General features: G+C 40.1%; 1 protein-coding gene and 1 long non-coding RNA gene across 2 annotated transcripts; one reads left to right on the top strand and one right to left on the bottom strand.

Moving 5' to 3' along the window:
• Positions 1–1,699: 1,699 nt before the first annotated feature.
• On the bottom strand, positions 1,700–9,530 carry LOC127531605 (uncharacterized). Its single transcript, XR_007938741.1, has 2 exons — positions 3,143–9,530; positions 1,700–3,057 (listed from the first exon to the last, which is right to left on the bottom strand). It is a non-coding gene; the product is annotated as an uncharacterized LOC127531605 (long non-coding RNA).
• A 1,523-nt stretch (positions 9,531–11,053) lies between these two features.
• Positions 11,054–46,972, top strand: mmp15b (matrix metallopeptidase 15b). The gene is made up of 10 exons (XM_051941262.1): positions 11,054–12,195; positions 22,290–22,438; positions 23,042–23,164; positions 23,533–23,840; positions 27,173–27,334; positions 28,627–28,823; positions 32,440–32,578; positions 35,991–36,141; positions 37,041–37,159; positions 38,690–46,972. Exons 1-10 carry the CDS (start codon positions 12,076–12,078, stop codon positions 39,202–39,204), a joined length of 1,983 nt encoding a protein of 660 aa, XP_051797222.1. The 5' UTR covers positions 11,054–12,075; the 3' UTR covers positions 39,205–46,972.
• Positions 46,973–72,089: the final 25,117 nt, after the last annotated feature.

Here is a 72,089-nt window from a genome sequence, read left to right on the forward strand (position 1 = left end):
ATAGTTTGATGTATTATTTCTATTTATTTTTAAATTATAATCATATAATAACAATGCAAGTAAAATGATGACAAATTAATAAAATAAAAATTTGATAATATGACAGTGAATGTGTTTTAATAAAAGCCTAATCTACTTAAAAACAAGTCACAAGTTTTGCAAATCTTGTATCTAAAACTGACCAAAGTCAATCACAGGAAAACTCAGTTACAGATTCATCTCCTTTTTTCATGTTTTACTTTCTCATCAGCAGGTACAAAATATCAACAAGAGCATAGCTTAAATTGTACCTTTGTAGCATACATTCTAAACTATCTGACAAGAAGTGGGGTTTCTGTCTGTAATAACTCACCACCAACAGCATATCATATATACACTGTATAGGTGTGACCCTCTTTGCTCTGTTATGCAACATCCACTGGATCCACTCAGTGTCACTTCTTTCCACTGAACAATGGTTAATATGATCACAAGACAGAAATGCAAAGTAGTTTAACAATACATAGCAAAATTTTTCACCAAGTTGAGTACATGATATCAGTCTTATCACTATATTCGTGTATCTTGTCAAGGCACAAGGTGCTTACTTGGAGCTTTTCTTTCTGTGCTATTTTTATACATCTACTATACTCTACAGAGACCAACAGAGGAATTTTAAAGCCACTGTCTTTGTTACAAAAGGCTCAAAATCATCAGGCTCAGCCTACATATGTAACCTCTGTGGCTGAGTCTGCATCTCATGGGTTTGACTGCATAGTTGCAGCAGATTCTGTGCTAGAGCCTCATTTCCAGCAGAAAAAAATCTACAGTCATCCAAGACTGCGGTGCCGACAACCGAAGTACACATGAAAGCACCTTAAAGTGTCATTTTTAAAATCAGCTCCTCATCCATTGGCTTTATCATAAAATTGCTTTTTGCAAGTTAATATATCAGTAGTAATAATAATAATTATTATTATTATTATAGCAAGAAATGCACTCAGAGAGTGCAGTGCTCTGCCAAGACTGCTCAGTTGTGTCATTTCTGACAGATAAGTCTTGATAAGTCAGGTGGGTTTGTAGTAAGATCACAATCATGTGATCGTCAGCTGGCAGCTGATGTAGTGTTCACTTGTTGTCATAGTTACAGTGACGCTGTGCTGCTATCTCGCAATGATACAGAAATCTTTAACAAATCCATGGATCCAAACTATAAGCTGCATCACTGCCAAAATCTAATCACTTGGTCCTTGTGTCATTTCTGACTTTCCCTAAAAATTTCATCCAAATCTGTTAGTTCATTTTGTGTAATATTGTGCACAGACAGACAAACAGACAAACGTACGCCGATCGTCACATAACCCCGGCGCGTTCCTTGGTGGAGTAATAATAATAATACAATAAACAGATTATACTACAAATGGCTACAGTATTTGTTCATACTGATAAACTCACCACTGATTGTTTCAGTGTAGTTGTTCATGTGCCATAAATATGGCCGTGTCTCAAACTGAACAGCAGAACATTAATGAATAAGTAGAACTGTGATAGTGGGAAACCTGACATCAAGACGAAGTGAAAGTGTCAGAAGTCTTATTGTTCTTTTGACCAAAAAAGTAGCTTTCTCAGCATCAAATCATGGCTAGACTGAAGGTTTCAAAGGGGGCACAGCATGGTACTCTAAAACACTTTATGGAAACGAGATCAGATGGAGCCAAAGCACAATCAGACATCAAGCTTTATTCACTGAGAGATAGAAAAACCATTTCATCAAAGACACAGAATTGAATAAATACAGACTGCAAGATTCCAAACAGCAAAAGTACTTTCAAAAGACAGCTGTCTAGTCATGGTGTCAGCCACTTGTTAGGAGGGGAAACAAGGTCAGACACTTGGGATGAGCTAAGATGTACCAACATTTCATAGTGAATGATAAAAAAAAGAGCAATATGCTGAAGAATCCAAGTTTAAGATATGTGGCAATAAAATACATGAAATGGCCAAACATTATGTGACATCACTAGAACCTCTTTGGAACATGTTGTTATTAAAAACATGATGAGGTTTGGCCTGAACTTGTGAGTCCATGCACCTTCAACCATTGTCCTAGTTTCTTCACCTTACCGAGATTTCATTTCATTTGTGTCAAAAGACTAACTTAAACTTGTGGCTGGCCTTAAAATCTTGCAGAGCAACATATTTTTGGGTGAGTAAACAGTGTGCATGAGTTTGCAAAAAGAGTTTGACATATTGAGGGCAACACTCATATGGGAAGTAGCTTGTGTCTGGCTTGACAGTAGTCTTTTTATAGTCCACCCTGCAGTCAGCATCTGCTCACATTGACCATCAAGTCAGCAGAAACCAAACACTATTGTCTGCACCCCTGAAAAGCTGAATAAAATTTATAACAATCTATGTAGTAGCTGATGGCATAGTTAATAACAGATATGTTACCATTAGTCACCTAAACTATTGTGAATTATATTTATCACCTAAACAATCATTATTGTCTGTAGGGTTCACTAAGCCTGTGAGTTAAAGGATGGGATTACAGAGAAACCAAACTTCACCAATAATCTCTCTTTGGTTTGTTGGCCTCGTAAGTCTCATTAGTCAAGGTGAATTCATGAGAATAAAAATTGTTCTGGGCTTTAATTTTTGAGCCTAATCACATGCTTAGGACACAGTTTGTCATGCAGAATAATAAATTTCAAAAAAATAACAATTAATTGTGACTTGAATGTTAGATAATTAAATAAATAATTGTCTTTAAACCCTTAACAACAACAACAACAACAACAAAAAGAGAAGTACAAACTCCCAAAACACTTAATGATCTTTACAGGAATACATCCATCCGTACATTATCTATACATGGCACAGAATACAACATTACATATATTTACATGCATGCTGAGTTAAATAACCTATAAATATTCTTTAGGCCTAGCATCCACATTATTACAAATAGCTAATGTAGTTGGTTCTGACATAAAGGGAGCTAAAACAGCATACCTTTGCATGACTTATAGACATTGTTCCATCTGAGAAGAATCCAGGATGAAAGTGGAGACCTTTCTGGGACGGTGATTAAAAAAAAACATATTAGTGGCATTCAAAGAGAAAAAGCAAAAGCATCACTGAGCAATCTAAAATTACTTACTGTATCTTTTCTCCCCTGTCGCTGCTGAATCTCCATCACAAACAGGCTCACATTAAACTACTGAAAAATATTACACCCACCAATGGAAATCGTATTACCAGTTTATTCTGTATACACATTCAGGACAAAGCCATATTTTTTTCAAAGCTCGTGCATCCTGAACTTCATAGCAGCTCATTTGTCGACATCATTGGTCGATAGCACAGTGCTTTGTTTATGGAGGCATGTCACTATTCCCACCAACAGAGGGCAGTGGTACATAAAAAGTGAAACTGTTGACGATATTACAGTTTTTTTTTCAATTGCTTAAGCACGATTTTGAGTAGAGGACCCGGTTTTTCAAAACACTGCACACAATTAGGACAACCATAGACACAATTAGCAGAACACCTCAGATCCTTTGCAAAATGAAACACTCTTGTAAAAACTATACACTACTTTATAAAAATTATATTTTGTTACCGTATGAAAACACGTTTCATATGACTTAATTCTGTCTGAACCAGTTACACACTGCTGTGCTTAACCTAAAACATTTTTTAGCAATCCTATTTCTCAGTGATTTAAGTAATGCAAGTGAAGTACACACAGAGTGCAAATATACAGTAAAATTCACCAAATACAACACAAGACCAATGCTGCAGAAGGATGAAAATATAATTTATTTCTCTCTATATACCTAAATCAGTCAAAATTTAAACAAAAGATGTCCATGCTACAACAGTAGTGTGCATAACACTAAAAAATAAAATTACACACACAAACAACAAAAAAATACTATAAAAATATGTGGGGGAAAAAATTGACCAAAAAGAAAGAAAAAAATCCAGCAGGGAAAATATTAGGGATTACCTCTTCGCTGAGCTGGATCAGGCCAGAGAAGTTCATCGACATCACAGGCGATGTCTTCATTAGCAAGACAACAAGGGAAGAACCGCCGTACAGGTCGAATCCATCCTTGAATGGCGTCAATTTGGTCACAGGCCTCCTCCATGGCCTGGATGAGGGGCACCTGAGCCTGGGGCTGGAGATCATAAACCTTCCACCACCATGTTGAAAAGAACTCCTCGATTGGATTGAGAAATGGGTAGTATGGTGGAAGGTATAACACAGAAAATTGAAGAATGTGCTGAAACCAGTTATGGACCTGTGCAGAGTGGTGGAATGATACATTGTCCCACATGACAATATATAACGCATCTGTTTTATTTGGTTCACTGTCAGGATGTTGTGCAATTGGTCCAGAAATGTCAGAATGTGAGGTGTGTTATAAGGGCCCATATTGGCATGATGGAGAAGGACCCCATTTCTGTGTAATGGCAGCGCAGAGGGTGATGTTACTCCCACGCTGCCCTGGGACATTGATTACAGCCCTATGGCCAGTGATGTTTCTGCCTCTTGTTCCTGATTTTGTCAGCTTAAACCCTTCCTCATCAATGTAGATAAACTTGTGTGGGATTTCTTCAGCATCCATCTGTAAAACTCTCTGTAATACAGTGAAAGACAAGATTGTGTAGCTTAGCATGGATCATCTAACACACAGCAAATTTAGGGTACATGTGCAGTGTGTAACACCACAGTTCTAAAGTGAACAATACGTACCTCCACACATGCATGCCCTCTCCGAATTCCGCTCAAAAGGCACTCGATACAGTTGTTTCATTTGAAGCTGATTTTTTTTCAGGATGCGTGTCAGTGCTGATAGAGAGACCTGATGAACATTACTGAAAAACACTATCATCACCAGTGATGTTGACTTAAATTTCTCTGAGCCTTGTTGCAGTATTGGCTAGAACCATGTCTATGATTGCTCTTTCTTGCCCTGGTGTGAAAATAGGTGCCCTTCCTCCTTGTCGCTCTCACCCCTGAATCCTATGTGTGACGAAAATACATGTACCCTGTTGTAAAATCTCACAGGAACCAGTATGAACAGTGCTGATATGGTACATACTAAGTAACTGATTACTTTTGTAGAAAGATTTGTTTTTACCTGTTTTCTTGTGGAAACGTCCTGATCACAGATGCCATTGTATATCTGCTAAGAGTTGGCTGAACTCTCAGTCCAGCCTCCTTCAGCGTCAGTCCGTGGTTCACCACATGGTCAACTAATGTTGCCTGAATTTCATTTGACAAATTTAGTCCTCTCCTTCTTAGAGCATGCATTCCTGCTTCAGGTCTTCCTGTACCTCCACCTCAGCGTTGACCTCTAGCACAGCCTCTGCCTCCACCTCTTTCTCTACCTCCTTCTCCTTCTCTTTGTATTCCTCCTCTCATTGTCACTCTTCCTCATCTTACTCATTCCATGATTGAAGCTGGACAGGTGAGCTCACCTGCTATCTTTTTATAGTGCTTAAACCTGATTGGTGTGTCTACAATTAAGCAATCATGTGTTTGTGCACCTGAGTGTTGTGTTTAATCAACTAATGGCTGTGGTCATTTGAAAGTCAGTGCTTTGGAATTTGCAAGGAAGTGACATCATGATGTAGCCTAGCCGCGCTAGACCCATGTTCTGAAGGCACAAGGGTCTAGGCACGCTCGACAGGGAGGGAGGCGGGCTAAAAGGTTGTCTATCAAATCACTCTGCAGCAATTGGGTAGGTATACAACCAATCAGCGCAATGAATAGGCTCCTCGAGCGCCGGAAATCAGAGGATGCGGTAGTTTGGTGAAGCCTTATTTATACAGCCAATGGGTGAAGCTCAAGTATATTACAGACATGTTAACAGAAAGATTATTCAGAGTCGGTGCTAATGGAGCTCAACGACTGTTGTCGTTTTTGTTGTCGACCCTGGCAGAGAATTAAATTCGTTGCCATGGGTTGTCTAGCACGGCTAGGCTAGTTGTTTCCGGTTGTTTCTGTCAGAATCGTCGCGCCTCTGTCGTCACTTAGTTACGCCCGCCTTCTGACTCTACACTTCATGGTGATTCGTCCGGCCAGTTTTAGGAGAATCCAGCCTCGAGCCTTATGGAGGGTAACTAGACCCACCCTGGCAGAGAATTAAATTCGTTGCCGTGGGTTGTCTAGCGCGGCTAGGCTAATCATGATGTGCATCTGTGTCGAATGTTTATAAGTGTGTTTACTGTTTTGCAATTCACTGTGTGCATTGGTTTGCAAAAAGTGTGAAGCTGACATTGTGCTTATAGTTGTGCTAATCTGGTCCGGTGTTTTGCTCCTTGAGTGTAAGGTTTTGATAATTGTGTAATACTTTGATTTTAGTGTTTATGCAATCAAAAAAATGTAATTTCAAAAATAATCCTCCTGTTTGTATGCATGTGATTTCTACATTGTTCTTGCAAAAAACAAAGTTAAAACCAAAACCTAAAGGATCAGTAATTTTTTTTTAAATAACTGTGTCTCCTGGTAGCTTGGTCAGCACATTTGCATACCACATGAAAAACCTTGACTAGAATTGTAGGTCATACACATCTTAGTTTCATACTTTCTGACTGTCAGTTGTGCCACACATTATAGTGACTAGACCTACCATGTGTGCTGTTTAGTTTTATTTTCTGGCCCGTTTTAACAACAAAATGCCTAAGTATGAGGGCATTTGGAACCAGTTATTACCATCATAAGCCACCAGTTCACAGCTAATGCAGACCCAAACCTGTTTATGGAGCCACCTGTAGCTTGTGATGTTGTGTATCCATTTGGTAGCTCTGTGTGTGTGTGTGCATGCAGGTGGCCTTACTGCCCGGTGGCTCACATAGACACAGCAAAACAGACTAGACTGGACTTCATCAGCATGAATAGATTAGAACAAAATAGACCACACAGACACCTACTTGTATTAGCTCTTCTAATTCATGTATGATATATAAATGAATGTGTCTATACATCTGAATGTTTATGTTGTTTTGTATTTCTGGAAATATTTTACAGTAACAAAGCCTAGTAAGCCATAATGTAAAGGGTCTGATTAACTTCTGTAACATAAATAATGTGGTAGCACAATCCACGATGTAACTTCCAAAACATCCATAATGCACAGTGCAATGCTACTCCCTGTCAGTTCTTTATGGATCATTTTGTTATGAGTGACAATGCTTTCTTGTTGGGTGATAAATGCTGTCAGTGTTATGGTAATTGCTTCCAAAACACTAATAATAATGGAGTTAAAAAAAAAAATCTATCAGGATGCAGTCTGTCAGCTGGGGATTTCCATGTACTCAGCTGACTGATGCCAAGACAGCTGGACTCACTAGGTTGTGGGCAAAGGCTGACTGATGTTAGCCTCTGGGGATGGATCCGACCTGTGACAAACCATCAAAGACTGTTCACCTGGAGAAGGAGAGACGAGTGAAGCAGAATGACTCACCCACAGCACATGTCGGTCCTCTGTGACAAACTGGAAAAACCTGGATGACAGAGCACATCTTATATTTGCAAATTATATAAGCATTTTACATCAGTCAGGAAAGTGGGCTACACCGTGCTATGCTGTATGAATGGGGATTTCCGAGGTGTTAAATTCTTTTTTAAGAACGTGTTTGGTTGTCTGCTGGTGCTTATGCCTCCAATCCAGGCAAAACTGATTAAAATGTTCAGCTTTGTTTGGTTTTCATTTGTACAAGCTTAGATCTTAAACGCTTGGTGAAAAACAGAAGAATTACAATTTAATGGCATGCCCAGAGGCTTGTATATTGAATAAAGGTTCTTTACCAGCAAACACTGTACCTTGTCAGTAGATTATAGTACATTTTCCCCTGTAAAGACCTCTGTCTAAAAGATCACTGACTGCTCTCTACCCTAGGTGATCTGGTATTCAGCATTTTTCTGTTAATAAGTATTATTATTTTTAAAAACAGTTTCTGTTATATACGTGCATTTCAAAATATGTTGTGTTGGCTCTGATACAGCCACTTCTTCCTGTCTGTAGTCACGACTTTGTGGTCTCAGTCAATGTCCCATCCACAGCTCTGTCTGTTTGATTACTAGTTATAAGTAATTTCATTGTATATGAAAGTGTGCAATGACAATAAAGTTCTTCTCTCTCTCCTTTCTAAGTAACAGCAACACTGTAGGACTAATGTGGAAAAGTTCTCCTAAAAAACACATATAAAACATGAATATACAAAAGCATTAGTAATGAAATTATGTGTCATTTTTCATTTTAACCAGCACTTTGACACCAACATTTTTATTTCAACTGCAAATGTACTAGTTCCAAATTTCATCCTGTGGTCTCTTTGATTGCTAATATTCAGTATCAGTGTCTGTCCTGAAAACAGCATATCTATTGATCCCCACTATCTTGTTATATCAAATATCAACTACATGAATTGCACAATGCCAAAAACAGCATTTCAAAGCAAATCTTTTTGTATCCTGATGGCTTGAACCTAATAGACCCATCATGTTTTCGGTTTGAGTGCCAAAACCCACTGTCACACAGTCAACCAAGGAATGAGAAATGCTCTGACATGGATATGGTTCATTTACCGGCAGCTACTCATAAGAGTTTAAGTCTTGAACCGGTAATATCCCCATTGTGCAAGTAGCTACTTCCTTGCCTTAGATTGAATCCAGTGATAGCGTTATCCATCAAAGAGGGAGAGCAAACAACGGGGACGCCTGGGGACACTTTGTCCTAGCAACCCATCTAAGAAATGACAGGTGCTTCCTTCTCACCTAAGCATGTGTTGGTTATGACATATTTTGTTTTTGTTTTAAAGTTTCTTAAAAAAAAAAGGAGGGGTATTTTATTTCTAACTAATAAAGATTCAAAGTGTCAGATTTATATAATAGCTTGCAGACAAAGGTAAAGCATTTTTTATTGCTTAGATAGATAGCTAGATAGCTAGATAGCTAGATAGATAGATAGATAGATAGATAGATAGATAGATATACTTGCTAATGCAAAGTGAAACCACTGTGAGAACAATATATTTTATCAGAATGAAACTTAAGGCACACCTTTCGTAACAATATTGTCATACTGGTTGTTCAATAAAAAGTTTATTACATGAAGGTCAGTGTGGTTTTAAAACCCATATCTTATCAGTTCCTCATTCCTAGATTGTGGATGTGTTTTAGGGAGGGTGAATAAGTCTCTTACCTCGCTGTGGCGGAACTAGCTGGGGGGAAGGGTCATGTTTGCCAGCTCTAACTCTGTTCCCTCCACACCTCCACTTCTCTCCAGAGACAAGTCAGTTCTAGACATGCTCTGCCTTCAAAATCCAAGACACCAAGTAATCACATCTGGAGGACATATAGCTTTGGAAATAATTAATAGACCACTTTTTGCTTTCTTGATAAAGTCTACAGTAGGCCTTCAACATTGATATTTTTATTTTCAATTTTGTTACAGTGTCTTCTGAATAAACATGGAAACAATGTTCATCCAGTCAGGCAAAAAAATAATGTTTAAAAAGTAATGGATTGAAACAAAAATGAAAAATTAAGAAAAATTAAGAAGAAAATGCAATATGGCTCCACCAAGAACCACAAAGGAAGAAGCACAAAACAGCAGTCACAGTAGACTAATAGTGACTAAACAGCTATCTATCTATCTATCTATCTATCTATCTATCTATCTATCTATCTATCTATCTATCTAGCTATATATATATATATATATATATATATATATATATATATATATATATATATATATATATATATATATATATATAACACGGAACATGTTACTGCAGACTACATCTTTTAGGTTATATTTTAAATGTTTATCACATTGATCAAATAACCAGTTGATCACTTCCATATGTTTTAATTAATGTTTCACTGTATTTAGTTTAGGGCTGTTGTGAGTAGCTGATGTTGTTTATTACATCTTTATTTTTAGTCAAGACATTTTGTTTACTTTAACTTCAAATTATCAGAACACTTTTTTCCCCTTCTGTATAACTGTGTAATTGTTGCATCTTATTAGCATTAGTTTACAACTCCAGTGATTCAAACTCTGCAGTCAGTGCTACAGTCTCGTCAATCAGTTTCATGTAAAAGTCTCGAGGCTTTAGTAAAAGTATGGCAGTACTTTTAATGATCACAGAGTAAAAAAGGTGGTTTGCGCACTGTGAAGAATTTAATGGTAGACCACAGCTGCACAGCAACACAGTACAATGTGTAAACACTTGAAGAGAAAACACACAGGAAATATTTGGCATAGAGGTCTTTACAACTGTTTGTTTCTCTCATAGACTGTACACAGTCTATGGTTTCTCTCCTACTCTGTGCTATTTTAATCATAGTTAGAGCTCAGTAAAGCTGTTCTCATTTACATATTTTGAAACAAGTATAATTTACTGACTGAAACACTGATTGTTAGGATTACATATTAACCAACCTGCTACTCTGCATCACTAAAACCCTGATTGTATGACCACAACATTGTGGGATAAAAGTACCATACACAGAAGACAAAACTGCTGTGCCGTGAATTTGGCTACATATTCCTAAAACTTGAAGCTACTACCACAGTCAGAGAGTACCTGCTTGGCAAGGAGAAAAACTAGTTGCTTTTTCTGGTTTGTGATTTTTCACTTTTTTTATTTTAAATATTATATTGGTTTAATGGAAACGATCTATTCACTTTTATTTATTTATTGAATTAGAGTTGCGCTCCTGATTAAATAATAATCTCTAATTTTAATTTGCTTTTTATCATACCTGTTTAACCTCTGTGTTGCATTTTAATATGTAAATATTTGTTAACATGTTATACCATACTGCATCATAGGATGACATACAGTAAAATAAAGGCCAAAAATAAAATAAACGTCATGGTCATTTTTGCTTTTTAGAGCAAAAATAAATGTTTAGATTAAGCTATTAATCAGTAAAACAGTTGATATAATCCTAGTTTAACACACACACAGGTATTCTTTTCTAGATGTGTTAATATCTGTATTGATATAGTTTATTTAATTATTCTTCTATGATTATTTTAGTATTGTCCTTTCCTTATTCCAACATTGACACCAACAGCCGAAACCAAATTCCTTGTGTATTGTGGCCATTTTAGCTGATTCCGATTTTTTGGTTTTCTTTAGTCAGAGCAGCCGGAAGTCAGACCAATGTTTTTATTGTGAAAATCCTGAAGGGGCTGTGGTTAGTGTTGTCTATCTTGACGCTGCGGACTGACGCTGGGTACCGAAACAGCCCGATCACCCAACCACTGTCCGACCTGCTCCGACAGCGTGACCACGCAGAGCCCGTCTCCGGACAGGGCTGAGTGCAGCGAGTTGAGTACCGGCTCCCGAGAAGATTTCCTCCGGTAAAAGGGAAAACTGGATGCAAAGGGCAACGAAACCGTTAAATATATGTTTTAAACGAAAGGTCGCGATCTGAAACAGCCGATTATACTGCTTATTTCTTGAAGCTACTGCTGAGGGAGTCGGTCAAGTGTGGTGAACTTGGGGCTCGTTGTTTTTTGTTTGCAACTTTCTCTGGGTAAATGTAACTGTAGCGGTTCTTTTGGGCATTAGGTTATTAGTAAGCGACTGGGGTTTGAACATGTTAGCTGTAAATGTTTGAGTAAAGTGTTCCTGCGGTGTGCTGTCGGTGGGGGGCTCTTCAGGAGACGCTGTGGCTCGTTTGTAAAGTGCGCGTTCACGGTTGCTAATTAGACTTTGATGTAAATTAAATGAGGCGCTCCTGGGCAACTCCAGAGGACAGCGGGTAAAGAAAAGGTGACAGAAAACTCACAGGAGTGTGGACTCACATGCTCTCACACGAGTGAAGACGACCCACGATGGAGCTCTTTTGCGGGATGCATGTGCACTCTTGAAGACCGTCGTTGCTTTATTGTTCGGTAATAGTTTACTCCGGAGTTTTAATGAGGGTTTTTACAGCCTATACTCGCGCTATTATTATTACTATTATTATTACTACTATCATCAAAAGTCTCTGAAGTTTCCTACCACGCCGCTGGGACTGAACCACAAACGACTGATTTCCCTTGCGCCCAGACCATGGCTTCCAGCTCGGGGGACAGCTGCTGCTGGTTGCTCTGGAGACGGACCCTCCTCGCGCTGTGGCTGTGTGCGGTGGTGGCGCGTGCAGCGGAGGATGAGAGCTCCTTCAACGCAGAGGTACGAACACAGCAGCTACACGACCTGTTCCGTTCTGCTAGCAAACCCAGCCGTGGATAGGAAACTCGGAGCAGACCATGTAAAAGGTTTTAGCTTTACTTCTAGAAAATGATGTAGAGCAGTGTCCACAAAGCTGCATCACAGGACTGTCTTTTGATAAAGTCAGACCCATTACAGTAACCGCACAACAATGCTATTCATGCTGTTCTCATGCCAAACAACGCACTGTCAAATATAGATTACTGTCAAAAGTGTATCAAAAGTGCATCCAGTCCAGTGTACAGCATCTGCTTTATTATACTAATATTGACGACCTTATTATTATAATACCCTTAACACATATTATTTTCTCTTCAGTAAAAGTATATTTTCTGGCAGCTGTACAGTCTACAAAAATAAAACCATCTCCAGACATAGCAGGAGTTTCTATCAACTTCACGTCTACATGGCTGTTTTTTTGTTTTTTTTTAGCACTACATGGGCTCTCAGAATTCTGTTCACACAGAGAATGCATCTCCACCTCCTCTAGTGACTAGCCATGTTTTAGTTCAATTGTGTATGTGTTTTAATGACTTTGCTAGAATTGAGGATTCTTGATCGCTACCTCACGAACTATAGTTAAATATTTTAAAGGCCAGGTCACCTCTCCAACAATATATCCACTTTGGTCTTTCTTCCTGGTTAGTCATCTCCACCTCTTAACCAGCGAGGTCACCACTGCACATTAACTCCACGTTTATTTAGGTGTGTCACCAGACACTAAAGTATCAAGTTGGAACTCGAACCAGCAGTTTTTAGATTTTTTGTTGCACCAGTCCAGCAGTTATTCAACACATTTGTTTGTTTTGGGAAACAATTTAAGAGATAGGAGCAGACTCTGTATCTTTAAGAAGGTGATTAGTGGTGAAGCTTTTGTGTGTTGATTGACAGGGTGCAAGAGACAGACAGACTGACAGACAGAGAGACCTCCCGGTCATTAGAGGTGAGCTTGCATTACCAGCCTCAGTGACCAGGGGGTCTGGTTGTCAGGTTACAACATTTTCTGAGGGGCTGTTAACACTGCGGTATGTGTTTGTGTGCAGGTGTGTGTTAATGTGTCTTACTGAGACAAGAGACAAAGAGTTTCCTCTGTGTGGACTGATGAGAAATTCCTAGCCACTTGTTGCTAAATGTGTGCATGTGTTTGCATGTGTTAGCTACATTATCCATTTTGTCTATTTATCATTTGGAGACCTCTGAAGGCATAGATGTCTTGTGTGTATTTCATCTTTATTGATGTTTGTTGTTTAAACAAAAGTAAAGTAAAGCTTCATTGGAAAAATATTGCTTGACACCTTCCAACATGTGATATGACTGCACTGGGAAAACAACAACAACATCAACAAACACATTGTTGAAAAGAACTGAATGTGTCTGATAATCAAGCCAACAATTAATGTTGTTCCATTCAAGCAGTTTTACTGGATACATACAGTATTTATTTTTTATTTAGAGAAGTATTTGTATAACTATTTATATTACATCTTTGGTTCTTGGTTAAACCCATTAAAGTAATCTCTGTGTATCAAAGTCGTATATTTAGAAACTTTTTTTTGTCCATGAAAAGAAGCTTGTCCTGCTTTAAAAGGACTTAGATGTAACTCTGTACTACTGCTTCCTCTCTAAATCCTCCCCCACCCCCAGTACATATATATATATATAAAAAACAGGTAAAAAAAACTTGACCTTCACCAGAGAAGGTCTTTCATGTCAAAAAAGTGTTATAAAGCATTCTTGGGCTGAGCTCTCTCATGGAAATCTTTCATTTTAAAATGCATATGTATTTATTTTTTTCTAAGAACACACTCAGAACACTGGTATTTCCATTAAAGATAAATTCAAGTTGTTGTAATTCTACTTTCTCATCTGCTTATAAGACTCTGCTCCATATATTTGCCCTTACATATCATATTTCCAGTTTACAAGTGCCAGGCATGCACACTACTGCCCCTGTAGCTGCCATGCTCAAATTTTGTGCTGCGTATGGACAGAGGGGTCCGCACAGACTCTTGTGGACATGGAGAAACCATGGAATTTATATTACGCAGACCCTTGTGAAACCTTGTGCACTCGGGAGGTATAGCACTGGCCTAAGAGTGTCAAAACTGTCTTTGCTTTAAGATCCAGCCATCCATCCATTCTCTATACACCGCTTTATCCTCACTAGGGTCACGGGGGGTGCTGGAGTCTATCCTAGCTGACTCGGGCGAAGGCAGGGGACACCCTGGACAGGTTGCCAGTCTGTCACAGGGCTTTGCTTTAAGATCATAACTGTATTCTGCTAGTTTCACATCACTACATAAGGAAATGCAAAAATTTCTTTATGATTAGGAATCGTGTGCAATGTCAAATCTTGAGCTGGTGGAACAAGAGCCTGTGATGTAGCATATTTTTCAAATATACATAATAGCAATGTTGTTGCCTTTGGATGAATTGTAATTTACTCCTGTCATCTGTAGTTTTCCATCTGACTAACTCAGACAATTTTAATGTATAACAGCAACAGAAACAATGATAGCTTAGTTAGAAAATCAGCAGTGGTCCAGCAAAAATGGCCATGAGTTCAGGATGTTAGATAAGACTGTAAGTGATGACGTAAGGAAGAGTTGCAGTGTGTTTGTTGATGGGCCTCCTAATCTCCCACTCATCTTTATGGGAGAGGAGAGGCTGCCTTTATGAAGTCACTAATGGTCACACTGTGTCTTTGTGGCAAATGAATGTTTCTCTGGAGTCGTAGAAGAACATTTGTTTTCACCGGCAGCAGCAGCTATAATAAGGGTTATAGAAATTTTATGTGTGAACAGAAAATAGGCTTGAAGTGAGGCTTCAGTGGTCACAAGGTGGTAGTGCTCATACTGTATAGTCTGCTAGAGCTAGAAAGCTGATAAACAAGAGCTGAGTGAGTCTTCAGCAACACAATCAACATAGAGAGTTAAGATCTAAAAATCATTTGGCTTGTTTCAAAGCAGCACGGATCTTTCAAACAAACCAGACAGAGCTGCATTGTGTTACATTCAACACCTGAAATACCGTACGACTTGGTCATCTGGAAGTCTGATTCTCACTCTTCAGTCCATATTTTTTGAAGTTGGCCTGAAACCTCAACTCCTACTCTGTCTGGACTAAAAAGAAGGAGTTTAAAGGAGTGGAGGAAAAGGGAGGGATTATTAGAGCGTGTGTGACAAGAATCTGAGAAATTTTGATTAAAAAAGGGGAAATGTCACTTGCGATTAAGGTATTTATGAAGAAGGAAAGGAGGGACAAAGATAGAGAAAGTTATAGGGACGGTAGCGGTCAGTCTCAGCTGTGCAGCATGTGATGGCTGAATGTGACAGCTGTTCTCTAACTGGGACACACACACACACACACACACACACACACACACACACACACACACACACACACACACACACACACACACACACATGCTGTGCACAGACATGCTAGGCCTGGGACTCCAAGGCATCCTAGGAAATACAATGGACCCTCTTGTCTGGAGAGAGAGAGCTGTGAGAGAAAACTTATGAATAGGAGAGAAAGGGGATGAGAGAGCACAGAAAGAAGCGTGGACATGATAAGAATGGCTGACTGTATACAGAAAGTGTGCGACAGCAATTTCTAATTTCAGCAGAATGAAGAGTAATGCAATTGTTGACTATTTCAGCACATGACGAGACAACTTCCTTGAGTTGTATTTTCTTTGTATCCATGTAATCTACAATGTGCCGTCTCTTCACATTCCAGCCACTTCCCCTTCCACTCCTCTGTGATTGGCTATCTCCATGTCAGCAAAGATTCACAGTGATGGGATGAGGCAGGGAAATGGGAACTATGTCTTACCTTGGATGAAACAGATTTCCCTATTTGTTTCTGGGCGTTTTCTGTGTTTTTATGTCTGTGAATAAAATGGGAACTAGCTAGAGAGAAGGTGTTGAATGTTTTCACAGTTATCAAAATAGTCATTCATATATTTTTCTCCATTGTGGATTATTGTTTTATGTGCAGAGATAGCGGCATTTGTAATCTACTCGACTCCATCACGTGTATTTCGTGAAAACTTCAAATTATACAAATTTAATTCTCCTCCTCCTTCTCTTTTCCGTCTGAGTGTCTTTCTTGCTCCCTGCTCCATTTCCTTATCCATCTACTCAGTACAACTTTGGGGGGTAAGAGATGGCAGCCGACCAAGTCTCGGAATAAAAGCTCTGTTAGTATCTTGGCTGACATTGTGGTGGACACACACACACACACATACACATACACATACACACACACACACACACACACACACACACACACACACACACACACACACACACACACACACACACACACACACACACACACACACACACACACACACACACACACACACACACGCTGGCAGGTTTTACAACTCCTTGTATATTGCTGGGCCTGGTTTTGGCAGGTAAGCTCAAGGACTCTTTGAAAGACCATTTAATAGACGAGGCCTAGTGTGTACACACATACACACTCAAGCCCTCTCCCACTCCTCGTGTTGTTTTGTATTCAGCCCAGCTGATGAGGGAAGGAGCGGTCAGACTGAAGTACTTTACTGTTTTAGACGATGGGGGTGAGGGTTCATATGCCTCCATACATCTTCCTAACAGCCAGGCAGCTCTGCCCTTGTACCTGACAACGGCCTGCTGTAGATACTTGCTGGGATGAGACAGAAAGAGTGTACAGAGACCTTGGTGTATATATTCACATAGACAGACCATAAAGTCACAAACATCAAAAGACATGAAGGCAATTCTCTTTTCCATCAACTGTTGTTGTTGTAATTGCTGCAAGACAACCATGTGGAGATGCTGATCACAGAGGAGAGGACAGCAAGTGGCTAGAAAAGACACATGTTAGAGGACACAATCTTAGTTTTTTACTTTATAATTGCTTTTATTTGAATTCATGGAGGAATTGCATTTTAACTTCACTGTTTCCATCTCAGTGTCTGCTGTGGTGTAGTGACCATTACCGGCTACATTACAGCGTTGCAAAGTGCTTTGTTTTTATCTACAGACAGTATGAAATATGAACAGCATTAGCTGAAATGAAAAGACAATCAATAACGCTCATTACTAATCAGCTCTTGAAAGATTTTCTGTCTTTTGGAGACATGTTTTGTGTCATTTAGGAAATCCATTTATTTTCTTAAACCCGTCTGCTGGAATCTAACCGAGCAGTGAATTCAGATGAAGCTGCTGTGATGAAATTGAGCGCATCAGTAAGGTGCTCTCTGAATATTTGATATAGAACCATTTCCTTAAACCTTTAAACATTTCCCTGATCAGCTATTGTCCATTGAAAGCTGAACGACTGTAAAAGCGGTTATGTCAAAGTGTTAAAAATTATGATTTCTCCATATGCCATTGAGGTGTGCTTTTTAAAATTGCCTTTTAAAACCAAGAACAAAAGATCATGAAACTGTGTGTAGCTGTGCTTTAACAAAAGCTCAAAGTCATTGTTAGATAGCATGGCATTTCAATCATAATGTATGCAGTCATTAAGTGTCATTTAAAATTAGTCAGCCAAAAACGGTGTTTTCACAAACATGTCAATTAGTTACTGGCTTTGTGTGTCTTTGTTTAAATCAATGAGCTTTTGTTCAAAATATTAAAAGAAAATCAAAAAAATGTAATGGTGTCACTAGAAACTGCATGCAGCAACTAAATGTTAACCTTGAGTAGCAGCTTCTGTTAGAATAGCATTTGTTGACTGAAATTAGTTTTAATTTTTAAAGTTTTAAAAAGTATTTTTGGAGCATGATGTTTGATAATTAAAGACTGCTATTCACCATGGACTTGGTTAACGTTTCACTCATATATTGATGATGAAATCAGCTTTGATGTTGGTATTAATATTTTTGAGGAGCAGTTCATTGGGTTGGCTGTCATGATAGGTGTATTGCATCCATGCCACAAAATCAATGATCCAAAAGCATGTGACACTTAAAATGTGTGATAGGCACAGATTTTTGGAAGGATAGAAATTAATAACAGGGTCTGACCTAAGTAATTTTTTCCTGAACGTTTCAAAGATCACTTTAGGTTGGCTGAAGAGTGCTCAGACTTGTGTCAAGATAAACAAAAGCTCAAATCACAGCCCTGAACAGAAAATCATTATTAGATTAGTTTACACAGTGACATATTGTGCTGCGTTCAACTGCCAATTTCAAGAATAGAAAGGTTCAAGTTCAGTTATAATAGTTACATCAAACTGAGAATTTACAAAATATGTCTTGCCTGTGTGTAAACAGGTATTGACAGGAAGTTTTTGGTTTGGCCAAATGATCTTTTTCAGTTGGTAAAATCATTTATCTGAAAGCTGTAGGGAGCAGCTATGCAAAAACATTAGATCTTTTTTTTTTAAACACATTCTTCACTGCGTTAGTCCCCCCAGCAACATCTTATTTAAAACAAAACAGGAGGCATAAAATAGATTCATTCTTACAAACAACTGCAGTTAACAAATGAAAACATATTAATAACAGTCTTATATATTAAGCAAACATTTAAACCAGGGTCTAGTACATGATAAGCAATTTGTGCCTCACAATCAAATGCAAAGCTGCAGGGAGGAGAATAGGTGGTATTTTGAATATGAGTCTGAGAAACTATTGAACCCCATGTTTGTGTATTATGTATAGAGACCGACTCTTCAATTACAGTCTGTTGTCTGAGTTTGGAGGTTTCTTAATTTTTTTCTGCTGTCAGCAGCTGCAGTTGAATGTGTGGTTATGGAGACATCAATTGCATCCTGGTTATTTTAATAATTATCCATGACAATGACAATTACAAACCTACAGTAAGTAGAGCATTTTTAAATAGTTTTTGGTCACCAGTTCAAATCTGTTTGTCACTGTGGTCTACAGCTTTACCAAACATGCTCATGCTGTTCTGCCTAACTTAAGCCTTGATTATACTCAGTGCAGACAACATAGATGTACGATTGTTGTTAGTATTCTAACCAGTGTGTTGTGAGCAGTTCATGCAGACACAAATTTTAAGCTGCATACGTACATTTGTAGAGGGCTCTTTGCAGACTCTTGCTGACTTAAACAAAATGTACATCATTCAAATCCTAGTGGACCCTATCAGATCCTTGCATGTGGAATCTGTGAAGCCTTGATCATGCTCTCTTCTGGATGTGCACACAGACGACTGCAGAGAACACAGATGCAATACGACACATTTTCTAGTTTGCTTGGACTTTTCTAAGAGGACTCCATTGTAAACATGTACAGCAGGTCATATCGAGATATTCCACCCAAACATGCTACTACTGAACACACCTCCTACTGCCCTTGTAGCATAGTGGCTGGTAGACAACAACAACAGCAAAAATGACTGCTCTTGTAGGGGTCCGGGATAACACTGGCTTGATACTGACGAAGCAGTAAAAACATGTATGCTAAAGGTGTTTGACAAGAAGAGTGTTTTGTGAACCTTGCCACCTGCTTGTCTCAGCCAGACTGTGTGTTTGTGAGTTTGAGTATCTGTATGTGAGGGAAAGAGAGAGGGGGAGGGTGAGAGAGAATTTAGATTAGTGTTTCAGGAGTGTGTGTGTGTGTGTGTGAGAGAGTGTGTGTGTGTGTCATTGGGTGTCAGTGTGTTTCAAACTTCCTTATCGTAAGCCAGAGGTAGGTCAGGGTCATGTCCAGTTCAGCCCTCTCTACATTTCTTCCTGGTCCAATACACACACACACACACACACACACACACACACACACACACACACACACACACACACACACACACACACACACACACACACACACACACACACACACACACACACACTCGCTCACAGAGTTAATACATCCCTGCACTGCCAGAAAGACAGATAACGATGACAGAGATCTCTTTACAGCTCTTCACATACAAAAGAAAATGATCCATGTGTAAATAGAAGGTAATTAGATCACAAATGTACAACAGCATCAGCTAAAACCCACGAGAGTTTATGAGTGAATGAAAACTGCTGGAACAAAAAACTACCCACCTAACTGCCTGTCTGTACAAAGGTGTTCAGAGAACTGACACAAAGCAGCTCCTCAGGCAAAGCTCTCCAAAGCCTGAGGACTCAAACACTTTGGGTTTTAATCTCTGACCTCCTGGTGGCCAAAGGATGGACTTTATAGACAAAGTCTCAGGTGCAGCATAGCAAAGAACTTTGCTTCACTGCACTTTGAGCTACTAGTGTTTTCTACCAGGAAGTGTTTTGGATTGATTGCATTCATTTAAAGACGTTTTTATGAATATGTTTTCAAACTTTAAATACCGTAGGAACAACAAGGACATGCACAGCAATGGGATTTAAGTTGAAGGGCAAAAAACTAATTGTGTGTTTCATTTAAGCAACCAGCTTACTACACACACACACACACATATATATATATATATATATATATATATATATAACATCTGCATATACTGACCTTCCTGTAATTTTCACTGTCAAAGAACCTAAACCTTAACCTTCAAAAAGACAAGAGGTGCTGTTCCAAAAGGGCCATGTATTTAATGGGTGACAGTCATCATCTACTACCCTAATTGATCACAAAGGATGAGACACCTTCAGCATCTGTCAGACTAAGATGAGCTGTTGACAATGATTGATCGATCAGGCATTATGTGTTCGCTTCACAATGATTAATCACAGCAGCATTGTAGGGGCTCATTTAATGGTGGAAGGACACAAGCAGACAAAGATTTTTTATTTTCTTTTGCCAGTGGAGAATGTTGGAGGGGAAGTCCTCAGATTGACTTTTAGGTTTGATATCACTAGCTGGGCAATTTTTTTCAATTTTTATCTTCTTACTCAGTAGATATTTTGTTAACATCAGGTGTTCTCAGCAGTAGGCGATTTCAAGGAACACGTTTGCTTTTTTAATTCATACATAGTCATATTCTATTTTCGTAGATGGTGCCAGACACTTAGGAGGAAAGTGAATACACTAGAGAAAGAGTAAACAACTGTGCTGACATTTTGCTTGTGCAGGACATGCAGCAAAAAACTGCTTTGTCGGTGTCGGTGATACCACCTTAACTAACCAGTTTGGTGGGCAATAGATATACCACTACTACACTTATTAAATACAGAACTTGAGAACTGTGGGAGAGAGAAAGAGTTGAGTTTGTTTTATGGTTTTCAGTGAATGGGTGAGTAAATATAGAGGGTATTTTGAATTGTGAAAGATGGGTGTAGACTTAAAACTGCACACAGAAACTTGCACAGCTACAATACAGGCATGAGCGAACATCCAGACTTAGACGCACACCTTTTTACAATCCCTGCACCACCATGTGTAATAGTATCTAGTATCCCAGACTACCCAATATGCGAGGGCTTTTCTGTGTGAGCTTGTGTGTGTGTATGCGTGTGCAATATTGGGTTTCTACATAACAGGTGGGATAGACTTTGCGTCATCTGTGATTGGATCAAGTATCACGTTTTCTCCCTCAAGTCTGTCATTAACCCCCACCCCACCAGCCCTCCCTGTCTCATACTCCCACAGTACCATCGGATACATTAGCCCTCACTGTGTTCTCCTTCCTCCCTTCTTCTTTTTATGTACAAAACATTAAATGCAACTCAGTTCAGAGTGGAATGCATTTGAAATGAACAATGAACTGTCATTCAAGATCAAATAACAAATATGAGTAATTTTTCCACAGAGCCTACGTATTCAGGCAAATCTCATGTCACCGTGTTACAGAACCTGAGGCTAAAGAGAAAACCGCCTTCATGGTCTAACCAACACAAACTGTCTATGTGCTCATAAAAGAACTGTTTCCATAGCAATGTCTTTTCTTGTCGTCATTCACTTCTCGATCATATAAAAGTCTTTTGTTTCACAGGCATATCTGTGTAAACTAATCTGTCTAGGATTAATTGGTCATTTTTTTCTTCTCAGGATAAGTCTTTATTTTCGCCTAGTGAGCTTAGATTTAAGTGTGCCAGGTCACTTGAATAGATAATCCTCTTTTCTGCATCAATTTTTCAGTTTTTTTCCCCCCCTTGTGTCTCTCCAGTCATGGCTGAGGATGTATGGTTACCTGCCCCAGGCCAGCAGGCAGATGTCGACCATGCGATCAGCTCAGATCCTGTCTAATGCCATCAGTGACATGCAGCGGTTTTATGGTCTGGAGGTTACAGGACGAATGGACGCTGAAACCATCAGGTGAGCAGGGCTTACTTATGATGTTTCTGTACATTTATATTTTCACCTATAGATGAAAAAATATGGAGCAACATCCACTATTTTGCCAGGCAACATATTTTGGGTCCCAAACTTCAGTTAAACAGCTGATCTTAAAGGTTTTAGGAGGCTTGTTTGGCCTAGAATGTAAAAAGTAAAAAATCCTCAGTGGTATTAAAGAATGGGTATTGTTTTCTCCCTTCCTCAGTAACTGCTGTTGAGCAAGATGCATATTCTCCCTAGCTGCTTGAGAAGAACTTTCTCAGTAGCCCGACTCCACTAGGCACTTCATAGGTATACTTTAAATTAAACAACAAAAAAGTACACAGACATCAACAGGAAAAAGCAGGAGTTTCAACACCATGCTCCCCTTCATCTTTTCTCTTGGGCGCTTCTTCCTTTCAACACACACACCACACACACACACACACACACACACACACACACACACACACACACACACACACACACACACACACACACACACACACACACACACACACACACACACACACACACACACACACACACACACACACACACACACACCTCTTGCCTGCTCCTGATTTCTTTCAACTCCTTCAGCGCCATGAGGAGACCCCGCTGTGGTGTGCCTGACAAGTTTGGAGGCCAGATCAAAACCAATGTGCGGCGGAAACGCTATGCCCTCACTGGACATAAATGGAACAAGAGCCACCTCACATATAGGTAATAAAAAAGGAAATCTAACCTGCCACAAATGAACAGAACACAGAGAAAGTCTTACTTTGCTGGTGAGACTTGAATTTAGTCAGCTTTTAGGTTTTGCATTTTTGTTTGTGTATTGAGAATGCAGTCCGACTAACGATCCTGCATATTGTGCATTAAATTTAATACACATGCTTGACTCTAGAAATGTTGACATTTGCTTCCACTCAAAATATTTTTGTTATAATTTTTGTCAGACCTCCCAAACATCTCAAAATCCTAAAAATGTACAAGTCAAAACTGCTTATGAAACTACAAATGATTAGATTTCGTGCTAATAAGGGTCACTCCTGCATTTTTTTCCTTCTTCCCCCACTCTGTTCCCATAGTATTCAGAACTACACTCCCAAAATTGGGGAGTACAACTCATACGAAGCCATCCGGCGGGCCTTTAAAGTCTGGGAGAGGGTCACCCCATTGACCTTTGATGAAATCCCTTACCAGGAGATCAAATATGGACGCCGCAAGGAGCCCGACATTATGATCTTCTTTGCCTCAGGTTTTCACGGAGACAGCTCTCCTTTTGATGGGGAGGGGGGCTTCCTAGCTCATGCCTATTTCCCTGGACCTGGAATGGGTGGGGACACACACTTTGACTCTGATGAACCGTGGACCATAGGGAACCAGAATGTACAAGGTAACTCAGAATGTGTAGTGTATTGTTGTGTATTTTGCCTATTTCAGTGGTATTGTTTTGGCAAAAGAAAGGTTGCAGTGAAACAGTGAAAGAGAATGACCTCCCAACCATGCTAATCTACAGTGAACGCCTTTCTCCTAGACTGTCTGAATTGATGGGTGGATGTTTGACTGCTCAAGTTGAGTTGGTGTGTAATATGTCTGTGTTTATGTGTATGCAGCCAGACAGCTTACTGATTTTTTTTAAGGGTTTGGATATGACAAGTGAGTTATTTGCTTAATTTCCAGGTGGAAATGGAGGACTGAGTAGTTTCTGTTTTCAGCTGATGAGCAGTTTGAAGCACTAAAGTCATGACATGTTGCTCAGGTTGTAATGAATCTAAATAGTAGCTCACAATCAGCTGTCCACTCAGCTTTCTTCTGGCCCTAACTAGAGTTGGCATGGTTCTGCTACCTACGTTGTCTCTCATTTTTCAGGCTTTGGTACACCATTCACATTAGTAATCCTTTAAAGAGGACATGTGGTGACGTCACACAGTCTCTGCCCCAAGTGCGTGTCTTTAAAGTTCTCAATTTTATTCCCAGTTTTTAACGAAGCTTGTACTGATGTACACTAATCAGTGACATCAATGCACTGTGGTCTGTACGAGGAGCAATAGGCACACACAAAATATTTGTACTTCTGTACATATGAGGGGTTTCAGTTTTGTAAAATCATTTCCTACACCTCTTTCGTCAATGATTCAACATTTAGGCTTTTCTTAAGATAAACCCTCAGCCGAATTCCACCTCTAGACAAAAATGTCTAGCACTAAACTAGTCATGTGCACAAACAAAGATTAAGTGAACATGTTCACTTTTACAAATCTTTAAGAAGTTCTCAGAAGTCCCCTTCTTGCTGTGCACCCATTAACCCTGCCAAGTAGAGAGGGTTTTTTGTGACAGTGGGCTTTCCTACCCTGTTATCTACATATAGACAGCTGACAGCTAAGCTTTGTGTGTGTGCATGTATGAGCGTGTGTGTGCATATGTCTGTATCTGTGTGATCAGCTGTGTGTGGGATGTGTTGCAGGACAGATCACAGGGATGGTGGAATGCCACAGTAAGTGGGAGTGTGTTCCACTTGGGAAGATCTGTAGACCAGTCCCTTTGTTTCACCACACTACTTACACAGCTTAAAAGCAAAGTACAACCAAATTACAATCTGGTCTTGACTTTACTTAGACACATCTCTAACTAGTCAAACTTTTCACCCATGCTGTCTCCATTTAACTTCAGCACGTCTGCTGCCTTCCAGTAGCATTATTATTGAAACATAGACCCTATATTTTGTCAAATTTTAATTTTATCGTTCTATGAACTGACATAATTCATGCAGAATGATCACTTGGCTGTTGGAGTGACAGTTTACAGGAAAGCCAGGAGTGTTTTTTGTTGTTTTTTGTAGCCATGACAACAGCAATTTTATTACTTTTTCCAGATTGTTGTTGTCGTCTATCAATCAAACATGCCAAACATTCATAAGTTTATCACCTCAAATGTGAGGATTTACTGATGTTCTCTCTTTTGTGTCATTTCAAATTGAATATTTTTAGGCTTTACAGTGTTAGTCATATGAAAACAAGCTATTAAATCATGATTTTTTTTTTTTTTTAGATTTTGTAAACACAATTATAAATGGGCGACTTTGAAAAAAAATCATATTTATTGCTCAATAATAATAATAATAAAGTTAGCAAATATTGAAATATTATCTTTTATTGAAACAGAATAGAGTTAATATAAGGACATTCCTCCATAACTACCATTGTTTAGAAGGTGTGGAATTGTATAAATTAAAAACTCAGAGAGTCACATTCAGGCCCCAGTAAGCACCTTCCTTGTTGAAGTTTCCTCAAAACAAAAGTTGCCCTGACCTCTGACCTTCCCCTGACTGGCACCACACAAAAGCAGGTTTGTATTCAACAGTTACACATAAAAAATAATGAAATGACAGCAGTTAATGGCAAAAGCACAACTCTATTTCATCCATTCTTTGATGTTTCTGTGTTGTTGCTCCCTTTCCTTGACCTTAATTTTGGGCAAAAACCCCCCAATTCTATTGTGCTTAAGATTTTTGGTGTGAGACATGTGACACACAATGTGATTAAACAGCCTTTCAGGCCCAGATGGTTAAACAAAAACAGCTTTTACACTTTACCCAGGTAACTCAAACACACATTATGCAGACAAACACTGTAGGCCAGTAGCACTAAAGGTCAGGAGCTTTTGTGGTCAGAAGAGACTAATGTAAGTTTCTGGCGAAGGACAGGGCAAGCTTGGAAACTCCATTTTGTTAGCAGAGGTGCTGCTTTAGTCAGCCTTTTCTATGCTGGAAGTCCCCATGTGTGTGTGTGTGTGTGTGTGTGTGTGTGTGTGTGTGTGTGTGTAGAGTAGTCAGAATTAGCAATAGATGCACTGGCAGAACTTTTGTGTTAAGATGTTTGAAGTTTACTCTTGGTTGTCACGGTTACCTCCAAAAGGTCTCTTTATTTCCTCTCAGTTCTCATTCTCTTCATTCATTTTCAGCTATCCCTAGAGCTCTGTCTTGCCCTCTGCTATTTTCTCCCCTTGAGTGTTAGCTGCAGCTTTGCACACCATGAGGACATTCATGTGACTGAAATTATACATGGTGGGGGAGATGAACTGTGTGTATCCTTGTGTGTGTTTCAAAGGGGAGATTAGGAGATGCACAAGGACAGGCATCTGAAGCGTCTCCCTTTCTCTTGCATGCACAGCACTGACATTGCCAAGTGCCCCAACAGTATGATGTAAGTGGTACAAATCTGACCAATCAAACAAAATTGCAAGCAAGTTCAAAGTTCACTCAGGTCAGGGCCCCGGCTGCACAACATCAAAGAGGTATTGAGTGAGGGGAAATACCCATCTGTTTTCTGGCTTCACTTCACAGATGAACTTATTGGAATATTTTAGTTAAATCTAAACCTGTGTTGCTGTGGTTTTATTTTCCTTAAATCTCCAAGTACTCTTTAGTGTTGAGAGGAAGTTGATGCAGTGGTCAGTGTGTCACAGCTGTGTTGTTGCACCATTGTTGCAGTGGCAGTGGTTAGGTTTGTATATTGATTCATATCAGCAATCATTAGTATGTCTGTGGGTGATTTATGTGTCACATCTGTGGAATTTTTTTGTTGACAACAGAACTAGGAGAAAACAGTGGATCGTATATCTGCATAACTCACTTTGGCACATGTGTTTTACGGATAAAAAGATAAGAAATGCAGTGAGTGTTGTTAAGCTTTCCCAGTTCTCCTAATTTGTACTTTGTTTATACAGGTAATGACCTCTTTCTGGTAGCAGTCCACGAGTTAGGACACGCCCTGGGTTTAGAGCACTCCAACAACCCCCTGGCCATCATGGCCCCCTTTTATCAATGGATGGAGACCGACAACTTCCAGCTGCCTGAAGATGACCGGCGAGGCATACAACAGATCTATGGTAGGATGTGTCATATGTTTTGTTTTGATAACCCTTCTGCTGTCCATTTGGTTTTGATGCCAATTTATGGTTTCTCCATTGACCTGCGCTGACTGATGCTGACGTTCACGCTGTTTCATTCATATTACAGTAGTTGCATTTCAGTTTGCAATGTAGACATTTCACATTGGCCCTAACATTGAACACAGGAAAACGCACAGGGCTCCTGTTGCTGTTTCTAAAATGCTGGCTGAGGCTTTGTGCTTTATGCAGGATATAGCAGGTAGCTACCATGTCGATGATGATTCCTACAATGTGCTACATACTATTGAAATGACCAGCTGAAGGAGTTTGCCTTTCCCAGTATTGTAGATGGGCACCATCGCTGAAAAGCATGCTCTGTTTTAAAGGACCTCCAAAGTGATGCAGTGGCTACTTTAATTACAACTCTTTTATTGGCTAAATATAAAGGTGTAAATAAGGACTGATCTCCTCATACGGTATCTCCTCAAAACAAACATTTAGTGTAAACTTAAAAGATTCACTTGTGGTTTAACAGTGGGTTTCATGCCACACTGTTTCTTGGTGGGAGCAGTAACTTCTAGGCGACCAAATTAGACTCAAAGAGATGTAAGATGTTAATTAGGAAGGTTTAGAAATGCAGATTTTTTTTTTGAAACAAGGAAAATGGAGTTGTTTCCTGTTAATCAACACCCACCTCCAAACTAAGAAAAAAACCCATCACAGTCCCTTAGGCCCAGCAGATGTTATTCAGTGTCTTGTTTTTTTCTGACTGATGGCTGTAAACCCAGTAATATTAATTAACGCTCATGTTCAGATCAGAAGAAGCAGTCTTTTCTCTCTGGAGTCATCAAATGTCTATCAATTCTTTAAACATAATCTGATCATTAAAACATTTGGTTATAATAGCTTCATTGCATTCCCCAAAATGTTGAAAATGTCTTTGAGATTTTTCTGAATAGTGAATACAGATATTTTGTGGTTTTGTTGTTTTAGTTAAACATGAAAGCCCTCCTACTTTATATCAATGCACTGTATTCATGTTTCTCACCATCTTAGAAACTGTGTTCTGTAATAACAAAGACTGTTCAGAAACCTAAAAAAGGTACCACAATACTCCCTGTGACATTTCCAGGTTTCTGAAACCAGGATAGGAATATTTACATGCATAGCACATAACTAGAAAGAGCTCAAAGCAGTCAATCCCAGCCAGAATACTTGGGTGTATTTAAACATTCTCTTTCATCAGTAATCCACTCACTTTAACACACTCTGTTTGCGACCCCATGAAGGTCAGCCAGATGGCAGCCCCACCCAGGCCCTGCCCACAGTGACGCCCCGTCGCCCAGAGCCCAGGCCACCTCAGATACCTCCTCGGCACCCTGATCGCCCGAGGACCACTGAAAGACCAGATCACTATGGACCCAATATCTGTGAAGGGAACTTTGACACAGTTGCTATGCTCCGAGGAGAAATGTTTGTTTTCAAGGTAATTACTTTAAGGATCAGGAAGTAAGGGCATTTATTAGCTTAAAACATCAGATGAGATAGGTCTGCTGTCATGAAGGTTGATTTCACAGTATGTCCTTGCTTAGAAATTCAGTGTGCTTCCAGCAGAGGAGCTGTCCTGCCAAGTTAACTGCATCAATAAATTAGTTATCCTTTTCCTGAGAATCGACCTTAGGCAAATGGCACATGCACAGCCAACAAGGCGTCTGTTTTCAATCAGGTCCCTGTGGATTGTAAACCAACAAGTCCGATGTTCTTTTATGAGATGGAGCAATGTTAAAAGGATGTGGAGTGGTCAAGTGTTTTCCTTAAAGAGCCTCTGAACCCACACAAAATGTTCAGAGGAGCTGAAGCAGCACTGAACGATTTTCTCAGTTTTTAACCTTTAAGAGATTGCTCTTAAAAATTTGTTTCATTAGCTGGTTTTATTATTTATTACATCTTAGGGGTATTTTTGATACTGTGCAATGCCTTCCTGTGGTCATTTGTCATCATACATCTGCTGCAGCATGTGTTTTCAGTAAAAATGGCCGTAATAGTTGCCGGTCAGTGTCAGTAATTCAGGAGGTTAATGTGGTCATCTGTTTACTGAAATTTCAGCAGCAAATAGGCCTTCATGTCCTTCAGGGGATTTTCACCTCTTCCGGATTGGTTTCATGATAGTTTACAGATCGTACAGCTCTACAAAGACGAGCAATGATGTGTTCCTGTGGTCGAGGTCAGATGAGGTGTTCAATGCTTGACAGCACTGAACAGTGAAGAGCTTTACTGACATTGGACTGAGATGGACAGAGAATGTTCAGACTTCAGAGTAAAGGAGCCTAAGTTTCACTTCCACAAATGTACCATTATGTCAGAAATTTTGACATCTGACAATGAACATCAGTAGTAGCAGCAGCTGAAGATGCCAAACAATATCAAAAAAATCAAATGCATTTTTAACTCTGTGCCAGTTAATACATGTGTCAATATTTATAACTAAAGATGTTATAGACATTTAAAAAATTAACAAGTGTTTCTGCAAAACAGTATGTCAACAGTTGTAAGACATTTTCTTTTCTTTTTAGTTTGAACAGTTTCAAAAGGTCTCTTCTAGAGCACAGTCCTGACCTTCAAAACAAACGGATCAGTCTATGAATGTCTGCTATCTTTGGCTCTAAGTGTGTTTGACACTGAGCAGCAGTTGCAAGACCTGACTGGACTCGAGCTGCACATGGTCTGACAGTTATGTCTGTGCTCCTGGATTTCATTTCAGCTTGTAAATCTATGTTCCTGGGTTTCATCCAAAGTCACAAAGCTGGACTGAACAGCATTAATCAGTGTCCCAAATTAAACAATTGATTGCCTGCCAGTGATTTTTAAAATACAAATGACCTGATCTGACTGAACGCAGACAAAAATCAAGTAATATAATTTTGTTGGTCAGTTTAGTTTCTTGGTTTTTCATCTGTCCCTTCCAATTGATCTTGAAGTTTACTAGCAAATTCACAATGTCTGCTTATTTTTTTCATTTTCAGAAACTATTTGTGTGACTGTATAGATTGCAGCATTAGACTGTCGATCAGCTGGTGCACCACTTTGGTCAAAACTTTCATCACCCTCTGGCTTTTCTTTACTGCCACTAGCTCACTCATGTATATTTTTAATTTTAGTTATTTATAACAGCAGATTATGGGTGGATTGAATTTAGTTCAGACATTTATACTCTGTGGTGGTGTTTTATTTCATACCATCATCGGGTGAAAATCTTAACCTGTCCAGCACTGTTATATCCTAAATAACATAGGAAACCAGATTTACTATAACATAGGAAACATTACACCTACTAAACATGCTCAGCTTGCTGTCAATGTGAGCATGCTAGTTAGCATTTTGTTCAAAGCACTGCTAAGCTGAAATACAGTCACACAAAGCCACTGTGACTACAGGCTACTGACTGGATGCAGTATGTATCAGCAGAGTTACAGTAGTGTTAATGTTGATTTAATCTTAGGCTTTTTAAACACGATGCATTGAGAAGAGAAGCTGGTCAAAGTGGGAAGATGCTGCAGTTTTATGTCATCTTTCACCTCTTGATAGTCTTGTGGTGAGAAAGTATGTCAGAAGGATAAAGACTGAGAAGTGACATGCACACTTTAGATGTCATTGACACACAGTCTTATCAGCTAGTACTGACTGGTATAGTTCATATATTGTATTATCATTTAGAGCTTGGCTCACATTGAATTTTCCTGTTGTTCACCTTTAAATAATCCTAGTGTTAGTTTTTCATTGATAGCACTCCTGTAATGCCTTACTGTTCCCAAACTGTAGTTGTTACTGGTTGTTCTTTTCTGCTGTTATTCTGCACAGGCAAACTAGCTTATGTTATATACTGTATGAGTGGGAGCAATCTGTAGCATATCAGCAACACTCTCTTCTCCAAGCAGTCCTGTCCATTAAAAGAAGAAAAGGGCTGTCATTCTGTCGAGAAAGTTTCTTTTTTCTGCTTTGCAGCAGAAGTGTGGACATAAAGACAGCCTGCAGAGCATACCGAGCTGCACTCAATATTGAAACTCCCACTCAGAGATGTGGTCTGCTCTGCTGAGGACTAATATGGTCAGTTCAGTCCTAATCAGAGGCAATGCAAGCTGTCAGACCACACAAATCAAAGAGCATCCAGTTGGGATTAGTCTTGTTCTGTTTTGTCACCTCTCCCTAACACATCTACAAATGGTTCCATTTTATACTATGCTGCGCCGTCCTGTCTGCCAGGGTGTCCTGCGTGAAGGACAAAACTAGGTGTGCTTGCCAGAAAGAAGCAGCACTGAGCATTTTACTGTTATAGTATCCAGGACAAGTAGGGGCACTGACTCACCACTTACAAATGAGTCTTCTATTGAAAATATGTGTGCCTGATGTGTGCACAGTATATAGAGTTGTGTAGTAGTGTCATTCAGTGCTTGGACAAATATGTACTAATGGTCATTTCCTTTGTTTTGCACTACTGACTTGACACAGTTCTTATTTTAAAAAGTTATCCCAGAGCACACTATGACAAAAATGAGAGTGCAACAAGGGAACATGATAAAACCAGCAGAGCGGAGACTGGCTATTATTAGCCTGCTGGTGCTCTGCTATTGCTAGTTTATTGTACGTTCTGGTCTAGTTATCCTGCAGCGCTCAGTTAGCCTTGCACAATGACTACTAATCTTTACAACAGTAGTATCTGACACCAGTTGGACAAATAGTTACATTCAGTTGACATGAAAAATGGCTTAGGAAACCTTCTTCTTAATGCAGCTATCTGTATCCTTTCCACACTTCTTGTTCTGATCTGAATAAAAAATGTTATGTAAAAGGCATAGGATGAGATGTGAACCCGATCGGTTTCTCTGCCAACTCTGATATTTTAGGTTTGGATTTACTGTATTTCAAGGTTTTGAGTGCCAGCCAGGAGTTAAGAAAGACAGAAGAAAAGAGCTGCATTTGTGCATGTAGAGAAGAAATGCTCCGTCACAAGGATGGTTTCTGTTTTGCGGATATTATTGAGACTAATTAAATGCTATAACAAACCAATGCCCAATCAGACACATTCCTTAATTTTGTCTCCTCAGGGCCGTTGGTTCTGGCGGGTGCGTAAGAACAGGGTTCTTGACAACTACCCTATGCCCATTGGTCACTTCTGGAGGGGTCTGCCTGGAGACATAGATGCTGCCTATGAAAGACATGACGGCAGGTTCGTCTTCTTTAAAGGTAAGCAACAGAAACTCAGACACACTGATGGATGCATACTTTTCACCCACACTGACATTATTCTACTGCCATTATCTTTTTTGCAAGAATATCTGTACCTTGTAACCAAAGGGGAAAGTCCAATGGCATTATTGTCATTTATATACTTATTACTGTTCAGAAAAGAGCAGTGAACACCTTGTGAGTGTTAGTACATGTGCATTTTTATGCAATTAAAAATTAGAAAATACCGTTTAAGTACACAAACGTAATTTCATGCATTTTTTGTTGTTTTTGTGGCCTGATGGCTTGCCTTTGTACATGTTGGGTGAATGGGGCAATACTTTAAACACACATTTGCTCTCATATGCATACTTCTCTTGCCAGCCAACAGTGATGTCTCACCTGTTTCAAATATTCTTTCTTTGGTATTATTAGTTGTTACTTTTTGAGCATGACACATTTCCAGTAGCAACAATAACCTTGAGGGCTATGTCTAATATTTAAATTAAGCCTCTAGCTGCCTTACAGCCTGAAGGATAGTAACGTGAACTTTGTGTGACTGCTGTGTTTGCAGTGTTGAGTGACAAAACAGCACTGTGTGGATTCAGTTTCAAGTGAAGCTACACTGTTGATTCCGCCATGCTAATGCTGGAATCATTTTTTGATACTGTATCCAAGGTATATGATCTAAGTCTTATCATAAGCCAGTAAGTTTTACTCATGTAACAGCAAGTCAGCTCTTTAGGGTTAAAAAAAAGTCTACTTCTTGGTTTTATAGAACAGACATTGCACTTCTCTGAGCATATGGACCACAACGATCTCTTATATATTAAAACATGTATACTCTCCTGCATAGAAAAAGCATTTACCATCTGGTTTCTTTCTACCAACTCAAACACAATTATAATGTTCTATGGCTTATGTTTTAGTGCTGTCACATTTTAGCAGTAAAACTGATTCTAGAGTTGTTTTTTTTTTGTTTTCTGCAGATTATACGGGGGATATATATAGCCCCCACCTCTTTCAGAAAGCGGCAATCCATAATGCATTCTGCATGCAGAGTTCAAATTCTTTTTAGCACAGCTCATTATTTATAGTGCGAGTCACTGAGAGCAGCTTGTCTTTTACAACGGTGGATAAAGTTGTTGAATGAAAAAGGAAGAACTTTGCCTTTGATGCTGCTCAATTCGTGGAGCTACAGGCTTTGGGGCAGCTGTTGATGATAACGAAAGTGATGTCATGAGCAACCTCTCAGTATGACACTTGGCTACAAGCCATTATCAAAGGAGTAGCGAGACAAAAGAAGAGCGAAGAAAGTAGGGAATGACTTAGAGCCCTGAGAGCACAAGACAAGGTGAAACATGTACAACAGTGAGAACCTTTAAATAAACCAGTCAGAACAATCAGGAACTTTATTTTCTGTTGCCCTGATGACGACAGTCATTTTTCAATCTTGTGCTTGTGCTTTTGTATGAAATGTCATCATTCATGAGCCGAAAATGGTTCAACTGCTTGAATGTGCTCTTGTTATTAGTCTTACTGTAGAAACTGACATGTGGTTTAGAGTTTACGTCTTCCAGCATTCATTTCCCATCAATCAGCAGTAATGGCACCTACCACTGTGTCTGAAGCCCTTTTCAGATAAACACCCCTTCTGTTAATCTGAATGAGTTGGCTACATGTCTGAATGAGCACCCTGGGCATTTTTCCTCAAAAGTCATGACAGTAATGCTACCAAGTCAGACATAGAAATATTTCCGTGTCACAAGTCTGAGCTGCCTGCAGTTCATTACCAGATAGTCATGCAAAGCTTCCAGCTGTTGGTAGGAGTCTTTCTCTGAGCAGCAGTAATCAGCAGTGGGCCCCTGTTAGCATTTCCAAGACAAAAGTGTGTGTGCAATATATATGCATAGATCAACTTCACCGATTTCTCATAATTTATCCGCAACATGGAGTCAAGGTGGATCAGGATTAAATGTTAAGACACTCTACGTAATTTTGTTCAGCTCAGACAGGTGAGCTGTGCCATACAGAGTCCCATTTTATTCTCTGCAGTTCAGTAATTTGTTACATAACACATTTAGATCTAGTCATTTTTCGTGTTCATTAGTGCATTATTCTGCATGTCACTTGATTAATGTCTAATCTCATATGTACGACAAACATTGTGCATGTACTGTGGCTCTGTGTGTCACTTTGTTGTGTGTTTCCCAATGAAGCCAGGAGAAACATGAACATGAAAGTCACCTCTGTCCAAAGTGCAGAATGCCATCACTTTCACACACTGAATTTTTTGATTATTCCCAAATGTAATTTGGATATTTTTCTACATAAAAAGTATTGTATGTTTTGTGTTACAAATTTCAAAATATTACAATGTATGTAATCTCAAGTGGGTGAGGGCCAGTTAGAACAGCAAGCTAGCTATGACAAGTAGGCTTCTCTGTTTTTACAAATTCTCAGTACAATATTATGCAAGATTTTTTTTGATCCAAGTCAGCTCCACAGCTGTTTCATTACCAGAGGTTTTACTGCAGTTTTCATCTCAAACAAGCCCATCTGTAGCAGAAACAACACAATTTATCCCTTTAGAAAACCAACACAGAAAGAAGGAAACAAATCCTTTGGTCATAAAAGTGGTTTGACATAGACTTGGAAAGCCATGGAATAAGTCATGGGATTTTACATCGGAGCTGTGCACCTCAGGAACCCTGGGAAGCATTGCGTCAACCTCTTGTTCTCTCCAGATGCTGAGTGTAGAGCTTTCATTTTAAACTAGAAGCAAGGGGCTGGAGGTGGGTGGATAGATGGGTTGGTGGGGAGGGGGGGCAGGCTGAAGCCAAAAAGAGATGTAATGGAGGAACAGAGTCCCCCTGTCTGACACCGTGAAAAAACAGTAAAACCCTCCCTTCAATGAGAAATCTGCTTTACCCTGACATGAGACAAGCCGCTCCTAATGGATAATTACAAGCCAAACCCAAACTACATAGTCAACAGTGTCGTACTTGCTTCTGCTGTGTTTTTTGATTGCTTGCCAGCAGATCATTATTGCATTCTTATAATTTACAAGTGTGTGTAAATGCTGGTTTGGATTCTGGGATTGTTCTTATCCAGAATTGGCAGCAAATTAAATGTGTGTGCACAAGCAAATCTGTTTCTGACACAGTGTGTCTGTGTGCATAAATTCTTGAATGTGTAAGATGTGCGTGTAACCAAGTCTATGTGGCACATGGAGGTTGACTGTGTGTGTTAATACTTTCCAGAGTCCAGAAGCGTTGTGAGTGGGAGTGTATAGGGAATGTCCCAATGTATGCATCAAAAAGAATCACTAAGCAGTTCTCCTCTCCTCTCCTCTCCTCTCCTCTCCTCTCCTCTCCTCTCCTCTCCTCTCCTCTCCTCCCCTCCCCCTCCCCCTCCCCCCTCTCCTCAGGAAACAGATTTTGGATTTTCAGGGAGGCTAACCTGGAGCCAGGATATCCACTTGAGTTGGTTGATTATGGTCAAGATATTCCCTACGACCGAATAGACACAGCTATCTGGTGGGAGCCATCTGGCTACACTTACCTCTTTCAAGGAGACTGGTAATGTAACCCACAACACGTCAGCTTCACATAAAAAATCTATTATTCATCTGCTACCCTTTATATGTATGTGTGTGTGTGTGTGTGTATATATATATATATATTACTTTATCAATAGTTTGATTATTTTTAAGTATTGAGACAGCCTTTTTGCAGACTTAGTTTGATCTCACCTTCTCATTAAATGAACATTGACTGCTTATTTCAGTCTTGTTGTGCCTTCTGGCATATACAAAAAAAATATGTACAAATTATTCAAGGTAAAAACTAGATTTTCACCAAATGGAGTGATTAAGTTATCATTTTGATGAATGTTGCAAAGACTGGATAAATATTATTGTTTTGCAAATGAATTCCTGCAGAGGTAATGATATTGTATATTTTTTTCAAACTTAAGATCATGAATTTTTGGTAAATGTTACACGTGTTACCTCAAAGTCCAACTTAAAACACAGTGACTGTGACGTTGCCCATTGTTTTGTGCACAATTGCTGTGGACAACCTTGAATTTGGCATTAGGTTGTGGTCGTCTTGGTCTTTTGAAGCTGGACTTAATGAGCCAGTGGCTTGACTGAAGACTGACTTGAGAACCTGGCGATACTACACACAATTATTACAAAGTAGCCCCACCCTAAAACATGCCCTGTTTTATCGCCTATTTTACTCTAGTTGGGATCATAATTTACAAAATGGACATCATACTGTATCCAAAAGATCCTAAAAGTAGCAACTGAGACCATACACTCATAAGGAAAATGTTTACTGAGGTGAGAGATAAGGTGAGAAGTGTGGCTGTTTTGTCAAAGATTTCTATGTAAGAAGAGTCGATCTGAATCTTCTTTTTCTTGTTTAGACAGTTGATAAACAGAAGCAACCATTTTCTCTGCTGCTGTCTTCAGGTACTGGCGCTTCAACGAACAGTCACGCTCGGCTGACCGAGGCTACCCAAAGCCAATCAACGTTTGGGGATCATCAGTGCCGTCTACTCCCAAGGGGGCTTTCCTCAGTGATGATGGAGGTAAGCCGAGACAAGAAGAATGGTTTCTGTGTGTGTGTGTGTGTGTGTGTGTGTGTGTGTGTGTGTGTGTGTGTGTGTGTGTGTGTGTGTGTGTGTGTGTGTGTGTGTGTGTGTGTGTGTGTGTGTGCACTCAGGTGCTGGCTATACTTGTGGGGACCAAATGTCCCCACAACTGTAGGAAAACCGAAAACTTTAAACAGTGTTTTCTTGGCCATGTTGTTACTGAAAAAAGTAAAAGTGCAAAAATGTTTCTTTAGGGTTAGGCATTGTTTTGGTCTGGGTTAGGGTAAGGGTTAGGGGTTAGATATGAATGGGAGTCAGTGGTATGTCCCCACAATGATAGAAAACCACAGTATGTGTGTGTATGTGTGCATAGGTGAGAAGGGTCAGTGGCAGACAGACACACTTGAAACAAAGAGTCAGGGTATGGTCATTAAATCGTCAGGAAGGAGGATGGGTGACGTGTGCATTTATGTCTGTAAGGACATAAATTTGAGCTGACGTGAAGTGCTTTTTGTTCTAGGCTGCTTGGTTGGTGTGAGCGTGAGAGGAGTTATCCAGCTGGCAAAAGGATCACTCTTCTCAGTCCCAGAGCATATTTTTACCTTTTTGCAATTTTTAATAAAATGGTTAAGTTAATTAAGGAAGAGTTGATTGATTTTACTTAGCGTGAAGACTGAAAACATAGGGAAACAGCCCATTTATGTCTGAGGCAAACAAATCCTGCCTCTTAAGATTACAACTTTTGTTGTTCAAGCTATACATTATTCTGAAAGCAGTGGCAATCATCTCACGTACTGTAAGACTTGGCAGGATTTCCCAAAAATCAAACAATACTTTCAATGCTCTGAACCCCAAACAGACTCTGGGCTCATTTTTCTCTGTAATGTGTATTATAAAGCACCTCTAAAACAGCATGACCATGGCTAGAAATAGAGGTAACTCAAAAATCTCTTTTGTGCAGTTTGATAAAGTTTAATTCCATAAATCCTAAAAAAAAAAAAAAAAAAAAAAAAAAAAGAAAGTTGAATTTCTCTTGTCATTTTACAAAAATTGAAAAAGTCTGGCGGAAATATGGACAACATTTTTCCAACTGTCCACTGGTGTTACCAATGCTGGGAAAAATGGTGAAATTAGATAATATAGATATTTTACTACTGACATGTTTAGTTTGTTTCTACAGTGTGATATTTTGTCTCGTGTCTGTTGGTCACAGCTCAATAACAAATGACTACTCAGTTTATTTTCGGCCATGAGACATGTAGATTAAACTGATTTTGAAGAAAATCCCAATGTTTAGCTTAGATTGGGTTGTTTTTCCCATTGAAACTCTTGTAAACTTTAGAATATAATGATTCTTCCTCTTTTTACAGTTTCCTACAGTGGGAAGTGTTGTAATGTTAGTGATTTAAAAAAAAAAATAGCATGCCTTTCAACCCGCCAGCAAGTAATTGAATCTTAGGAGGTTGAATTGTCTGCTTTCACATTGTTATACTGGCTTACATGTCCTGCTGTGTTTGCATTTTTCAGCTTACACCTTCTTCTATAAGGGTTCTAAGTACTGGAAGTTTGACAACCACCGTATGAAGAGCGAACCCGGGTACCCCAAGTCCATCCTCAGAGACTTCATGGGTTGTAGTGTAGACCTGGATCCCGACAGAGACACGGACACAGACTCGGGGCGCAAATACCCAGATGTAAACCGTCCACCATTCAACCCAGACGCAGGACGTGATGGCGACAAAGGCAAAGACCGGGATGGAGCAGATCGCGGAGGTACAGACAAAGACAAAGGCAAAGGCTCGGACAATGACAAAGATGAAGACTATCGCGAGGGTCGTGAGGAAGACACCAATGAGGTGGATGTGGTGCTGAAGGTGGACGACAGTGAGGAGCGGACCATGAACATCCTAATGGTAACAATCCCTCTGGTCCTGGTGCTGTGCATCCTGGGACTCATCTACGCCATCATCAACACGCTGCAGAGTAAAGGCGCGCCACGGCTGCTGGTGCACTGCAAACGCTCCCTGCAGGACTGGGTCTGACCCCTGACATTATGGGGCAGTGAACTATGAACTAAAATTGAACCTTAGATACCCCTTCCTCTAATCCAACCCTCCTCCCAGTGATTCATCTGTCTCAAGTCTCTGTGCTCAGTGGCTCCTGCAACGTGTAGTATGTGTGGTAGTAGATCCATGCAAATACTGTACTGATACATAGGCACACACAAACTAAAAGCAGGCATAAATTATGCCTTTTACACACACACACACACACCACCCTAACCTCCTCCTGTCTCCCATGGTGCTCTACAATGCGGTGACTGTAGTCTATTTATATGAGAGAAGTTTGCACATTGTTTTTTTTTCTTTATGTTTTTGTTTTGGTTTGTTTTGTGTGACTTTTTGTTATTGTTATTATTTTTTCTAAACCAGGAAGACCGTTCTATTCTCTTTTCTGTCTCTGCTCCGCCCTCCTCCTTCCCCTAATCTCAGTAGGGGCTTTTTCCTCACTGATAACTTGACATCTGCTTATACTATCTCAGTTAGCAGAAAAGAAAGAAATACAAAGGGGTTAGAAAAGGTTTGCAGACAGACCTCTGTGCTTTAAGTAAGGTTCAATAGTGGTTTTTTTTCTTTTCTCTCATCATCATCCTCATTGTGCCGCTTTTCGTTTCTTCCCTTTTCTACGTAGTGTAATATGTCGGGACTAGATGGTGGGTTGGAGAGAAACTGGATCTGGTCAAACATGATAGTTTAGAGTCGAGGTATTTTAAGACCTGCCATTAGCCCAGATAATATTCTTCTTTGACTCCCAATGATGGTGATTTGGCTGTGATTGTGACGCTGAAGGTTCTGTTTGTTAGTCAAACAGACCTAAGAGAGCTGCTTCAGCTTTAAAGGATTATTACAACTTAAATAGTTTTTTTTACACTTAAGCCATTTTGTCTTTGGTAATAATAATCATGTGTCTGCCATGTTAAATGCTGAGATTTGAGAATCTCAGAGAAAAAAAAAAACAGATTTGCAAAAATATGGAGAAAATGGTGGCAGACAGTAAAATTATTATACACTACTGTTCCTTGTCTCCATAAACCATCTTTATAGACCAATTTTCTGGTTCCAGAAACACACAGTTTCTGCATGCAATTATGATTACTTCCATTGAGGATGTGTTACTTTGTGGTTTTGGCTTTCAACAAAGTTGTAATCAACTGTCTGTTCAATGGAATAGTCTGACATTAAGCCTTGATTTGCGGATGTAAACATTGCCGGCTGCAGACACCACCAACATGTCGGTGTTACTATCAATTTCCTTTTCTATTTCACTTGGATATCACTTGGAGGACTCCATAACATACAATATTTACCAGTCCCTCCAGGAATTCGCGATGTTGTGATCGTGCAAATTTACACAAAATCAACCAATCTCCGCGAATTTTGCACGGCCTTACAATTTTGTCCAATCACCGCAACTTTCCCGCAATTTTGGCCCGCCTCCCGTGAGTTCCATCAATCATAGCAGCTCCCAGCGCAAACGTAATGCACGTACATCACCGAATTCACTTCCTGTTTATGGTTTGAAGATGTAGACATGTGTGATACTCATGTCTCATTTCAACACGGTCTCACGGGGATTCGTGAAACTGTTACGTAAATTTTTTGTTTCTTTTTCGTGCGCACCAACACGATTTCGTCATGTTTTTCGTGCCGCTCACCACGAAATGTTTTTCGTGTTGCTCACAACGAAACCCGCTGTGGTAATCACAGCTGAAAGTGGTTTATACCAGCGGATTCATGACGATCTAAGCTGTCCATCGGCGTATACTGCTTGTGTGATCGCGTTTGCGGCCGCCGGCCGCCGGACATTCTTGAAATTCCTATGCAAATTGGTAAGTGTACCACCGGCTTATGGTTAGGTTATGGTTAGGTTATGGTTAGGATTATGGTTAGGGTTATGTTTAGGGACGATGTCATGCAAAATATAGCGTTGGATTCGCCATGGTTTTACATTAAAAATATAATACACACATTCGTTTGAAATACGTTCTGGGTGGCACGAAAAGTCCGCCGTTTAAAATACATTGGTGCGCATTTCGTGGTGAGCGGCACGAAAAACATGACGAAATCGTGTTGGTGCGCACGAAACCGAAACAAAAATTTACGTAACAGTTTCACGAATCCTCGTGCGATCGGGCTGCTCATTTACCAACAAAAATTACTGCTGAAGACCGTGATAAACAATTGATTCACTGATGTTCTTCACCAAAGCGGAGCTAAACTGTTTTACAACCGTGCAATATTGTGGTGGAATACAAAAAAGAAAAAAATCATCGATTGATAGACACTTTTTAAAAAAAAACACGAAACCTATTAGAACAGCTGAAATGAGCGGACAACAGACCAGACAAATCACCATGATGGAAACTGTTGCATCCAGATCCGTTAGAGCACTGAAAGAATGAGGTAAATTAGATTAATTATTCCACCAAAGAACACGGCGGAGTTATGTGCTGATCAGCGTGTGTGAATCCTTCCTCTGTTACCAACATCACTCAAAAACGGATTCAGGGATTTGAATGAAGTTTTCAGGGTCGGTCAGAAATGACACAAGGACCAAATGATTAGACTTCGGCAGTGAAGTTTGGATCCACAGATTTGTTAAGGAGTCATAGCGGTACGGCGTCTGATAGCGGCACGGTAGCCATGGCAACAAGTGAACGCAACCTCAGCAGCCTGCTGATGATCACATGATTGTGATCCTACTACACATCTACCTCTATGGACTTATCGGAAATGACACAAGGAACAACTGATTAAATTGTGGGGGTGTTTCTGAGTCCCATCAATTCCCGTTGCCCGCTACATAGTTAGGTCACGTCATATTAAACCAGTATCTGGCTGCTGCTAATGTCCCACCATGGTGTGCCAGCTTTTGTGGAAATGAGTTGGAACGTTAAATAATTATTTTCGAAATAAATATTGTCAATTACAGTGTTGAAACGTTCTACAAGCTGGAAAAATGCAGCTTTTTAGCAATTGTCACTTATCTCCCGCAATTTTATCTCAACAAATAAGCTTAAAACATCGCAACTTTTATCGCAATTTTTAGAAAAGCTGCCACGAATTCAGGCTTTTTCGGCCGCAACAATCACGAAAAACGCCCGCGAAATCCTGGAGGGACTGATTTACATACAACATAAAAGATTTTGTGGATGGTGAAGTGACAAGAACAGTACCACTTTCATGTCTGAATGCTAAATATTAAGCTACAGACATCAGGCAATTAGCTTATCCATAACTTTAAATTTTACTGTTGAACACCGTATATCTTTTATGTTTAGGGCCAGTTTGAGTTTATTTAAACAAGGGTCGACTAGAGTTTGCGTAACTTTCATCATCTGCCCAAATCCATGAGATTCCACATGGGCTACTCCACAGGTGTCCATGTGCAGCCCAAAAATTGGGATTCACACAGACTACGCAACAAGGGCAAGTAGTGTTGATGCATGAAATCCAAAGACAGAATCCAACCTATGAACATGCATGGAGCAGAGTCCTAACGTAGAATGTAGTGAAATAACAACTATGCTTTGATTGGGGTTCACAGCTGTCTGTGTTCACATCCGCAAAAGAACAAGTGTATTTCTCTTACTGTGACTGATCATGTTCCCTCGTCCATCAGGATTTGATTTTGAAGTTTTACAATAATCCCAGATACGGTATCGGCAGTTACCTTGATGAATATATTATTTACATTACAAATCATGGCTATGAAAATAAGACCCAAGTTATAACAAATTGTAATTATCCTATAAGTTCAGACCACTACAGCCTTATTTTTCTTCTTTATCTTGTGCTCACACAGTTGGACAACAGGTCTACCTTCTTTCTTTCCCTTATTTGGAAACTACTTAAAGACCTCTGTCGCTGAAAGGGTAAACAGACTTTAAAGGAGACCTCTTCCCTTTGGTTTCAATTATGAGGCTAATTCTCAGAGTGCCTCTTTTCTGTCAACAAGAAGTCCTTTTCTTTGTGCTACAGAGGAGACAGAGCGATGGTTTATGTAACAAGTCAGCTCAGTGTGAGGAGAAGGAGCATTCGTTGTATCTGCACATGTGAGACATAAAACAAGGGAAGCCATGGCCTTTCACTTCAGGCAGGATGTAACACCATAAATGCAACACAGCAGTCGTAGAGGGCAGCTAATGTACCATGCAGTCTATAATGGGGTTTTTACTGCTAGTGTTTTTTTTTTAAAATGACAATTTAAAAAACAAAAACAAAAAAAAATAAAAATAAGAACAGTGATGACCTGTGGACTTGCTGCTGTAAAGATATCCACAAGCACCAGGGTGGGCTCAGGCCATGCAGACTCATGTGAGCGCAGACTAATCCTCTTCATTAAATAACAGCAGGTGTGTGCAAATCCTATTAACCCCTTTGACCTCTTTTCTAAACCTTGAACTATCCAAATCACAACATTCTCCGCTCCTTTTTCATCTTGCAAGAACAGAGAAAAGATGAAAATCTGCACAGAAAAATCTTAACCACTCATTATACTGCTATTAAAGGATCATGCTGCTTTAAAAAAAAAACAAGAAAAATTTAAACTTCTGGATTAAAATCATTGCCAGCCATCTTCCAAAACATGCCTGTAAGTATTTTTGTCACTATTCATACCATCCATTAGTTTTCATGCACAATTACAGTGTACTGTCATTTGAAAACTAACTTTAAATGCAATAATGATGCAACTTTCATGATAGTCTGCTTCCTGATTTTTATACTGTGCAGAAATAAATCAAAACCAGTGGCTGTCATGGAACCATACCTTAAAAATCTGGAGAATGACAGCATAGTGTGCAAAATAGTTGGTGTAAAAACATTACTAGGGGCTGAAATGTGCAAGACTGAGGATGTTGTGCTGTGTAGCATCAGAAAAAAAAAAGATCTCATCATCATAAATGCAAGTCCGAAAAGCAGGTTAAAATGAGTGTGAAAGTGATAGGCCTTTGAAGTTTGACTTCAAATATGAATAGGAGGAAGGCTTATCTGAAGTAGCACTAAGAAGTGAGCTGCCACTCTGGCCAGGGGGGGCTCAGCACGCCCAGCTCAGGTTACACAGATGTGGACGGGGCGGGTGAGGAGAGTCTGAATTTCCTGCAGCTGAGACAAGGAAGGGGGAAGGGGGCAGAGGGGAGGAGGCTGACCTCGTCTCCCTGAGCTCGCAAAGTTTAGATCTCAGGAATAAGGAGGGGTGGGAAGAAAAAGAAGAAAGGGGAGAGAGAGTATTGGCAGCCCATGTGACCCACATTCTACTGCTAGCTCCACAACAGTGCTGGCCAAAGAGGAAACTTCAGCTTACAGTAGGTGACAGGCCTTCTTTTAGGAAAGTGCTTTTCCTGTCCAATTACATGTTTTAAAACCTGCATTTTGGTAGCATTGGAGGTTCATCTTGTTCTTCTATGCCAGACTGAAAAATGAACACTACTTAGGATTCCCACGAGGTGAAGACAGGTTAGGGTGAGACACCTAAGCAGACAGAGCTGAAGTCAAATGGAACAGTGAAAGGGAGAGAAGGAAGAGCAGACTCAGCCATCACCAGAAGTCTGGAGATTGATCTGAGGCAGGTCGATAGCAGTTGCCAGGAAACGGTGTCCTGTGTCCATCGCTCACCTCCTCATCATCAGGGTTGTGTGTATGTGTGTGTGTGTGGAGAAAGGGGGTTGGCGGACGCAGCTAATCAGTGTTAAAAGCTCCCTCCTCTGCTCTGCTCTGCTCTCCTGTCCTGTCCTGCTCTTCCATTGGTCCTACAGGCACATCAGTGAGTGCTCAGCGTCTGGACAGGCTCAGAAACTGCCAACTCATTGCACTATACACAAAGTTGTACATGGAGCTCTTCTTTATCAGGCCTGCTTTTCTCCTCTGTAACCTCCAAACACAGAGCCCACAGGGAGTTAACCACTTCAAAGCTAAAATAGCCACTTCAAAGTGGAAAAAGTCAAGTTCACCTGAGTTTGCTTTACTTGAAATCACAGTTTCAGCAGATTGAGAGGTTTTCTGAGGTGACACTGGCAAGGACTGTTTAGTTCATTGTCTTAGGACATTGAGCAGGGGAGAAATACTGGCAGGTCAGGAAAGAAATCTGTCGAGGCTGAATGATGCATGTTTGTGTGTGTGTATGTGTGTGTGTGTGTGTGTGTGTGTGTGTGTGTGTAGAGGTGTTCAGTTAATCAGCCCTACTTGCCGTAAGCGAGGCCTGTTTTCGGACTGTAAATCTCCCACACTCTCTCTATCCCCACCCCTCGGCATACTCAGCCTTCTAAGCCCAAGGGGATCATAAAAACAACAATGGCCTTCTCTCTCTTTCACTCTCTTCCTCCTCCTGTTTTCTTTCCCTCCCTAATACATACACACACAAACACATTATTGTCTCTCTCCGGCATCTAGCATCACTGCAGTCAGTCCATTCAACAACTGTGGAGGGATTCACTTAAAAAAAGACTACCTGTCAGGTTTTCCGTTTCGTGAACCAGGCAACAGCACACCCCATTCAGATTTAAGGTTGCAAAGGCTGAGATTCTTTTATGTTAATGCCTTGTTCATTTTGAGGTGCAGGACCTTGATGCAAAGTTTTAGTAAGGTTAGGACATGCTGAGCTTGTCTGAGCTTTCATCTCTCTCAGGATGTGTTTCTGTAAACACTGCATGCTAAGCGTTCCTCTTTTTTCCCCCCTTTTAACGAGCATCTCTGTTAAAAGTCTCCACAATCAATCAGAAGGCAGGTTTTCTGGCAGATGTGTCTGTCCTCCCAACACTGTGTACTTTTTGTCTTTTAGCTTGCCACTGTCACCGTGTATTCCCGCACTGCTAATAGCTGCAAGCTTCAAAAAGTCATTGCGTCAGCCCTGTGCGAAATCCCAAACTCTACCGGGATAAACCAGATCAATAAATAACAGACTGGAAAAGATCAAAGGAAGGAAAAAAAATGTGTGGAACGTGACAGACTGTGTTCTGTTTCAATTTTACTGAAGTTGATTTTGTGACTTTGCATTGACTCGAGCCCAAGGGATTGTGGGTTGTCCAGATGCTTCTCTCTTTTCCCAGAGTGCATCTCAACTCGCTCGCTGAGCCCATCCACTCTGGAACCACTCGTTTTAAATCACCACTTGGCTAACTCGACCACTCACCGCGGGATTGAAACAGAAAAGATGTCTGATAAATGACTCTTAGCATCTGTGTCGTGGCTCTGACCTGGACCAGTGCAGCGGATCAGCTCTCATTGTGCTTCAGACAGGCTTTGAAAAGTTGAGCAGCCAACTTAAGAAAACTGTGTCCTTTCACTAACTGCCGCTACAGTAGAGAGTAGATTTTGTTGGATTCAGTCATTCTGTACTGACCATCAGTAGTGGAACTCAAACTACACCCTATTGAACTTCCATCTTCTTCACTGGCCGAGTTGTGGTTCAGTGATTTTCTGACAAAACAAAATAACAAAAAATACCTCCTCTCTTCCCTGCCTGGGATGACATGGAGAAAAAAAGAAAACAGCAGTTGATCAAAACAGCTAAAATTACTGTATGTCTTTGATGATTTGTCTTATTTTGATTTTACTTTGTGCATTTTTTCTCTCAAAACTTGATACAATTTTTTTGGTTAACATTCCAATTTTTTTTGATTTGTTGCTAGTGTTTTTTTTTTCTTTTAGAAAATGTAAGATTTTATACATTTGTGTTGTGTGTTCACCTCTAGTTGAGTGTGTTAACAAGCCATGCTGGACATGTACACATTAAAAAAAAATTGCTCTGAAACTCTTCCAAGTTGTGTATTCAGCTTTTTGTGCAGTGGTTGTAGCAGCAGAGGACTTACAGCCCTGCACACATACACCACACACACCCTCTGCTCTCTTCCTGCGGTGAGGTCACTGTCCATAGGGCCTCGCTTCCTGTCTCACACGGGACAGGCAGCAGAATGGCATTATGGGCCATGGGAGGCGGGATTACAGCAGTCTGGAAGATCGCCAGGAAGTCATATGAGCAGGGAGGAAGTGAGCAGGCAGTTTGTAGAGCCTATAAGAGAGCAAACAGGCAATGGTGTCATCACACTGAGAGGAAATTCATTGTTCACAGGAACACCAGGCCTTTTTGTGATGGATTTTGTGCAAACACCAGAGCTACAGAACACAGACTGATAGCAGACTAGAATGAGGTGTTTATGTGGTTAGAGTAAGATGTTTCCCAGACTGAAAATGAAGTGAAATCTATTCATATCCTTTCATGGGCGTAATTACCCAAAATCTATGCCAAGTTATACTGTTGTTATTTTGTCTTCGTTTAAATCCTCCTGAAAAATAGTTCTACTTCTGAAGTCCATCTCAGTGCTGGCAGTATCTCAGTAGAAACTAGGAAAGCACTTGTAGAGCACAGTACTCCACCAAGGCTGCTCAGTCGTTATATCATTCCTGATGGCTGAAATCTTGAGAAAATTTGTCACAGACATCATGGCACCATAGAATGTGCCCCATGTACCTACAAACAAAATGACCTTGTGCTGAGCACAGGCATGTGTTATGCGTGTGTACGTTATGTATGGATACGAATCATGTGTCCTCAATATGTGGCAGGCGCAGGAATTGATGGGACTCTGAAACACCCCCAGTGCAATGCTCGATTTTTAGTAGGTTCGTAATCATCTGATCGTCAGTCGACAGCTGATGTAGTGTTCACTTGTTGTCATAGCTACGGTGACGCTGTGCCGCTACATTGTAATGACACGAAAATCTTTAACAAATCCGTGGATCCAGACTATAAGCCGCATCACTGCCAAAATCTAATCAGTTGGTTCTTGTGTAATTCTCGATCTGCTCTGAATATTCCATCCAAATCTGTTACTCCATTTTTGAGTAATGTTGTGAACAAACTGACAAGACAGGCGGACAGACACACAGACGGACAAACATACACCGACTGTCAAATCAGTCTGCCGTTCTTTGTGCACAAACCTTCTGACTGCCTGATGACCTACTTTAAGATGCACTGTCAACCATTAAGATTTTTTTAGCAGTCAGACATACCTCCGTTCACTTTGTAAACAAACAACTTTAATGGTGCATGTCCTGTGTGTACATGGTATTTGAGTGTGGCCTGCTTTGCGCTGTGTTTACATGCTTTTAATGCTTTCCTGCTGCGCATGTGTGTGTGTGTGTGTGAAGTCTTCGTCTGGCCAGTATCACTGCTTGTTAAATCCATCTGCTACAGTTATCACCAGGTACACCCTGTGGAGTACTGTAATTATTTGCAGTCATCTCTTTCCCCTGGGTAGAAAATTAACCAACTTTTAGCCCAACAACACATGCATGCATGCGTTGTGCATGCACACACACACAGATAATTACTGGAAGTTAATCACTAACAGCTACAGTTAATGACTCAGCTGCAAATGTCAGAATGTGCTACAGCTCAACCACCTGTTGAAGCTATGCACCTGTTGTTCATCGTGAGTGCCGTGTACAGACAGCAGTGGTTTACTTTGACTGGGCTTTGATAGATTTTATATTAATTTTGTTTTGAATTGGATTAATATTTTCTATTGAAGATATAGTCCTGTCATTTTCATAGGGATATTACTGTGAACATGGTGACCTGAGCATTTATCTGAAAATACTAGTATGTCTGAGCATATCATCACAGAGCCACTTGCATGTTTAAAGACTATCCATCCATACATCCATCCATACATCCATACATCCATCCATCCATACATACATACATACATACATTCATGATTTATACACCGTTTAATCCTCATTAGGGTTGCGAGGGGCTGTGGTAGGAAGCCAGAGAACCTGAATAAAACCCACACTGCACAGGGAGAACATGCAAACATGCAGAAAGATCCCAGGCCCGGGCTGGGACACAAACAAGTGATCTTCTAGCTCAGTGACAGTGCTAATCACCACCTTGAAATTAAGACTAATGCTATTAAATATAATAATATTGAAATGGTGGCATAGCTACCATGCAATGCCACCACAATAGCCACTTGCCATTGGTAGCAACTTGAGGTTCTATGTCTTGACCATGGATATTTCGAACCGCCAATCTTGCATTCAGAGACTGTCCCTGGTTGCACGTCACTTTCACAGTACTGCAACATATGTGAGAAGTAATTGTCATCTGACAGCATGTGACAACACTGAGTTCCAGGGCTTTTTGAAAACAGTGAGTCGCATACATCTGGGACGCCATGATGGATCCCAAAACGATGTGGAACCAACATCACATTCTGTGAAAATACGGGAAAATAGTATTGTAGGCCCTTGCTTTAGAATTCCTATGGAGATGAAGAGAGATCAATCTTTCATGAGGAAAACCACTAAAAATATCCAATAAATTTAACAAACTGTGTATCAGGATCGCTGGACAAACGCTTTGAGAAACACGAACATGCCATTTTTCAACATGAACAGTTTAGACAATCCTCACATCCCCTTTGAACATTCACTGCAACACTGCCAAATTTATGCAGAAGATGCTGAATCTCTAACAGAAGCTTGGCTGTTTCAACAGGCCCAGGATGACCCAACCTTCATGTCAAGGATCAGCACTCATGACAAGAATTTGGTCTACACCTAAGGCCCAGAGACCAAACAATTGTCTTCACAGTAGAAGAGCGGTCTCCAAAACTGAAGAAGGCGTGTCAGGTCAGACCGTGCTTGTCATCTTCTTCAACATTCACTGCGTTGTGCAACATGCCTTCATCCCCCAGGATCAGACTACACAGACTTCTACTTTTAACTTCCTGAGGTGTCTAAGGGACAAAATTCATCAAAAGGCTTGAGCTTTGGCAGGAAGGTGACTGTCAGCTCAGTGAAAGTGGTCAAATTACCACAATCTTTGCTCCCCACTCCCCCTAACTTCTAACTTGGAAATGAGCATTGGAAATGAGGGAAACCTCAATGACCCTTCGAGACTAAATAAAGGTTTGACTGATTGACTGACTTGCCAGATTTGGCTACCTACCTCTTTCCCAAATTGAAGTTCAACCCATGTGGTTGCTACAGTGACACAGTGATTGAGATCTAGTGCTCATTGCAGATGGAGCTTGAAGAGCTCAGAGGACAGGACTCCGATGGAGCGCTCCAAGCTGGCAGATAAGCTAGGATCGAACTATTGCTGCATAACTAAATTATTTTGAAGAAGACAGTGGACATTTTTAGTTAGGTACAATTTTTGTTTTTTAAAGCCACCTTCTTGAAATTTTTTTGTCAAACTTTTGCATTTTAGCCACAAAAATAAAAGTCCTCCTTCCTCAACTGTGGGATGTCTGCCATGTTAAAGACGGATGAAATAAAATCATATCAAATTCCAAAAACTGAAATCTTTGGATTGTGCACTCCCCTTATTGTCTCATGTGTGGTCATGTGCTGAGTGTCTGTGTAACAGTACTGCATCAGCCATAATTCACTAAGCCAGTCTTGTGATGTTTTTTTGTGAATGTATGTGATGTATGCCTCACCACAAACACACACTTTATTTTCCTTTCTCTCTACATGTTACAACCACCTTCACTCCTCCTCTTTTATTGTTTCACCATGAGGTAATGTTGAGGTAACATCTGGAGCTTTAATGCAGCCCAGTCCAGCGCATTTTAGTTTTGGCACACATCACCACAGCAAAAATGTGCACATATGCTGCTGCAGGGTGATTTTGGTCAGAACCATGATGCTCCTGATGCTTGTAAAATGCTGATGGGGCAGAGGTGTAGCTCATGGATGGAACACACTAATACTGTTATGTGAAAGTGGATTTATGCCAAACAGTTGTTGAATTTAGGTTTTTGTAATCTAGACTATAACTCAGACCTTAGAGAAACTCCTACGGATCTTGACATTCTTTCAGTGGTGCAGTGGGGTTTTTTTTGTCTCCTTTGAAGCACGTACCATCAAAAACAGCTTGTCATCCAGACTTTGTCAGCTCTGTAACTTTTTCTCTGAAATTTCTTTCAGATGAAATGCCTTTCTTTTCTTTGTCAGGTACACTAACAAAACTAATCTCCACCACTTTCCTGCTTTATATATATATATATATACATACATATATACATACATACATACATATATATATATATATATATATATATATACATCCATATATATATATATATATACATCCATATATATATATATATATATATATATATATATATATATAAAACTGAGGGAGAAATTTTTTAAATTTGCTTGAAATCAGAAGATAGATCATCAGAATGGATATATTTCGCAAGTAAACATAACTGTAAAAACAAATGTGACAAAGTGAATTTTAGTTATTCAGAAGTTGACAGCTGCCTAGAACCCATTTTCACTTCTGTGTCCTACACCAAATTTATGTTAGCAAACAGGCATTAATTGAATTGAATTTAATAATAATAAAAACATAAACATACTTTTTTTTTATCAGCTTTGTGTCACCTAAAGCTAATATTTCTATATTTTTCTTCAGATGAGCAGTCTGTTGCTACATTCATGTGTGACATGGTTATGACATGTGTGACTGCTGGGTCCCAGTCCCTCAAGCTAAAACCTGCTGATTGTTCCTGAGGTTATAACTTAACAGCATGGAGAGGCAGTGTTTGTTCATTTCACCTCAAAGCCCTCAAACAGTCTGCCTGAAGGCCTTCAGAGCTTTGTTGAAATCTGCTTAAACCTTCAAATGAAATCTTAAGACACATCTTAAAAAACACATTACATGATATATCTTGTCTTATCCTGCAGTTTAAATTCAAATTTACTATATTTTTCTTGTTCTTTAGAGAGAAAAATAGATTTAAAAAAAAAAAATTGAAGTCATAACTGAGACATTTGTTCTTATCTTTGCAGAATTACAGATATATTTCGGTTTGCTTGACCTTGTATAAGGAGCTTTTAGACCTGTCAGCTGCTGAGGAAGCCCAGCTGGGCTTCAGTATGGAACCACAAACAACACCTGGATGTTCTTACAGATTCAAACACACAAAGAATGCACAGACACATGCAGGTGCATGGGCACCTGCAGCCTTTTTCAGAAATGAGATACTGTCTGTTAAAGTAAAAGCATTCAGACATTCTGACTCTGGTCACTTTTTATGTCCCTCACTTCATTCAGATGTACCCACCACAGTGACAGAGAGAAGCAATGGTGCATGTTTGATATTTGATTCTTGCTAGATTGGTCAGTACAAAAAGTGATGTAAAACATCATATTGCAATAATAGATGACTAAATTAAACTGTTCCAATAACTAACTGCCTAGTTTGTTTAGGATTTCCTAATTACTGAAAATTTGCTCGAAGTATGATAATAATCTAAACACTATTTTACCAAGAGGAAAATTAACATATGAGATGTGATGGAGCTCAGGACTCAACCTTAAGACGATGGCTATGTAACAAATGAATTAACTGCAGCTGATGAACTGTGACTCTGTGACTGCTCACCTGTCTGAGGTGAACCCAAGTACACAGAGTTACCTGTTGTTAGATCCTGAGCAGAGATCCTGTCTCTGTGTCAGGGATAAGTTTAATTTACAATTAATGAAGTTACTGCAGAATGCACCAAATTCTCTCTTCAGACATAATCGTGTGGATCCTGCTGCTGTTTGATTTTGTAAGAATTGAAACTCTCTCCACAGTGAACACATTCTTTTTTTTTAACCTTGTTAACATGCTCATATTGTGTTTTTATATACTATAGGACAATAAAGACAGTTAAATAATCAGTCAACATAATGTCTGACTGTTCCAATGATGGTCTCAAAAGCACTGCAGGGCAGTTTGTCAGTTTGTCAGTGATTGCTTATTTCACCAGGGCTCTCTCGAAGCCGGAACACAACTAAAGACTGTGTTGGAGTGGTTGGAGGCCGATTGCCAGCCGGATTGGTCAGAGATTGCTGCCGCTGGTCCATCCTTGAGGTGTTTGTGGTCGCAGTGGGACGGCCTGTCGCTGCATGATGGGGTGCTTTAGTGGCGTTGGAGGGAGCCGTCATCGGGGAGGGAGAGGTGGCAGTTGATAGTGCCTAAGTGTCGGCAGGAGGAGGTGCTTAGCTGCCACCATGGTCAACCAGGAGTGGGACACTTTGGTGTGAACAAGACATTAAAGAGGGTACGGTAGGGATTTTATTGGAGCACTTGTAGGCGGGATGTGGAAGCCTTTTGCCGAAGGTGTGATCCCTTCATTGCTCGCAAGGGCCCCACTGGCCAGAGTAGGGCCCCTACTCCAACAGTACCAAGTTGGGGCACCAATGGACAGAGTGGCCGTTGATATCCTGGGGCCTTTTCCGCGCACTCCTAGGGGGCATCGCTATGTGGTGGTAGCATTGGACTATTTTACCAAATGGCCAGAGGCAATACCGGTTCCGGATCAAGAGGCCGCTACGGTTTGTGAGGCATTGATGGAGGGGATGTTTTGCCGTTTTGGGGTGCCTCTGAGCTGCACTCTGACCAAGGGAGAAACTTCGAGTCACAGCTGTTCATGGACATGTGCAAGCAGCTCGGGATTTATAAGACCCGGACAACACCTCTCCATCCACAGAGTGACGGCTTAGTGGAGAGGTTTAACCGCACACTTGGGGCACAGCTGGCATTGGTGGTATCAAAGGACCAGAAAGACTGGGATCTGCAACTAGCCCTAGTCTTAATGGCTTGCCAATCAGCGACGCAGGAGACCACGGGATGCACACCTGCCCTGTTGATGTTGGGAAGGGAGCTCAGGACACCCACCGCTCTGGCGTTTGGGCATCCACCAGATCTCCCTCAAGCACCCGCTGGGCCAGAGTTTGCTACTCTGCTACAACGGAGATTGGAGAAAGCTCACGAGTTCGCACGAAAACAACCCGAGTCTGCGGGGGCCAGACAGAAGATGACCTGTATCCAAGGGGGACTCACTTCAATGCAGAGGACTTGGTATGGGTCTACGCTCCAAAGTGGATCAAAGGGAAATCCCCTAAACTTCAGAGTAACTGGACGGGGCCCTGCCAGGTCATGGAAAGACTGGGGGAGGTGGTCTATAGGGTGAAACTGGCAGGGCGGGGCCGGTTGGTGGTACTACATCGGGATCGCCTGGCACCCTTCCGGGGAGTGAACCAACCAAACTTCAGGCTGGGTCAGGGATCTCCTGCAGTGGTACAAACTCCCTCGGCAGGAGGGGGCCCGGCTTCCCATCACCTTCAGAGGAGACATCAATAGTCAGCTGACTGTCTGGAGAGGGAAATGTAGGTTACACCACTTGGAGCAGTTGTGCCCAGTAGGAGTAGGGAGTAGGGAGGAGGAGGTTTTGAAGGGGGGGGGGGGGGGGGGGGGGGGCAGTGTAACGCTGGTGTTGTGGGTGTTCTGCATTGGGGTTTTTGTGAGGAGGATGTCCCCCTGGTTAAGTTATGTTACGCGAGTTCAGGAGGGGAGGGGCAGCAAGAGAGAGGACGGCTGTTCTTGTTGTTTTTCGTTTTTCCGGTGGCATCCTAACCTCGGGTTAGCTGTGCTGCGGCAAGGGAATAAAGCTGGGCTCGTTGAGCTACAACTGAGAAACCGTCTCCTCCGTTTGTCCAAGCTGCCAAGCTACACCGCAACGCTACAATATTAAGAATCACTCCTAGGTCTTCAAGTGCAAATTCTTTTAGTACAGTCACATCCACAATAGCCATTTAAAAACTTAAAATTCATTGGTTCCATAAAAATGCATAAGACATTTTGAGTATTGGGTCATTTTGGTACCAGTGATCCACTAATGAAGGTCGTGCTTTTTGTAAAAAGGCACAATTTTGTTGCCGCACTTCGTGTCTATATAAAGTAACACATTTGGAAGTTCTTCAGAGACAATAAGGGCTAAAACAAGGAACCTAACACAGGAAACACGCCTGAAGATACAGATTCTCAGCCAGGAAGGGTACAGCTGCTGCCAGATAACAAGGAAATGCATCCAGGGCCAGTAGAACTTGTCCGCAGGAGCACAGTATCCAGGTCTTAGAGCGGCCTGCTCAATCCCCGGACATGAGGCCCCCTTGAAAATGTGTGGTGGATTTTCAAAAGGTTTGTTTCAAAGGATAAACCAAAGAATTTAGAAGAACTAAAAGCAGTAATTCAAGAGTAGTGGGATAAGATAACCCCTCAACAGTGTGAAATGCTCGTGGGGAATAGAACCACGAATATAGAAAACAGTTCACCAATCTATCACCAATAGAAAACAGTTTGTCACCCTCGGTCCTCACAAATCCTCCACCTCACTGGTCACTGTGGTGTTCCCCAGGGTTCAGTTCTTGGTCCGTTACTCTTCCTCATATACATTCTTCCCATTGGTCACATCATCCGCAAACATGGCCTCAATTTTCACTGTTACGCTGACGATATCCAGTTGTATCTCAGCTCCAAATCCCCCACTGGTTCCCCCATCAAAAACTCTCTGTTTGTCTGTCTGATCTCAAATCCTGGCTCCATCACAACTTTCTCAAACTTAACTCTGATAAAACAGAAATCTTTTTTTTTGGATCCAAGTCATCCCTTAATAAATTCTCCCACTTCTCCTTCTCCATTGACACTGTCCCTCTTACACCCACTTCAACTGTTAAAAACCTCGGCATACTTTTCGACTCCACCCTCAGTTTTCAACTTCACATAAAGCAGCTGCCTAGGACTGCCTTTTTTCACCTCCACAATATCGCACGCCTCCGCCCTTTCCTCACTGACACTGACGCACAAACTTTGATTCACTCCTTCATCATGTCCCGTATAGATTACTGTAATTTCTTGTTCCTTGGTCTCCCAGCATCATCCCTACAGAAACTTCAGTACATCCAGAACTCAGCAGCTCGTGTCCTCACTCACACCAACCGCTCCTTTCACATCACTCCCATCCTTCGTCAACTTCACTGGCTCCCCATTCAGTCCCGCATCATATTCAAAACTCTCCTCCTCACTTTCAAAGCTCTCCATAATTTGGCCCCTCCGTACCTCAATGAACTTCTGACCCCCTACTCACCCTCTCGCTCTCTCCGGTCCTCCAGCTCCAACCTCCTTTCCATCCCTCAAACCAAACTCTCCACCGTGGGGGGGCGGTCTTTCAGTGCTGTTGCCCTGAAGCTCTGGAACTCACTCCCCCAATCCCTCCGTGATTGTCACTGCTTCTCTACTTTCAAATCTCTGCTCAAAACTCATCTTTTCAATAATCATTTTGCCTCCTCCTCTTTGTAATTTTGTTTTTGTTTTGTTGTTGTTCTCTCTGTTCATGTAAAGCAACCTTGGGTTTGTGAAAGGCGCTATATAAATTGAACATATTATTATTATTACTGCATGCTATTGGTAGAACAACTAAATATTAATTTAATGATGTGATGGTTTATTTATTTTTTGGTCAGTTTTTGAACACATTCTCTGTTATTTGTTGACTTTGATACTAACAAACTTTCTTCCACCACTGTATATTTAAATCAGTTATCACACTCGAATATTACAAATGCAGTGTAGTGTAGAGTAGCAGTAGTGTAGCAGTCTCTGACCAGAGCTGTAGATGAGCTGGTGTGATGCAGCTGCAGAAGAGTCCAGAGCTGAGCTAAGAAGTGGGAAGGGATTTCATAGACTTGTACATTTTAAATGAAGCAACAGTGTAGAGTTACATCTTGATCATATACCCTTCGAAACAGGTAGCTTTGATGTACAGAGATGAGTTTCTAGGGGTTTAATTAATGACCAGAGAGGGATTTAAACAGCCTGAGCTTAAAGGAAAGACTCTTGCAACCAGTTTCAGTTGTTGATACTTGATACTGCACTGCATGTGGTTGGATCTGTGTGACTGAGGCTGGTACAGATTTCCAAAGACATTTTCCACATTCAGTCTGTCTTATTTTCCTCAGAGAAAGCTTTGACCTCATCTCGACAGCAGCTGCATCCAAAAGACAACCTCACTTCCCATAACCCCTGGTGTTATGAACCTCTAACCTCCACAGGCCCAGGAGGAATGAGACACAATGGCAGGAAACTTATTCTCAAGAAGAATCCTCTCTCATTTCTGTAAAGCCACTGTGTAAAGCATTAAGGAAATGAAGAAATGATAGCCAGTATATAATTTGATCGTACAAGCTTTTGAAATGACTCATTTCATAATCATTGCATAATTTTACAATTAAACTGTGTTTTGATGAAACTTAAAGGAAAGACTCTTGTCTTTCCCGAAGGTCTTTTCAGTTCGTACACGCTTGCATCACCACGCCCTTGATGAACCACCATCCTTCACTCTGTGGGGAACATTTGCAGCCTTAAAAAGAGGAGATGTCAGACTGTCTACATTCTCATGCATGATAATCAACAGGCAAATCCCACAACAGTCATCCGGGATGTACCTGGTCATTGTGCTCTCCTGATGTTATTTTACTGCCTCTAAATTTTTATTACATCCTACATCAACTGTCTGCAGTGGATGATGTGTAGGTTGATGTGCGCTACAAAGCTGCGACTACAAAGAGAAGCCAGATGAGATGGTGAGATTTAAAGCAAACCTGCTGTGTTCCTTTGTTTTACTATGATATGTAGTTCCCCCATCTGCATATTAAAATCTGTGTGAAGATGTGTGTTTGAGCTCTCTTACGTGCATGCATCAGAATGTGTAAAACCTGCACACAGTCTGGTTTCACGCCGGTGTTGAACCTGTTATCATAACAACTGCCAAGCAAGCTCATAAAATTATGAGATATAATAAACTTAATGAGCAAAACATCACAAGGGACACATGCATGCGCCTGTGTGTGTGTGTGTGTGTGTGTGTGTGTGTGTGTGTGTGTGTGTGTGTGTGTGTGTGTGTGTGTGTGTGTGTGTGTGTGTGTGTGTGGGTGTACACACATGCTTGTGTGTGTGAGTGTTTTGGAATCTCCACAACAGGACAGAGAAGTGCTGATGTTTGGCAGTGACACATTATGTTGTAACACAACTCAGTAATGAGGTTACTATCTCTAGGAACAGATAGGCTTGGGATCTAAAGATTTTGGAGGGAGTGCTATTGCCATGGAGGGTGTGCTTGGTCTAGACAAATGTTTTAGCTGGGTGGTATGTGTTGAAGTAACACTGATGAATGCCAGAACTCAAGGTTTCTCAGCGGAACATTGCATTCTAACAAGACGATCAATGTCATCCACTGAACCGTCAGTAGTTCTCATGATGTGGTTGATCATATATTTATGGTACGTACAGTGTCATCTGTCCAAGTAACTTTCAAACATTGAAAGCAGTTTTGACCTATTTAGTCAAGACAACTGTCTTTTTCAAAGGCAAATATTGATTGACCTTAGTCTTGCTGGCAATTTGCTTGATGACCTTTCAGTCTTTCTTAAAGCTGGGATAGGCAGTATTTTTTCTTAGCTTCATTGAGCACAAATTCCACAGTGCCAAATGTTTTTCTAAGTGTTGTGAGACAAACTGGAGTTTTGCACCTTTTCTTGGCTTTATTTTCAGGCTTCTTGCATGTAACAGGAAATTTTGTCCTGTCAGTTTTTTGGACAAGAACAGATGGGATGCTATGAAGAGCAACATATTTTGAGTCAGATGCGACATTTGGCTTGACTCTATATGCATACTCATGTTGTTGGAGGCACTGATGATGAAGAAGAGGGACCTCCAGGCACTGGGCTGTAATTTCAAGTATTTCCACATATCAGATTTCTGCCTACTGCACCTCTAAGCCCCAGTGAAGTTTTGGGAGCTGTAACCCATTGTACACATAGCCTACTTACGTGAGTTGATCTACACTTGGCTGATATGTCACACAAAATGTGCACAACTACAAGCGCATATCTTGATTGCTCTCTTACGAGCAGCTTCTGGCATGAAATTTGTAAGATGCAAACTGCCACTTCTAAACTGAGATCATCTTCCCTGGAGTTAATTCTTACACATGAAAAAAAGCATCATACTGGCCACCCATGTAAATTTATGACGGTTCAATCGTCAACTGCAGTGCTGTTACTATGTATAAACACTTTTATGAAACAAGTCCTGGGATTAGTGTCTGGATGCAGTCATCAGACTGGGATGTGTTACGACGGTTTTGCACATGGGATGCAGGCAGCTAACCACATGCATGTGCAAGTGTGTTCAAAAATCCACTTTCCTGCCACTTGCTATCAAAGCCATTATCAATACCCAGAACTGCAGTCAGAATAAAATTTCAAAGGATGTCCAGATACCTAAGTAGAGTAATTATATTATATACGTAGCTGTGTATTGCTACTTTTTTCACGATGTATCATTATATTTAAAATGTAACCAACAGATGGCAAAATCAATTTTTGGACACATAGCTGAAAATGTTCTGGAGCAGAAGTTTATCTGAAATTAAAAAAGGTAAAAAAAAAAATAGATTGCAGCTTTGCAAGATTTGTATCCATTTTCTCCTCCCTTCATCTAAATTATGCATAAAGGATTATGTGTACATGTGCATTTTCGTTCCTGCAAACTTCATTCAACAATGGAACACATAATATACTGTGATGATTGCTCTATCCTGTGTCATTTCATGTCATATTCCAATATGACATTTTTTTAGTGGCCACAACTTTAAATCAGTCTCGATTTCACACAGCTCCTAATGAAACCTAGATTTACAACAAATATTTTACAATTTTTTTATTGAGAGTGTCAAGTTACGTACTGAAAAGGCACCATATCCCACTATATATAGGTCACTTATGTAAGAAAAACTGACACTCTCTTGGCAGTAATTTGTAGTTAATCAAATAACCAAAACCAATTACCATGTAATGAATGTTAGGTGTCTAGAGCTGCATTGCCAAGTCACATGAATTCTTCCAAATGTCTTGTAAAACACAATGTCTCATTTTCTGTTTCTAAACACAGCACAAGATAGGATGTGTGGGTATACTGGCTGTGGATGTTTTGTCAGGTATCTTTGAAGAGAAATAATGTAACACAGTATTAATGTATTACTTACTAATAATAATAATGGTATTAACAACAACAGTAATCTGATTTTTCCTATATTAACAAGAAGTGAGTTATCTCACAATGCTTCCCAAAGCCTTACCCAGTGCCAGCCATACTGAAATGTTAGTTGCCTGAGCATGAGGTTTGATATGCAGGGAATAAAATTGGCAGCTGAGTCACACTGGAATACATAAATAACTAAAGAGCCGCTCAGAACGGTGTTTGTTCACAGCTTTTGCATTTTTAGCTCACTTTTCCAGTTGTCATTAGACTTTACCATGGATCCATTTAAACAGCAGTTTTCCTTAAAGACTTAGTTCAGTCAGAGGATGCACAGGTTTGTTTGGAGGGTGTGTGAGGTCAGTGTGTTTATGGCAGTTTGTTTGACTGATATTACAGGATTCACATCCACTATGGCTGGCCAAACAATGCAGGAGTTTAACCAAACAAGGCAGTACCTATTGTCCAGTTGCCATTTACCAGCCAAAGTGCACACAACAGAAGAAATCACACAATAACCAGGCTGACAAAGTGCAGCAGATTTGACTGTCCTGCTTGGTCACTCCCCCCTCCAATCATTAATTTAAAAAGAAAACATTCAAAAAAACCAGGACAAGCAACAAAGACAACATAATGTAGCGATCGCAGAACCGGTCGCTTTGAATGAGCTGCTGTGCTGCAATGCACCAATGGGAGTTCAGGTTGTTGAGGGTTTAAGTGTTGTTATTGTGTTTTACTGTTTTACATTAGTGTTACAGTGTCATTGGTATTTGTGTATTACTGTGTTTTTTTGGTTTAGTCAGCCTAGTTAGTTTAGCTAAGTGTGAAGTGTAGCATGTTGGATGTCTTCCTGCCACTGTTTCTGTATTGGTATTATGTGTGTCAAAGTAAAAGCATCTGCTATTTGCAGTGTGCAAAAAAGACAGAAGACCGTTCTTCAGTGTCATTCTTCAATGTATTTTGCCACAATATTTTTTTATTTTTTATTGTGTGGCATTTTTTCATAAGATGGAAGTCTTAAAACATTCTTTACATTCACATCTGTGAAACTGAAAATTTACATTATGTAATAATTAAGCTTACAATAAATTCAGTATTATTTTTTTATCATGTTAAGAGACTGTTTCATCATTATAGAAATTACATTTGTTTGAAAAACCTAAAATCATTGCAGAAACATATATCAGTTAATTATAGTGCAAAAAAGTATGTGTACCGGTACTTTGCTTATTTCACTAGCAATGCAGAATTTATATGATATTTATCATGATCTCCGCCAATAACTACTTAGTGAAATAGATCATTGTCTGCTGCAGAACTGCTTTTTCAGAACCTCTTTGGAGGACAGACTCCTGACTTCTGAGTAGCCTGAAAAGCTGTTATGCAATGTCCTCTTTGTCATAATGTTTTCCCTGTTCAAATATTGTCATCTTCTACATAAAATATGCCACAAACCTCTATTATTCTACTTTTTTCCTGCTCATAGAACTGAAGTTGCATCCAGTAGCTACTATTTCTCATTATTGGGGTGTTGTTTGACTTAATGTCGCAATTAAACCATTGAATCCTACACTGCAGTTAAACCAGTCACTAGTAGACTGTTACGTTAGATGTTCACACCAGTTTGTACCTGCAAGTTCCTGCAGTGGAAAGAAGTCTAATGTGCCAAAACCTTCCTCTGCAGGTGATTCTTCTTTTTCATGGAATGTGTTTTCATACAGAAATTCATATTGACCATTCATCATACCATTTTATCAATGAAAGCAGTTGTTTCCTCAGAGCTTCTTGGAATAGAAGATGATTGTTCATTAGACGGGATGGGCCATTCAGAATAGTTTTCATCACATAATTCAATTCTATGCTTGTTGCATGAGGAAATCATTAATAACTAAACAGTAGACTGTTGCTGTCACTTCAGTAGGTTCAACAATACCTTTATAAACTCAGTTTTGCTTAAAGATGCTGTGACACTCTGGAAATTATCATTACTCCGATAAAGAGGAGTTACATGGCAATCGGCGTATGTTTGTCCGCAGTGGCGGCTGGTGGTGAAATTTGTTGGGTGGGCTAACAAATGCATAATATGGATTAAATGGTTAACACAGCTGCAAAAGCAACATCACCTATGATACACACAGTTACATCAATTACAGGTACACTGTACTTTTTTAGTGCTCTACATCAGTACACAATGTACACATGAATAACACACGCCCATGCTCAGTGCAAGGTCATTTTGTTTGAGGGTACATCTATATTAAATGGCTATATCCTATGGTGCTGTGATTTCTGCCACAAGTTGTTTTTAAAGGTTTCAGTCATCAGAAATGGTAGGACTGAGCAGCTTTGGCAGAGTACTGTGCTCTCTGAGTGCTTTTCTTGTTATTTTGTGTTATTATCTGACTGGTTATTTTCATTTATAGGTATTTAAAGATAAATGATCTGTGATTCTAGGGAAAGACTGCTGTTGTTTAGCTTGTTAACATTCGCCAGATATAGTGGCCTTCTCACTCTCACTGTACCTCTGTCTCTTTTCCTGTCATATTCCTGACATATTCACTAAATTTGACAAAAAAGTGTGCCACATTTTAATCACTGACCCAACTATTAATATGCTTTGTGCCATCTCACAGTGGGAAAGCTCACCTGCTTTCACCTTAAGGTGATATTTGTTTTGGCACAGATGACAGAGGCAGTTTTACTGTTGCTGCTTTTACTTTTATTTTCTCTGCATTACATGGAACTGGACAGCACATCCCATTGTGTTGTGCTCTACACCCAGCTGGATAGGTAGCGTCTTGTTTAGTTTAAACTCTTTGGCCTCCCACAATGCAGAAATGCAAAGATAGATAGAGCATCTTGACACAAGATTAGTCAGGTGTTGTCTACTCATGATGTCTGGTTGTCTAACAGCTGGTAAGGTGGCACCCACATATAACATATACACAATACCATCATCTGCAGGAACTCTGCCTCCATCAGGGCAGGGACATCTGGAGTTTACGGAGCCCAGCAACAGGCAGTGCTAGTAGGCCACACAGCAGGAGAGGAGCCCCTGGTTCTGCAGTGGATCTGGAGATGGCGTCATGTTTTCCAAGCAGCTGGAGCGTGAATGGTGAGGCAGACTACTAACTAGCAGAAAACAAACACATTCCAAATGGAGAAAGGAATGAAAGACTTTTGTGTGTGCAAGAGAGGAAATGAGAATGTTTAAAGCACCAGGTGGATTCCCATGACCAAACTGGCCTAAATCTGATTTAGAGGGAAAATCCCTCTTTATTTTGATTATTTGCCAATTATGGATATTGAAGATTTAGTCTTTTATTATAAGACGACATTATAGTTGGAGATTAAATATACTTGTTAATTTTCTTGTTTATGTTATGCCTGCAGGGTCAGAATAGTGGCAGTGCTCTCCCTCCCCCTCCGTTCCCTTTTTCTCTAGGTGTGCATGTGACACTGGATGCAGCAGACACAATCCATTCCCAATCAGCAGGAGCTGTGCGCGAGCAGGTGGGAGTGATCAACTCAGCTACCTCTTCACCCACAGTTGCGACACTGGAGTCCTGGATTCACAGCCGTTGCCCCACCACCATCAGATTCCCTCCAGATCAACCTGGTTCTGACAGGCACACCGCCGCCTCCGCCACGCCAACACCACGCTCCACTGCTGCCACGTCACCTTCATCCAACCCCTCTGCCACAGCCTTCTATACCCCCTCTCCGAGGCTCTCCCTCAGCTGAGTTTCCATTAGCTCTCTGCCAGACTGGTAGCATCTTGAGTACCCAGCTTCTTAAATAGCTGAGTATTCTGTATAACTTCCTCCTGAGTTGTTTATCTCTGTTTAATTCTTTTGTAGCTTCCCTGCTTAGATATTAAATGTCATGAGTTAGTCAGTCTGTTTTATATGTGAGTCATTCCATGTCAATTCAACAAATGCTTGTTGCACCACTTTCTCAGATCCTCCCAAAATTTTTTTTGGGCTTTATTTGGGTAATTTTATGAACAAATGCAAAGTATTATGGTTATAAACATACAGTATAAGCAGTAATGATCTAATCTAATACCCATAGTCAGTCCAAACTTAATCCTCGCCTATGATTTTAGGGTTTTAAACTACTAAAAAAAGCAATTTATACTCCTTTTACATGGTCAGAATTTTTTCCCCTTCCAAAACTTTTACCCTTCTGGTGAGAAAAGTATAGAAATGAATGAAAATAAAAAAATACTGGACTGTGGAATTTCCCAAAATATCCTTATTATTTCATGGGCGACTTTATTTTGGGTTTTTCATGCCTCTATTTTAGGACTTATTCTTGTGAAAAGACATTGAAAGAATGAATTTTCTTCTTTACTAATGAAAGTTGCATAAGGTAAAAGTTTTAAAACATTAAAATAAAGCTTATTTATTGATTTATAGGCTGTTGAACTCAGGTGTAGACCCAAAATAGCCTAACTTTAGGCATTAAAAAGTGCATGTGGGATACATGGTACGCGGTTCAAATTTTTTTTGGAGGAACTAGTATGTGTGAAGTATGTGTGAACTTACTTTCATATTTGTTTCTTGTGCCAAAGATGAGCAACTGCTGAATCAATTTACTATACATTTTGATCCTCGTTTTTGTTTTTAGGAACCATTTACATGACCAACTAAAGATGAAAGATGAATCTGAAGCATCAGCATCGTAGTATAAGTTACAAAGGGCATATCTGAAGTTAATTATTATATAGACATTGTTTTTTCTTTCATACAGTAACTGAATAAGAAGAAATGGCATCACTCCCAGACTGCATTCTCAGGACAGCCTCGGTATCGTATTTGACTTATCAGCTGAATTTGAAGATTTGCAAGTGAAATTCATGCACCCAAAAGGTCCCAGCAAGAAGTTCACATGGCCTAGAAAGGATGACGTAGTGTGGGTGCCTACAGCCCACATCCTCTGTCCAATCACTGCTCCTTCAACACGCCGTGGTGGACAGTACCACATATCTGGTGCAGATGATGGCCTGATTTCAGAGAAATTCAAGCAGTTCAAAGGACAGAAATAGTGGTGTGATAAGTTGGGGACAAATTACATGTTTTACATGGGACCTAAGGCAATATAACTCATTTTAACTGCAATATATTAGTTAGAATTCCTAAAAAAACGCCTATAAAACATAGTGCATTTCTTGGTTAAATTGGCCATGAAGGATTCAAGAAACAATGTTGATACTTCAGATATCAATTATTCGGATGTTTATTGTTATACAGACAAAGTTTCATGTTTCTACTCCATGTCCCACATTGGTTTCTGTGCCAATATATGTATGGTGTTTTTCAGTCTGTTTCATAAATAGGCATCGTTTTGAGGTCTAAGGAGACTAGCTAGCTCTTGGATATTTTTAGGTTAGAGAGAACTTTTAAGGTACTTTGAGATTTTTATAACATATGAACCTTGTTACTTATTAAAATTTGTGAAAAAATGCCTAAATTCTTGAAAAATGCCATTTTCGCCAAATTTTTAAATTGCCCTGTACCACAGAGAAATGGGTATATTCATTCCAAATTTTTTTTCCTGCTCTATTGTTAAGGTGTTTGAACCCTTCAGATCACTTGTAAGTCTATATCATCAGTCAGTTCCCAGTATTATCTTCCTAAATCAAGCCTTTCTACCTAACATATCAATTTCCGAGTGGAAAAATAGGGATTTAAATATTTTATAACTTAGCAAATAGCAATCATATGATGTTAAAACTTTGCAAGTAATCTATTCTTATGTTGGGATAGTTAAAAAAAAAAGTTTGGAGATGATCAGAGGAGGTCATGCAACAAAATTTCCTCAGATTTGTTGAAATGAGATGGAATGACTCATGTGTTCTTTCTAGTATTACTCTTCCTGCCCACAGGTAGGCTCCCATTCCCAGTCCTGCTTTCAGTAAACTTCTAGTTGTGACCATTCGTCACTTCTGCTTGCAGTCCGTTGGCGACTTGTAGTTCTCTTACCTTGTATCATGTTGGGAAAATAAAAGCCTTCATTAATTTTATCTGGTGTCATGTCTCATACCCTGCACTTGAGCCTCATAGAGTTTTGAGAACAGTTTAGACTTAGATGCTGGACAAATACCACTCTCAGGTATCTGAGGGTAGTTGGCTTAGTGTAACAAGACTTCAATGAAGTCAGGGGAACATCTGACTAGATTAAATGAATTTTTTTTTTTTTAAAAACTACTTTTTAGATCTAGGCTCTATATCAACTTTAACCTCCTTGCTGCAGCTCATCTACAATAGTAATGGTCCTCATCTAAGCAAAAGCAAAAAAGAGTGTCTTTATCAAAACTTCTGATTTATTGACTGTGACTCTTACTATTAAACTATGCATGCATTTAAGATATCAAATGTCATGCACCATGTATACTGGCCACAAAATTGAAATGCATTTTTACAACACATTCAAAACCAATAAGTGAACCAAAGTGCTGCATAATTAAAATGGCAAACCATGGCAAGTGATAAAATCAGGTTGTCAAATTCTACTGGAACCAAATACAAAAGGGAAGAAGAGGGTCTTCAGGAGCTGCTTGAAAGTCTTCAAAGTCTGAGCAGCTCTTCCAACAGTTAAATGCTGCTTGATCACTTTTTTTGTGACTTGATCTCAGAATCTTCAAGAGCATCTGGTTGGTTGACCTCAGTAGTCTAACTGATGATGCAAGACAAGGTGGCATCAACCCATTTAAATCTTAAAATCATTCCTTAAGTGAATCGGAAGCCAGTGGAGGGAGGCCGGTACTGATGTTATTTGATCATGCTTTAGTTTTCTAGTTGAAAGGTGAGTAACCACATTTTGTAGCAGCTGCGCCGAACAAACAAGTGTTCTCCACCCACTTATAAGGAATTACAGCAGTCTGAGTGGTAATAAAGGCCTATGGCCCTTTCTTGCAGGTCTTTCCCCGTTCTTCTTCCCACTTTCCTGTCTCTCTCTCACTGCTGTCCTGTCAATAAAGCTTAAAAAGCCCAAAAGAAAATAAAAAAAATTAGATTGAGTAACTTTAGATGCTTCATAGTTTACACATGATTTAAGCAGTCGAGCAGGGAATGTACTTGGTCTTCACTTTTATTTCTTAAGTGCAGCTATATTGGTATATCATCTGCAAAACAGTGATACTGTATCCTAAATGTCATAACAATGGGCCTCAAAGGCTTGTGCACACGATGAAAAGAGGAGTGGATCCAAAATAGAGCTCCCATTTGAGTCGGGCAGCAGTTAAAAAATATTCATCCAGGTGAAGCGTGAAGCTCTTATCTGTCAGACATGACTGAAACCTTTTGTGGCCAGTGTCGTTGATAGCCACACATTGTTTAGGACATGATGTACAGACCCACAGTGTCAATGGCAGCACTCAGGTCTAGAATAGCAGAATGTCCTGAATCAACAATTAAGATATGATTGTTAAAAACTCTTAAAAGAGCTCTGTCATGCTGTGGCAAAGTTTAAAACCAGAGTTAAAGAAATGCCCTTCAGGAGCAGTGTTTTCAAGTGCCGTTTGAGGTATTTAACATTTTGGATTACAGTATATCTACTGCTGTACACCACAATAAAAGATTGCACGGGGGCACAAAAAGGCAAGCATACTGTTCTTTTATCAAATATAGATCACAATCTAAACATCCTGTTTATAACAAGAACTAATTGGATGGAGGGGATGTGGTTATGAACATTAATGTGACCATGCTCCCTGGGATGACAAACTGATTATTTATTCAAATAAAGACATTGAGATTAACTTGGAAAGTGTCAAACTATATGTAGCAAATCAAATAACTGCTTATCAGTGAGATGTTTGTGAAAGTTTGATATGAATGGCTTTATCATTCTCTACCTGCAATAGTCAGATGGTTCAAAATCATGCTGACAGAGATAGACTGAGAACTCTTTTCAGCTTTGGCTGCCACATTTTGGATCCTATTCTCCCCCATTCTCATCTTTCTCATGTCAGACTCATTTGTCTGCTCACTTCATCTCCCTCCGTCACTCCTGCTCATTCATTGTGCTGTCGAGGTGAGTCTGTTCTGTCTACGTTTCAACTTCTCCATCAGATCTTGCCTCTGGCCAGAAGGATTCCTGTGATAACATCCTCAGAGTTAAGATCTGCCTGCACACTGACACACATGAAAGAGAGAAGACGCACACCGTAAGTCAGAATAAGAGAGTCAGACTCTGACTCAGTCCCTGTTTCAATTTCCATGACTAAAAATGTTGCAAACTTTCAAATTACAACATAATGGAAAACTGCTCTCTTTAAGTAATGTTCTCTCAAATTAGAAATGAAAAAGAAGGGCAGAAAAGTAGTTTAATTTGCGAATTTCAATTGCATAGAACTTTAAATGAATGAAACAGACTGAAGGCCAGACCTTGCTCTAGCTCTGTTTCAAGCCTGTAGCTTCACTCATTTTCTCAAGACAGCTGGTTATCAGTCTCTTCGCACCCCCTCCTTCCATTGGTCTAATAACTACTGTGCCTTTTCTCTCATGTCTACCACAGAATAAAGGATTCTTGTGTAGAGGGAGGGCAGCCTGCTCTGACTTTCGCCTCTACATGCATTCCAGCCTCCGTCTCATCTCAGCCCAGGGCAATGGCTTCAGTCTTGACGCACTCCTGACTGGCTGAGTGGCTGAGTAGGTGGCTGCTTGTCTATCTGCAGTCTCCCTGCATGACTTTTTAACAAACTGACAGGCTTGATAACCAACTAAAGGTGGGCGTAAAATGAAGTTCAGATTTTTGCTTGCTGCGTGTCTGACAGTAGCTCCATTTTACTTTTAATCATACGCAAAGCATGTATTCCAACTCTGGTTCAGCCCAGAAGCTGGACTCTGGCAAAATGCATACATATAGTCACAAGCAGAAACTAGAAAAGAACTCAAAGAGTGCAGTACTCTGCCAAGGCTGCTCATTCCTTGTATTATTTCTGACAGACACTGTAAGTCCTGATAGATCGCAGGAGTGGATTCGTAGTAGGATCGCAATCATGTGATCATCAGCAGGCAGCTGATGTAGTGTTTACTCATAGTTACTTTGATGCTGTGTTGCTATCTTGCAGTGATCCAGAAATCTTTAACAAATCTGTTGATCCAGACTATAAGCTGCATCACTGCCAAAATGTAATCACTTGGTCCTTGTATCATTTCTGACCTTCCCTGAAGATTTCATCCAAATCCGTCTTTTTTGGAGTAATGTTGCTAACAGACGGACAAACGAACCAACTCAGTCATAACATAATTCCGCTGCGTTCCTTGGCAGAGTAACAACCAGCCAGCATTGAAGTGCTAAAAACTAGTTTCTCATATGGCCACTTGGCTTCAAAGGAGAGTCAACCCCCACAAATCTTCACGTTAAATGGCTAATGTCACAACAAAAACAAACATGCTTGCATCGTGGTACAGAAATGGTTTTGGTCTCTATCGGCAATAATCCCCTTCATGAAAACTGCAAGGGGCATAAACCTTTCAAATTGTATTAAGGATTAAATTCCACATATTTTGAGGTGTGCCCTTTTGAAGTGACTAGAGGGATACCATCACAGAACATCCATTCCTCAGAAACATTTGCATGTCTGGTCTTTGCTCCACTCATACCTCTTCTTTGATCATTTTAGTTTAGTTGGGAGTTATACAAACTCAGGTACTGGTCTGAAGCCACCACACTAAGCTTCAAAATGTTGTTCAGGAAAAATATGTCAGTGACTTCACAAAGGGTTAATCAAATTTTATATACAGTCTATGATCAATACCTGATTACATCAAATTTTGATTTTAAAAATTCAGGATTATTTCAGAACAAGAAATGGTAATGAAATCTTGCTGCTATATATGCATTGAACAGAGAAGTGGATTATGCTGCAACAACCTTTTATAAACAGTTTCAATGGTTTTCTGAGAGTGGAATCTTGTCAGTATTGGACTATTACAAATTCAAATTCAGTGAAACAATGGTGTAACAGTTTCTAAGCCATTTTAAGGCAGGAAAGGATTATTTTCATGGATAAAACTTTATAGCATTACATTTTGATACAAACTAGCAAGTGCCTGGAGAGAACTTTATCAGCTGTTTGTCGCTTCTTTCTTATGTTGGCAATGAATAAAGGGGACAGGCTTACAAGGATGCACTAAAACCAATGCAGTCCCCAAACGAAAACAACACATTTGGATGATTATGTAATCCCAGGACTTTGTCAAATGGCAATGTTTTGTACTGGATGCAGCTGAGACCCAGGCACAGTGTGCACACCAGAGCCCTAAACAAGCATGCCCTTGTCCCATGGCATTTCTCCTCCACTGCATTATGTAGAATTTAGTGCAATAAAAAAATATTTGGTGTTTCTGTCCTTAAAGAAATTAATATAGTTCAAAGTTTGGGGTCACTTACAAATGTCCTTATGTTTGAAAGAAAATCTTTTTATTTCAACATTAAACATTAAATTAATCAGAAATACAGTCTGGGCATCGTTAATGTGGCAAATGATTATTCTAGCTGGAAACGACTGATTTTTAATGGAATATCTACATAGGGGTACAGAGGAACATTTCCGGAAACCCTGTATTCTTGTGCTCCTGTGTTCTAATGGTACATTGTGTTAGCTCATCGTGTTAAAAGGCTAAATGGTGATTAGAAAACCCCTTCTGCAATTATGTTAGCACATGAATAAAAGTGTGAGTTTTCATGGCAAACGTGAAATTGCCTGAGTGACTCCAAACTTTTGAATGGTAGTGTATTCGATAAAGGTCAATTAAATGTTCTTATGCCTTGAAAATGTCAGGCGCCACTGCTGTAGGCATCTTCAGGAGCTAGACATGGATGAAACATTGACATTGCACAAGATCCTCCTTTGCACAGTCATCCAATATTGATGGGGGAGACTGAGTTGCAATAGTAACAAGAAGCAATGAATGCACAGGCAAAGGCAATCAAGTGTCTAATCTTTAAATAAATAAAATCAGGACAACTCTATTCACAGACGGAAAACTTGACTTTGTACAGTCTGAGTCAGGCCTCTGCTGGTATTCTGACTGACTGGCTGTTTGACCTGCTGGATGTCTGTCTGGCCCTCTGGCTACCATTCTACTGAATAGCAGTATTATCCTCAAACTGATGCCGACACAGTCTGCAACTCTGAGATCCCATTCCATATGATATGCATATTAAAAGCGTGACACAGTCCAGTTGGAACATTGCCATGACAAGCCTGGCAAAAAACTGTGGAGCGTATTAAAATGCAAGTTGTGCTTTATAAGAGTTCATCTCCAGGGCATCACACAGATTGTGGACTTCTTTGATTAATCATTCGCTAATCTTTATGTATTACCTAGGCAAAGTTAGACACAGGGGGAATTCACATTAAACTTTATGCAGAAAGTAGATAAGTGTAAGATTATGAAAATGCATTTGAAGATCTTCAACTAGATCAAAATACTAGTATTTTGATTATTCCTCCCAGTCTTGAAAGGAGGCATAAACATAGCTAGTAGTCTGCTGGCTCTGAGATCTATTCATTAAAGCTCCACTTTTCCAAGCTGTCACTCCTTTATGCTGTAATTTCACTGCTGTTTTGCAATTTCCTAGATTATAATTAAATGTATCAACACCAACATCTTTTTATTTGCAGACTATATGTAGTTATGGTGTGCAATGTGATGCACATTTAAATATAACCACTAATTAAACCTCTCACAGTTCTTTTTCACCAGACTAACAGAGGGTTGGGAAGTCACACCTTCACAACAGAAACAGGTGGAGCAGTGGTTTATTTATAGAGGAGGAGACTAAATACTGCAGTAATCACAGTGTTTTATGCCATTGGCTGTTCTAGCTTAACAATAAAACTTTTGGTTGAAATGTTCTATTCAGTAATTTCACTGCATTTCCACTGCAGGCTATAAAAAGAGAGTTGGGATCAGCTGCAGCAGAGACAAGTAAAAAACGGGGATATATGATCAC

The sequence above is a fragment of the Acanthochromis polyacanthus genome, chromosome 2, assembly GCF_021347895.1.
Source record: "Acanthochromis polyacanthus isolate Apoly-LR-REF ecotype Palm Island chromosome 2, KAUST_Apoly_ChrSc, whole genome shotgun sequence".
In the NCBI taxonomy this organism is placed as follows: Eukaryota; Metazoa; Chordata; class Actinopteri; family Pomacentridae; genus Acanthochromis; species Acanthochromis polyacanthus.

Bases quoted from the DNA above. Each gene is read 5' to 3' on its own strand.
- mmp15b (XM_051941262.1), top strand. From the start codon at position 12,076: ATGGCTTCCAGCTCGGGGGACAGCTGCTGCTGGTTGCTCTGGAGACGG. The intron at 22,439-23,041 runs GTGAGCAGGGCT...CAACTCCTTCAG, and splicing joins ATGGACGCTGAAACCATCAG to CGCCATGAGGAGACCCCGCT. The intron at 28,824-32,439 runs GTAATTACTTTA...TTGTCTCCTCAG, and splicing joins GAGAAATGTTTGTTTTCAAG to GGCCGTTGGTTCTGGCGGGT.